The sequence below is a fragment of the Thamnophis sirtalis genome, unplaced genomic scaffold, assembly GCF_051295495.1.
Source record: "Thamnophis sirtalis isolate CommonGarterSnake01/CBP01778 unplaced genomic scaffold, rThaSir2_p1.2 scaffold_4, whole genome shotgun sequence".
Lineage (NCBI taxonomy): Eukaryota > Metazoa > Chordata > Lepidosauria > Squamata > Natricidae > Thamnophis > Thamnophis sirtalis.
The window spans coordinates 108582039-108648924 of record NW_028261384.1 but is presented as its reverse complement, the minus strand read 5'-3'; the positions used below and the strand labels follow the sequence as shown (position 1 = coordinate 108648924).

General features: G+C 40.1%; 4 protein-coding genes across 4 annotated transcripts; all 4 read right to left on the bottom strand.

Annotated features, from left to right (window-relative positions):
* Positions 1 to 18932: 18932 nt before the first annotated feature.
* Positions 18933 to 19835, bottom strand: LOC148046080 (vomeronasal type-2 receptor 26-like). Its single transcript, XM_087711895.1, has one exon. The coding sequence runs from the start codon at positions 19830 to 19832 to the stop codon at positions 18933 to 18935; it is 900 nt and encodes a 299-aa protein (XP_087568021.1). The 5' UTR covers positions 19833 to 19835.
* Positions 19836 to 24429: 4594 nt separating this feature from the next.
* Positions 24430 to 32408, bottom strand: LOC148046079 (extracellular calcium-sensing receptor-like). Its single transcript, XM_087714488.1, has 5 exons — positions 32350 to 32408; positions 30630 to 30921; positions 25371 to 26216; positions 24577 to 24804; positions 24430 to 24456 (listed from the first exon to the last, which is right to left on the bottom strand). The coding sequence occupies exons 1-5, from the start codon at positions 32406 to 32408 to the stop codon at positions 24430 to 24432; spliced, it is 1452 nt and encodes a 483-aa protein (XP_087570614.1).
* Positions 32409 to 52615: 20207 nt separating this feature from the next.
* On the bottom strand, positions 52616 to 53728 carry LOC148046078 (vomeronasal type-2 receptor 26-like). The gene has a single exon (XM_087711894.1). The coding sequence runs from the start codon at positions 53724 to 53726 to the stop codon at positions 52827 to 52829; it is 900 nt and encodes a 299-aa protein (XP_087568020.1). The 5' UTR covers positions 53727 to 53728; the 3' UTR covers positions 52616 to 52826.
* A 3982-nt stretch (positions 53729 to 57710) lies between these two features.
* Positions 57711 to 64128, bottom strand: LOC148046077 (extracellular calcium-sensing receptor-like). The gene is made up of 4 exons (XM_087714486.1): positions 63910 to 64128; positions 58568 to 59413; positions 57920 to 58169; positions 57711 to 57823 (listed from the first exon to the last, which is right to left on the bottom strand). The coding sequence occupies exons 1-4, from the start codon at positions 64126 to 64128 to the stop codon at positions 57711 to 57713; spliced, it is 1428 nt and encodes a 475-aa protein (XP_087570612.1).
* Between the last annotated feature and the right edge of the window lie 2758 nt (positions 64129 to 66886).

The following is a 66886-nucleotide window of genomic DNA, read 5'->3' as shown; positions in this document are numbered from 1 at the left end:
TGAAAATAATATAAGCAGTCAATTTCTCACAATATTGTCCAAATGTATTTTAAAAATGCAGGATGTTCATCAACACACATCGAGGCATCTCATCTGATTGGAAATTATGTGAATAGCAGTAGAATCATGAAAAAATCTACATCTAAATATTTTTGTTCACAAGTCCACAATTTAAAATAATTTCATACAAAATGAATCATTTAATTTAAAAAAAATGTTGTAAAAAACATTGGCATTAGTAAGGAAAACAAAAATGGGGAGCTAGTCATACTCCTTTGGCACTAGCAAGAATACAATGGGAAGCCACTATTGAAAATATTGCTAAGGATTCAAACATTTATGTAGGCAGTCAACTGGACTCACAGTTTCCTTCAGGAAAAAAATAAGTCACTGCTTGGATTCACTATCTGCAGAAGACAACTATTCCATACTGTTCCCCTTTGCCTGGCTGAATGGAATTATTGTGTAAGAAGTTTGTTTTACCAAATATGAAATATAAGTAGGAAAGAGAAAATATAAGGAAGGAATACCAACGTCACAGATAACTCAGGTTCGAGTGGAAGTTGATTGAAGTCCAGTTTATTACCGCTGACGATAGACAAGGAAATGATACCTCCATAGATGAAATCTCCTGACTGTGAATATCTGTGAACTCTTGGTGGTGAATGCCATACCTTACATTTAGCAACATGAGTTTGGCTTACTGTGTGAGGAAACAGAAGCAACAGAAATATTAATGTCAATATTGTGAATTCAAATATGTCCTTCAAAGATTGATTTTTATGTTCTATCATTCCTTGAATTATTGTGAGAATTTCTTGCAGCAATTTTGTTATGCTATAGCTAGAAAAGATTTTGCATGCATATTTATTCTGATCATTTTGGAATTGAAACCTGTATTCCCTGTGGAATAACTAAATAGCAGGTATCAGCAATAACAGCATCAAAACCTTACATCTATTTTATGTGTTCATAACATCCCAATTTCCCTTTTCTACTTTATTTTTTCTGATATATAATTAGTGGAGAGAAAAAGCACCACATTTGTGTCAATGTAGTATAGGGATTTCAGTGTACTATGAGGGAGAACTTTTGTGTGCTTAGAATTCCAGGGTCCAATGTCCCCAGCATCTTTTTCAATCATTAACCTCCCTCCCTGTTGTGCTGTCAGCTCTGGATCCTCCCTGACCTTCCTTCCTACTTCCTTGCCTCCCTCCCTGCTGCCTGCTTCCTCACTGCCTCCTATAGTAAAAGTATAGTATATTTTATGACCTCCCATGTAACTGGTGGATATGATTAGGTGGCCGTGTGATTAGGTGATCACAATCCTAGCCCCCCTCCCCCCATTAGGATTCCACCATCTGGACCTTTGGCAATCCCCCAAAGGGTCAAAGGACATCAGACTCCATATACAGCTCTGAACCCTTAAGGCAAATCAAATACAAGTGGTCCTCACCTAATGGCCAGTTGCTTAGCAAGTGTTCCAATTTACAACTGACCTCCGCAGAACTTCTTGATCTTTTTTTGGAGTTTTGACAGACAGACAGACAGACAGACAAACACATACACACACACACACACACACACACACACACACACACACACACACACACACTTGAGCAGCAACAACATCCCATACAGTCATGTGAGTGAGGTTTTCTATTTCTAGAAACAATTCTTTCTAGTTTCCAGTTATAAATGCCCATTGGGGAAAATGGGCTTGTTTAACAAGGTTCACTTAATGGCCATGGTTTTTGCCTAATGCAGTGGTCTACAACCTTAAACACTCAAAGAGCCATTTTTCTATTTTCTTTTAAACAGGGGTATCTCTCTATCTCTCTCTTTATTCCCTCTCTTATCTCTCACTTCCTCCTTTTCTCTCTCATCTCTTTCTCTCTCCCTTTCTCATCTGATCTCTTTTTCTCTCATTTCTTTCTTATCTCTTTCTCTTTCCTCCCTATTTCACTCTTTCTCATCTCTCTCATCTCTTTCTGTTTCATTTTACTTCTCTTGGTTTCTCTCTCTCATCTCTTCCCATTCCTCCCTCCCTCCCTCCCTCCCTCCCTCTCTCTCTCTCTCTCTCTCATCACTCTCTTCTCTCTTTTTCTTTCTCTCTCTATGTTCTCTCTCTCTTTATCCCTTGTCTCTGGGTCTCTTCTGTTTTTCTGTCATTTCTGCATTCTCTCTTCTCTCTTTATTTCCCTCCCCACACTCACTCTCTGTGTCTCTTGTCTCTCCCTCTTTCCCTCCCTTTCTCTCTCTCCCTCCCTCCCTTTCTCTCTCTCTCTCTCTCTGTCCATCCTGGGGGATGGAAAGGAACCTTAGAACTGGTGCTGGGAGCCTAATGTCCATTGGCTGATGAGCAATATACTGAAGACCAGATGAGGGCCATGCCGCAGTCTCCCCCAAAACAACCAATCTCTTGTCACTTGCGAGCACTTCTTGTGAGGAGGAGAAGTGTGGTGGGAAGATCCTTGGTGGGTGTTAAAGAGGTTTGTGGATCCTAAGGAGGGATCAAGCCTCCCTGTTCATAGCTTCTTTGCCTGATGGCATCGCTGACAGCTGCTTCCTGAGGTTCAAGAGGCCTATGCTTGCTGTTGCTTAGCCTCTTTGATGTGCCAAGGCAAGAGGTGGTAGTTCTATTTGCTGCCTAAAAGGTCTGGGCAGTGAGCAGTTGAGCAAGAAAGTGGGCAATCTGACGGATGTCTCTAATCTGCAGTTTACTCATGTGCACCATTGGCCTTTCTCTCTGCCTCTCCTGGCCAATGGTGTGTCACTATGTTTTTTTTTTTGCCAGTTGTGCTTATACTCTGAGATATACGGTAGACTGACTCTTGTCTGTAAACTCTACTATGCATGTCCATTTTGCCTTCTCTCTTTTACTCTTTCACCTTTCTCTGTTCGCCTGCCATGAGTTGGTAGGCTAGGAACTTTGCCAAAATGTAGTTATTAGCTAGTAAGTTTGTTTGTTATTTATTTTACAATAAAAATGTGTTTCTTTGAATATACCTCAGGTTTATTTTTATTAATTGTAAAGTATACTTCAAGGAAAAACCATGGTTCATCCCTCACTAAGCACAGGGCTAAATTTGCAACCCTAACATGGTAGCAGAGGATGGTTATAGGAGATTTATGGTTTTTTCCTTGCTTGTTACTTTAATGATAAGTGTTTAGGTTAATTAGATAAGATTTTTTACTTTAGCGACTGAGGAACGCTGATGTAAATCACTCCTAAGAATGCCTAAGAAGAAAAAAATAAGAAAGCATTCTGCAACAACTTTAAATATCTCTGATGAAGAAGTAAAAAGTTTTTTACAAAGGCTCCAAGAAAGAGAAGACTGCAAAGAGGCTACTATTGAAGGCAACGTGCTTCGACTGAGGTCAGTAACCTCCCCCCTTATAAGTATACACACTCTCAAACAGTTTTTCAAGAGCCTTTAGATTTTGAAACACGTGGTGCAAGGCCAATGTTTTCACAGGAGCTTTTTCACTCCTACACACAGAGAGAAACTAATCATTCTCCTCAGAGCTCTGAGCAAGCTATAAAAGGCTATCGTAATCAAATAGAAATTTTTGAATGTGAGCTGTTGCAGGCCAAAATGGCCTTATCTACACTTGAGTTAAATAAAATGGACTCTCCTGTTGTTTAAACCTCTGAAAATGCCATTTTGGCTTCTTCTCCACAGCCTAAGACACTCCCCCTGGTGGATATTGTATCAGGCCAATCAGAACACAGAGCTTTTTCTTCTCATGCCAAGCAGGCCAAAAGTTTCACTGAGAAGCCTAAAGCTGAAATTGCAGTGCCATCTACTGGCAAAAGTAATTTACTACAGAAAGCTGACATGCATTATGAATTAGTTTAGTTTAGTTTATTTGTCTTGTATGCCGCCCACTCCCGAAGGACTCTGGGTGACTCACAATAGACAAGGGAAGGGGGATAAATAGACAAAGACAATGCTTTAAAAATGCAACATTCACAATTTCCGTGGGGCTGGATGTTTCACAAGCCCCCCGGCCCGCTGGAGCAGCCAGGACTTGGTGGCTTTGCGGAAGGCCGGGAGGGTAGTAAGGGTCCGGATCTCCACGGGGAGGTCATTCCAGCTGCAACAGAGAAGGATCTCCCCTGGGGAGTCGCCAGCCGACATTGGCTGGCAGATGGAATCCAGAGGAGACCTAACTTGTGAGATCTAATCGGTCTAAGGGAGGTAATCGAATTCCAAGAACAATTAAAGATATTGCATCAGGTGTTATCAAGCATGTCCTTAACTCACTGAGCTATTCAAGCTGCAATGCAACAAGTGTCTCCACAGGCCTAATCTCCAATATCCCTTGGTGGTGCTGCTGGTGTCTTCTTAGATGGAGCACAACAATACTTAATGCAGCAAAGGCAAATGGCTGCATCTCCAGCAGGCCATGTTAATGTTGCAACTAGCTCAAATACAGCCAGCATTCCAAATGCACATTCCCCAACAGACATCTTCTGTTGCTCCATTGACTGGTGAGTCAAAATTAAAAATGTCAGAGCAGAATTATAAGGCCTGGGTCGGTGAGGTTACACTTTTGCTTCGCAGAGAAGGTACCCATTGTATGGTGTTTAACCCTCCTGCCCAGCCATGGATTCCTACAATAAGAGATTTAGAGACTAAGGCTTGCACAACATTATTGATGTCCATGGATACTGAATTGCAAGTTATTTTCCCTCTGATGCAACAGCCCAACAAATGTGGGTCCACTTAGAAAATTGCTAAAGGCCCGTCTCAATTGAATCTTCATGTTTGCTAATGTCTGAGTTCCATGGTGCGAGATTGAGACCTGGTGAACCAATTGGAGGACATTTAACCAAACTGAAAGGAATAAGAAAAGAATTGAGAGAAAGAAGCTTTTGCATTGATGATATGCAAATGATAAGCATTATCATTAACTCGTTGAATTACAAATGGAAAGATGCTATTGCAAAGATTAACCAAATGCCGATTGCTCAACACACAGTCGACAATGTTTGGAGATTTTTAATTGAAGAAGAAGCACTCATGTTAGCCACACCACATTTGCGAAGACCACCCGCATGAAGAGCTCCAGCAAGGCGTGCTTTCTGAGGAAGAGCCTACATTCCAAGGATGCCAAGATGCTACATCTGTAACCGTATGGGACATGCCACCCGGGATTGTCTCCAACGAGTTCCAGCTCCCACCATATACAGCCCAGAGGAACAGATTCCGGAGGCAAAGGGAGAGGTGGAAGACAAGGTCATTGTGGTCCAAGGCGTGATCTACAAGCTCCACTCGCCACATTGGCCTTAACCAATGAACCACAACCGCATCCAAAATATGATAGCTTTTGTGAACTTTAAACAGTGCTGCAGCGTTGCATGTTGCCTACAGAAAGGAATTGTTCACAGAGATGCAAGAGTCTGAACCTGAACTGCGTGAACTTTATTCTTTCTCCAATCATCCTTGTAAGGTTATGGGAAAAGGAACTGTTTATGTTGAGAAGCTTGATGCATTCATTCCTGATATTTTTTACATACCTACAGCAAGTAGTAATTTGCTTAGTCAGAGTCACTTGTCTAGAGTGTTAAAGTTCCAGGTTCACCACCTCGAAAAAGCAAGTTACATAGTTAAAAATGGAGATATTGTTGCTGAAACCATACTAATTGGTGGTGTTTATTATATAAAGCCAAAGTCTAAACCGCAAACACGGGCAAGTATGCAAACTCCAAAAGAGGATAGCACAGACCCAGAGAGAGATGTTCCAGAGAGAGATCCTGTAGCTACTCCAAAGGTTCCTAAAGCCAACAAAAAGAAAATAAGGAAACAGGTTGCTCAGAGCAAGCCTGAAGTTCCTCACAGAACTGTTAATGTTGCAAATTCACCAACTGGTAAACCTTTGCATTTCAGATGTATCCACAAGTGGCATAGAAGATTGGGGAATGCCAGTTTCCATGTTCTTAATAAAATGCCAGAGTTCACAAAAGGTTTGTATCTAAAGGGGTGTGAGGTGTTTTTGGATTATGCTGTCTGCAAGAAAGCTAAATCCAAAGTAGCAGCCATTCCCAAACATGCTACATGCCTGTCAACACACATTTTTTATTTGATACACACTGACATAATAGGTCCTTTTCCCCCAACACTTGGTGGTAGAAAATATTTTCTAACAATTGTTGATAATTACTCTAGATATGGATATGTATATCCTATGAAAAAGAAATCTGAGACCTTTCAGATCTTTAATGACTTTGCAGTTCTTGTCTCTACCCAACACCAAGTTCGTATCACCAGAATACAGAGTGATCGTGGTGCAGAATTCCTGTCTCAGCTTTTCCAGGACTGGATGCTTAAGAATGGAATTCTTCATCATACATCAGCCCCGTACACACTGGCTCATAACAGAGTCACAAAACGAAGACAATGGGTCCTACAAACCATGATGCATTGCCTTCTAGAAGACACCCATCTCAGTAACCCATACTGGGGTGAAGCTATCAAATATGCAAATTACATTGTCAACCGTGTTTGGAGTAGTGTAATAAATCGGACTCCTTTCTTCATGATGTATGGCTACAAACCCGATCTCAAGAACCTCCATATTTTTGGTTCATACGCTATGGTGAACATTCCCTTAGTTCAAAGAAGAAAAGGAGGTCCAGTAGCAAAGAGACTGAGATTTATGGGTATTGATGATATTTCAAAATGGAGCAAATTTATTGACTCTAGACATGTAATTGTGATTTTACAATCTGCTAATTTTGAGGAAGATGTTGACTGGTCCAGGATTCATTCCAATGATCCTGGAGTTTATTTTCCTAGAGATGATGTTGTAGATGCCACACAGCCTAATAAACAAGATTCAGAGGCAGATATTCCATTCACTAGTTCTTCTCAACCTGATGTCCCATCTTTGGGAGCCATGGATGCTGATGATAAAGATGAATGTGAGGACGAAGACGAAGCAGAAGAAGAATGGACTGTCCAAGAGGGTCACAAAGGGAATCCCTCCACATATTCGTGGCAATTGTCAAAAACACCCTTGCCTTTGATTTGCAATGTTACACTCCTTCCTGATAATTCACACAAATCAAGCATCTTCCTGATTCAGAGCAAGAGAAATGGTATGAGGCAATGCAGAATGAAATGGACAGTCTAAAGAAACTTAAGGTATTTACACCTGCAAAACCTCCAGCAAACAAAAAAGTCATTGGCACTCAATGAATCTACAGAATCAAAAAGAAGCCAAATGGTGAATCATTGTACAAGGCCAGATTGTAGCTCAAGGTTTTGCTCAACGCTATCCTGAGGATTACACAAACACCTACTCACTGACAGTCAGAACTGAGAGTGTAAAAATTGCTTTACCCACTGCAACTATCCTTGGTTTAGAAGTTTTCCAGTTCAATGTAGACACAGCTTATCTACATGCTGACCTAGATGAAGAAATCTACATGAGAGGTCCTACAGGATTCCGACAGCAAGAAGGGGATACCTGGTTCCTAAACAAAAGTCTTTATGGTCTGAAACAGTCCGGTTTAATGTGGTACTTATGTCTTACTGACAAACTAAATTCAATGAGCTTTATTAAGTCTGAAATTGATGAGTATGTGTTCACAAAAAGATCTAGCAATATATATGAGATAATTCTTGTTTATATTGATGATATTGTTTATATTGGTCCAAATAAGAAAATGAATGAGATTTTTGTTAAAGCTTTGCAGAAATACTTCACATTGAAATCTTTAGGTCATATTAGCACTTACTTAGGTGTTCAGATTGACAAAACACAGAAGGGGTTAAGTCTTTCACAAGATGATAAAATTGACCACATTTTGCATCAATGCAATATGAAGGATGCTAACACAACAAAGACACCCATGCAAACAGATTTTCCCAACTTGACACATGAATCAAGTCCTGGTTTCAAGGATCAAACACTTTATCATTCAGCCATTGGGTCACTGTTGTATATTAGTAGTTGAACCAGACCTGACATTGCACTTAGTGTTAATCTCTTGTCTCGACACTTAGGTAAGGCAACACAATTTCATTGGACATGCATTAAGAAGTTATTGAAATACTTAAAACATACTAAACATATGAAGTTATTGTTAGAACCAACACATACTGATTATGCAGAATTATGTTGTTATGCAGATTCTGATTGGGCAAGTGATAAGAAATCACATAAAAGTATTTCAGGTTACATTATGTTCCTAAATGGTTGTCCTGTTTACTGGCAAGTGAGGAAACAGAAGTTTGTTTCTTGTTCATCTACTGAAGCTGAATATGCTTGTGTTTCAGATGCATGTAATTCTCTAACATGGTTTGATGCTTTGGTCACAGATATCTGGACACGTCCGATTCAACCAATCACAGTAATGGAAGACAATAAATCAGTGGTTTATATTTCTGAGTCACGTTTTACAGGTTCTAGGTCCAGGCACATTGACATCCGATATCAAAATATAAAACAATTAGTTAAACAAGGTTTTGTTAAATTGCAATATGTATCTACACATGATCAAATTGCTGACATGCTCAACAAACTGCTTCCAACAGCTCAACACGAGCATCTGCATAACAAGATGTGTCATATTTGATGATGTACCTGATGTCCGCTCAACTGGAAAAAAGAAGGTGTTTTTTTGTTTTGCCAGTTGTGCTTATACTCTGAGATATATGGTAGACTGACTCTTGTCTGTAAACTCTACTACAGATGTCCATTTTCCCTTCTCTCTTTTACTCTTTCACCATTCTCTGTTCACCTGCCAAGAGGAGGTAGGCTAGGAACTTTGCCAACATGTAGTTATTAGCTAGTAAGTTTGTTTGATATTTATTTTAAAATAAAAATGTGTTTTTAAGAATATACCTCGGGTTTATTTTTATTAATTGTAAAGTATATTTCAAGGAAAAACCACGGTTCATCCCTCACTAAGGCTGAATTTCCAACCCTCACATGGTGCTCATGAATAAACTGCAGGTAGGATCTCCTGTGTGCTTCCCTTGCAGGCCAGGCCGGCTTGGGAAAACACATGGGAAGATCTCCGTTCTGTGATCTTCCACATCCTTCCTGCCCCCCCCCCATGTGCATCAGTGCATCTGCTGTGCGTATCACCCCTCTGCTAGCTTGCCCTTTCCTGTCCATGCCTGTCCAGTTACCTTCGGACTTACCTTTGTCATCAGTGGTACGCAGAAGTATGCAGAATTGCAGCTAGGTAAGTAGAGGTGGAGAAGGCAAGGTGAGCAAGTAGCAACTGGGAAGGGGGCAGGGCCAGCCAGTAGTCACTACCAGTTTGGCAGACGAAGCGAAATTTCCCCAAACAGTTGACCCAAACTGATGCGAACTAAGTGAATACCATCTCTGAAGAGAATGCTTATGTCTTGAAGAGTCAATCCTCTTTCTTGGAATTAATAGAACAATGATATGGGAATGATTTAAATTCTTAATCCATTTAAATCTCTGAGGCCAGGTGATAGCAATAGCTAGTTAGACTTATACACTACTTTACATTGCTTTACAGCACACTTTAAGCAGTTTACAGAGTCAGTATATTGCCCCCAAAATTTGGGTGTTGTTTTACCCATTTAGGAAGGATGGAAGACTGAGGTGACCTTGAGCCTGGTAAGATTTGAATGCTAAATTTCAGGCAGCCCGCAGACAGCAGAAGAATCCTGAAGTACTGCATTCTAACCACTGTGCCACCTTGATGCCCTTCATGTATTATTTTTGAGAAATGTTGGGAGAAGAATAAAAGAAAAAAAATAACTGAAAAAGATCAAATGTTGCCCCTTGAAGAGAAATAAAAGAAATGGAAAGGTTAGCCTTGTTAAAGATAGCTGGAGAACTATTTGGGCTTAGTAGTTAAGGTATCAGGTTAAACTATGAATTGCAGTCCTGTCTTATGCATTAAACCAACACAATTATTATATTTGAAGAGCCACTTTGGTATAATTTCCAAGGCATAAGTTTAAAAACTGGGGATGGTGAGTTCTAGTGCTCCTTTAGGCACAAAACCACTGACTGACGTTCATCATTCACCTTTTCTCAGTTTTTCTACTCACAGGTAGAAAAAATAAACAATAGATAAAAAATGAGTAAACATACAAGGGTCTAAATTACAATATTGCAAACACTGTATCTTCAGCATAAAGTTTTAGAGGTCAATTCCTGGAACATTATATTGTAAGGAATTGTAACATTAATAATATGGTGATATTTTCATTATATCAAAAAGACATTAGTGTATAGATGTGAATCATTTATATTGGGAAATATGGAAAAATAATTTAAAATAAAGATTTGTACATCCAGATAAATACAATAAGGCCATAAAGAAGTTTACACATAGTACACAATGGGCTGGAATTGTACATTGAAGCGGGTGGGAGAGAATGCTCTTTCATTTGGCAGCAGTTGTTGCAACCTATCAGCATTTCTATGTTGGATGACATTTTTTAATTGAAAAGTATTTATACAAATTTAACCACTCATTCTTGTATTCAGGCTGAAGCTATTAGAGCAATCATATAAATTACATAGAATTACAAAGACAAAAACAGCATCTTAAATTAAATTTGGAAGGGCAATGGGAATTGGAATAGTGAAGCAAGTGACACATGGGAATGACATGACCATAATTATTTCCAGACAACTTCCTATGATTTTTCATGATGCTTGTAATATAAGCCCTACCCTCAAAAATAAGCCCCAGTTAAGATTATCTGCCAAGACTGATGCATTTCAGTACCGTATTTTTCACAAAGAAAAACCTAACCAGAAATTAAGCCTTAATGCATCTTTTGGAGCAAAAATTAAATATAAGAACAAATTTTATTTGGGGGAAATATGGTATCAGGTCATATTGTGTTCTTTCATCAGAGAGAAATGTTGAGAATGCATTTTTCATTATTCTTAGATGCCTTGGACAGCCCATATTTCGACTATTGCAAAATCCTCTTTATAGATTCACTCTGAAGACCATGTCTGGGAACTCTGGCTCTGCTTTTTCCCAGGGATGCTCCACTGTATTGAACATGCTGTATACTGTGTGCTCTATAAACTGTAATGAAACTATGTTACATTTTCAAAGGAATTTGGATTATGGGCACTATATGTGTATTCAGAAAATGAGCACTGAATATAAAATATCAAAGATATATAAGAGGAAATGAGGGAGGGAGAAATGGAGAGAGGGAGGAAAAAGCAGAGAGAGAGAGAGAGAAAGAAAAGAGAGAACAAGAGAAAGCGAAATAGGGCTTAGCTCATGAACATACAAATCTGTAACACTTTAATGTCACTCCAAACCTCTTCTAGTAATATTGAGGATGCTGCCACTGTAAAAATGACATCTTCAGGTTATTTTGCTGATTAAGTTCTCTCTTTTGTTAAGTTCAGGTCGCAATAGAATAATGTAGCATTTGGGAGCATAGATGCACCCCAGTAATCTGGCACTAGAGGTTAAGATGGAGAAGATGTTTTTAAAAAAGATATTCTATAAAGAAAATATCCCTAATAACCATTGTTAAGTATTCCGCACACAATAATTTATACTGTTACCATGTCAAGCTATCCCACCACCAATAATTTATACTGTAACTATTTCAAGGTATTGTACCAGCAATAATTTATATTTAAATCTTTGCAAGGTATTCTACACACAATAAATTGAAGTAAATCATTTTAAAATATTCTATACTCAATACTTTTAAGTTAAACAATTAAATTTTTTATACACAATACATTTTAGAATATTGAGTATAGAATATTTATTATAATTTATTTTGGATAGAATCTTTTTTTTAATAAGAAAAATTTAAAAACAACAACACACAAAATAAATTGAAGTAAACAATTTTAAAATAGTCTATATACAAAACTTTTAAGTAAAATGATTAAAAAACTTCTCTGCACAATATGTAAAATATTCTTTTAAAAACATTAAAAAAATAAAAGAAAAAAGGTGGGTCACTTATCAGCATGCAGAATCAGTAGCTCTCCAATGGAATGGATGCAGCAGGGAGCAGGCAGGCTACATGGCAACAGGACAGGTAAACTTACAGAACTGGAGGGAAAAGGGTTGTCAGTTACCTAGGAATGCCGCCTGCAGGCTTAGCCAGCAGGGCGAGGCTGGAGAGGAGGGGCCGGGGGCTTTTGGATGCGTGGCATACACCACCTCACGGCTATCATGAGGGAAGTCCTGCCACATGTCAGAAAGCAGGTGAGCGGTGGCATCGGGCTAGCTTTCATGAGTGAAGGCCTTTAGGCATTCCCTAACTAAAGCCGTGAAAGCTACCCTGCAGCTGCCGCCACTGCCCACCCATTGGCGTAAGTCAGCACACAGCTTTTTCGAAAGCTGTGGAAGCTAGCCTGCCACCGCTGCCACCCACCAGCTTTCGGCTGACTGGCATATGCCAGCTCACAGCTTTCGCTAGGGAAGTCCTGAAGGCCAATTTGAGAGAGAGTTTGCTTGAGAAGAGAGGGAAAGAGCAGACACAGGGAGGGGAGCCTTGTTTGTTTGAGAAGAGAGGGGCAGCCCTCTCCCCCCTATCCTGCTCCCCTCTTCCTTTCCTCCTCCTCTCCCCTTTCTTCGCCGGCTGCCACCTCACCCCCTCTGCCTCCTCCGTCCCCCCTGCTGTGTCTGCCAGGCATCTCGTGTTTATGGCAGGCATAAACGCGAGGTGGGGATGGAGGAGGTGGGGGGGTGAGGAGGAACCGCGGAGGTGAAAGGCAAATAGGGGTAGGTGTGGGGGTGTTTGCAGCCCTGGTTCCATCTCCCAGCAGCCCCAGGAGGAAACGGCGAAGGGAGGGGGTGTTCCAAGAGGCCCCCTCCCTTTTGGCATTCCGCAAGCCAGACCCGCAGTGGCAAGAGGATCCACTGCGCTTCTATCGCCCCCTCTCCCACTCCAGAGAAGCTGGCTGGGCAAGTCTGTTCAGCCCCGGTTCCGTCTCACAGCAGCCCCAGGAGGAAACGGACCAGCCCCGCTTCCCTCCCCGGACTTTCTGGCAGTGGAGGACAGCATTCCGCTCCCTCTTCCAAGCCCCGAGTGGCCAGCCTTTTGCCTCCATGGCTCTCGCTCCAGCCTTGTCTGGGCTCCTCCTCGGCAGGCCTGCCGGAGCTCTGGGAGAAAGCAGCGGGAGCGGAATGCTGTCCTCTATTGCCGGAAAGTCTGAGGAGGGAAGCGGGGCTGGCCCGTTTCCTCCTGGGACTGCTGGGAGAGGGAACTGGGGCTCGTGAAGACTCGCTCTCAGCCGGCTTCTCTGAAGCGGGGGGGGGGCGATAGAAGCGGAGCAGATCCTCTTGCCGCTGCGGGCCTGGCTTGCAGAGTGCCAAAAGGGGAGGGGGCCTCTTGGAACACCCCCCACCCCTCTTCGCCTTTCACTTCCGCGGCTCTCACTCCAGCCTGCTGCCGAGAGGGGGGGGGCAAAAGCCGCTTTCTTTTTGCCTCACCAGCCAGAAGCTTCACTGCATGTCACTGATTGCGTCCCATATCTATTTGTAGAATTCAAGGGCTGGTTATAAATTTTCAAGCCCAAAACATCATAGATCAAGGTTATTTTCAGAACTTTCTAGGAGTATCTGCACATTTGATTAAATTGGGTTAAGAGGGCATTCTGTATGACCAATTACTTAAATGTCACCACATAGAGGGGCTTTTCCACAACAGCCCCTGCCCTATAAAACCTTCCTCTTGACAACCAACAGGCTGAATGGTCTTAACATTGTGGAAATCCTTGAAAATTTGCTTTGTCTGCCAGGGATTCTAAATTTTTTACTACTGGTTCTGTGGCTGTGGCTAGGTGGGGGGGCATGTGAATGTGTGGACATGGCCAACTTGACATCACTCACACACACTCATTCACATTACCCCCCCAAGCCACACCCACCAAAATGGTGGCAATTTAGGGGGGGGGGATTCCAATGAAGCGAATTGGGGAGAAGGAAGAGAGGGGGAGAAACTCCAAAAAATAGACCGCCAGAGGATTTAGGATGTGGAAGTCAAAAGAATTGAAGCAATCAACTTTGCAGCCTGGAGGTCATGCCTGGTTTTTAAATCGGAGGGCAAGTAGGGGAGGGAGACAATTACAGGAAGGAAAGAGTGTGAGATAGGAAACAAATTAGGTGAAGGTGCTGAAATGTGCAAACAGGGTATGAGGGAAGGAGGAAAGTTCAACCAATTCTGGCTTATGACAAGTGGGGGGAGGAGGAACTGGCTGCAACCCCAAAAAATACTTCCAGGTGCAGAAGGGGCCATGGGAAATCACAGAGCCCAGATTGCATGTGTATGCTTGTGGCCTGTGGTTGTAATACTGTGGCCCAAAGAGCCGCAGAAAGACAATTCTGAATTGTATCAACAGATCCTTCAGCAATCCTAACAACACAAAGTACTAAATATTTCTTTATTAGATTTATATTATCTCTTTCCTCAAGAAGTTCAAGGTAGCCTCCACTATGCTCCAGCCAATTCAAATGCCACCTCTCCTTTTTGAGCAGATACCTCTTCCTCTTGTTTGCCTTGACTAGGCTGAGCTTTTGCTGGCTTTTGCTGCTGTTCGTTGTCTCTGCTTTTGGATTGAAAGGCTCTCTGTGCTTCTCCTCACCTCTCCACGGCACGTCTAAGCTGGGGGGGGGGGGGTCACAAATTGGCAGTCGCAGCATAGCGAGGGAGGGAAAAGCTGCAGGGCTCATACCCTGGCTACCAACAGCTCCCCTCAGCTGCATGCAGAGGGTTCTGGCACCCTCAAAGCGCCCCAGGTTCCCCCTTTTGCATTCTGTTTTTAATCCTTCAGGTGAAGAAGACGAGCCATTCGGCTTCATCAAATTCCTGCAATGGGTAAGTTGAGTATTGGGAGGTGCCCAGCCAAGCAGAGCGCATGCAGGCTGTGGAGCACAGAGCCAGGATGCCGCACAGGGCCAGCTTCCCTTGACCTGAAGGCATGAAAATGGAACAAAAAAGGGGTGTTGTTGCGGTTGCCACTAGTTCCTATTCTGCCCCTGTCCCGAGCCAGAATTGGGTGAACTTTCCTCCCTCCCTCCTGCCCTGCTTGCACAGTCCAGTGACCCCACCTGCATTTTTTCCTATCTCCCATCCCTGGGCTTCAAAGTTGAATTGCTTCAATTCCTTCTAGGAAACATGGCTTGTTGTTATTTGGCAAGAAATATTAAAGCTCTATATACATGTCAACTATATTATCTTCCATATCTCTGTGATCTGCACACATCTCCACACAAAAGGATACTAATTGCTGATTTTGTCTTTTTAAGAAAGTATTCCTAACAAACTGAAAAGATTCTATGTTGCAACAAGAAAAAAATAAAACAGGAACCTGTGCACCAATAAACCAGATTACTTTTTTTTCAGTTGAGTATATCTCATCTACAGCACAACGAGAATGCTAACCTAGTAGAAAGCAATAAATAATAAATACTAAAGGATTTCAACATCACATTGTAGTTTTCAATATATCTTTATCTTTATTTTATTTTCTAGTTCTAAACATACATATTTTGCGGACATTGCATTGACTGGGTCAAATCTTTATTAAACAACATCAACAATAATAATACAAATCGTATGTGAAATTCTTATCTTCTAACTTCAACAATATTTATCTCATTTCATATTCCTTTTATGTTTCCCCATTAATTCATTTAAACATAAATAACACATCTTTGTGCCTGAAATTTATTATCCCTTCCTAGGTATTGTACTTAAATATTATGAAAATCATTCATTATTCCACCATAGTTTCAATGTTCCAAATGTGTGGAATTACCAACATTATCAATTATTAACAATATTCAATCCATCATGGGATTACAATATATTTTAACATACTATTAAAATTAATTATAGTTACTTTTCCTAATCTTAGGTTAACATCTACTGATCTGATTTATTGGGATTATGGTATTTTCCCATTTTATTAATATATTTTCTCATTATCCATCATCCCTGAATCTTTCTAGAATTCAATCATTTATTGATTTTTTGGTCAACCTTATATCTTTCTCTTGAATTCTTATAACTCTTTTTAATTTTTTTGTACCTACTAATCTTTCCCTTCTGAATGTCTTTCATCTCTTTTTGTTGCATTATTTAAATACCCATCTACTTTTGTTGTTGTTTTTTAGCAAGGTTTTAATCTTTTCTCTCCAGTAATAAACTGTGGGGGCTTCTTGCTTCTCATTTCTACTTTCATTGTTTTTCAAATTAATTATTTTATAAGTCTTAAAAGGGATAAAGAAAGACCATTAAATGTTCTCAGATTTTCCCAGTCTTCTTCTCACAATAGAGTCAAGGTCAGGACATTCTCCAGAGGTTGCTGCTTCTATTCTCTGTATTAATTTTTGTATATATTAGGTTAACTTCCCTTGAATATTTCTACATTAGTGTGGCAATACTCCTCTTTCACCCATAGATGGCTCTCTTATTCTCAAATCCAATATTAAACAGTCTGTTTAAGACAGTGTTTTTCAACCACTGTGCTGCAGCACACTAGTGTGCCGTGACATAATGTAAGGTGTGCCGTGGGAAAAACACCCAGCGGGTGTTTTTGCCTCGGGACATCTCTGATATCTCTGACATCTCTAACCGTTAAGGGAGGAAGGGCGACAATGAAAGGAGAAGGGAGGGGGAGGACAGCACCCGAACTGCGATAGAGAACCGATACGCTAAAGTCAAAAGAGAGGTGCGCGGTACGATTTCGCCCCCCCTCCCCCAAAAAATTGTTTTTAAAATGCGCTTAAAATGTGTCAGGGAGGGATGCATGTCGTCGCCTTCTCTGACCCAGGGTGGGCTTCCTTCCCGCAAACGTGCCGCGCTCTCCAGAAGGGCTAGGAGCGGGTCCGGCGGCTAAGCAACGTGCAGCCTTCGCCGGGACTGACAGCTGCGGCGAAAGCAGCCCCCACCGGCCGGCCCTTGCTTTTGTCTGCTGGGTAGTGAAGGCGGCGGCAGCGGAGGAGGAGGAAGCAGCCTGGCGTCGCTGCTCGCCGCGCGATCCCTCGCTCGCGGCCGGGCTTTGGTCCCGCCTTTCCCGCTCTGTGCGTGGGAGAATGTGTGTGTGTGTGTGTGTGTGTGTGTGTGTGTGAGAGAGAGAGAGAGAGAGAGAGAGAGAGAGGGGGGGGGGGGTGGTAATTCATAAAATCCCTACCCCCTCCAGCCATTCTTCCCCTTTCCTACAACTGACATTTCTGCCACTGCATGGTTTTTTTAAAAAAAAAATTGTGGCGGAGGCTGTTTGCTTCAACGTGGCTTGCCTCGTCTTTTGGGGCGGGAGGAGGGCTCTGCCTTAAGCAAGAATTGCATTAAAGACCAGAGCAACAGGTATTTCCTTATTTGCCTATTGGATGGGATTTTATACAGCTTTATAACATGGAGTAACGTACACACACACAGCCGCTGGTAGCCCTTTGATAAAAAATGGAGATAGATAATTCCTAGGGATACTTGCCATGTACTTTCATCACCTTGTGTTATATATAGTCAATATAGGCACAGAGTTAATTTTTTTTAACATTTTCTAATGGTGGTGTGCCTCGTGATTTTTTTCATGAAAAAAGTGTGCCTTTGCACAAAAAAGGTTGAAAAACACTGGTTTAAGACACCTGATTGTCTGTAAGTCTAAAAAATGTAAAAATATAAAAATGCAAATAAGCAAATATCAAATAATTTCTCATTGAAATCACTTTGAAAATATTTGAGTCTCCCCCCTCCCCCCATTTTTTCGGTATTTTATTGTTTCCTTTGGGATTTTTCCAATTTTCTATTCTGGTTCTTTTTTCTTTTTCTCTGAGTGTTTGGTGTGCAGCTAATTTAGCAATAGCAATAGCAGTTAGACTTATATACCGCTTCATAGCACTTTCAACCCTCTCTAAGCGGTTTACAGAGTCAGCATATTGCCCCCAACAACAATCCGGGTCCTCATTTTACCCACCTCGGAAGGATGGAAGGCTGAGTCAACCCTGAGCCGGTGAGATTTGAACAGCCAAACTGCAGAACTTCAGTCAGCTGAAGTAGCCTGCAGTGCTGCATTTAACCACTGCGCCACCTCAGCTCTTTAGGAGTGTTCTTTTCATATTATTTTTGTTACTGCAAGTCATTATGGTAAAAGTTGGTAATTATCTCACCCAGTTTCAATGTTTTGTCATTACACTGTTTCTGCACAATCTTGGTTCCCCATTGTCTCAGCTTTCTTGACTGCCAGCAATGGCGGTTGTGCCTGCTGCCATTCTGGTGAGCTTGCTTCAGACTAACCGAGGAATTTGCAGATTTCCCATGGTCAGCAAAGTGCTCCACCTTCCTTCACCTCTCTTTCTGGGAGGCTATGATCCTGAAGGGTTTCTTGGCAGCAGTTACCAGCTGAATTTTGTGGAGCTCACTCGAGACTGCCATTTTCAAGCTCTTCTCGGAGAGGCTGTAACTGGAAGCTTTTATATCTTTATTTTTAATTATTATTTATTATTTCAGCTCATGTCTTTCATATGTAGCAGGCCAAATGTATATGGATTGTGCCTCTGCTTTTTCCCAGGGATGCTACACTTTGTTGAACATCCAGTATGCTGTAACAAAATTATGTTACACTTTGAAAGGGATTTGGTTGATTTAGATGTTATGGCCACTATATGCGTGTTCCAGGAAATGAGCACTATGTATAAGATACAAAACATATAAAATGGAAAGAAGGAAGGAAGGAAGGAATTGGCAGAGAGGAAACAGAGAGAGAAACAGACACATAGAGAGTGGGAGACAGATAGGTTTAGCAATGGAGAGAGGGAGGGAGGGAGGGAGGGCGCGAGAGAGAGAGAGAGAGAGAGAGAGAGAGAGAGAGAGAGAGAGAGAGAGAGAATTTATCTCATGAATATACAAAGCTATGTCACTAAAATGTCACTCCAACCCTCTTCTAGTACTATTGGGGATGCTGCCACTGCAAAATTGACATCTTCAGGTTTTTTTGCTGATTAAATGCTCTCTTTTGTTCAGCTCAGGTCTCAACAGAATAATGTAGCATTTGGGACCAAAGATGCACCCCAGCAATCCAGCACTAGAGGTTAAGATGGAGAAGATCTCCACAGTGACCATGTATTTTCCTTTGGTGCTCAGGTAAGTTGGAACAAAGGTCAACCACACACTGCAAAACACCAACATGCTGAAAGTAATGAATTTGGCTTCATTAAAAGTGTCTGGCAACTTCCGGGCAAAGAAAGCTACAGTGAAGCTGGCAATGGCCAGTAATCCTAGGTAGCTCAAAACAAGATAGAACATGATGGATGATGATTCATTACATTGAAGGACAACTTCTTCACTCATTGAAAGCATATCATTATCTGGGAAAGGAGGGAATGTTGCAAGCCACACAACACAGATGCCTACTTGAGGAAAAGTGCAAGAAACAACAATTAAGCTGGCCAGTCGTTTCCCTGTCCACTTCTTCATCTGGGATCCTGGCTTTGTGGCCATGAAAGCCAGAACTACAATAAGGGTTTTTGCCAACACACAAGAAACAGCCATGGTGAAAATGATCCCAAAAGTAGTTTGGCGAAGGAAACAAGTTGTTGTTAGTGGTCTGCCAAGGAAGAGCAATGAGCAAAGAAAACAGAGGAGAAGTGAGATGAGAAGAATGTAGGAAAGATCACGATTGTTTGCTTTCACTATGTAAGTATTGTGATGCTTCCAAAATATCTTCAAGATCAGAACAGTAGTAGCAGACAACAAGACTGTACAAGTAACTATGATCATAACCAGTGGTTCTTCATAGGACAAATAGCTAATGACCTTTGGAATGCATCCATTCTGTTGCTTGTTCGCATACTGATCTTGTGGGCATTTGAAACAATTGTCCATATCTGCAAAAGTTCACAATATTAAAAGGGAGACCGTGTGTGAGTTTTTAATTATTTCTGTTAGTTGTCTATTAGCAATAGAACTTTAATGACATTTTTAAAAATATAGGCAAATTGGAAAAGATGTAATGGTTCATTTGTTACTGAATGAATAACCTTAGAATAACAACGAATTACAAAGAACATCACTTTTTATGTGACAAGTTGTTTCTGGTTGCTCTGACTTCACATTAAAGTCTATAAATTGTGGCATGCACTGCTGAGTCAATTTTTCTTTTTTTAATAGAAACTATTCTAAAGTGCACGGACAACAAAGCAAATGATGATATTCATGAATAATATTGTGAACAATATCAGGTGGCTAAGCAGAATGAAAAAAATGAGTGTTGCATCTTGGGCAGTATGGTTCCAGTAGATGCAAAACTGGGATACAAACTGAAGGTGGTTGAAAGTTTGCTGATCAAAGCTCCTCCATTTTTCTTCAATCTAGGTGGAGAAAACATCTCTGGAACTAACATTACCAGTTAATATAAATCATTCTCTAATAATCCTAATTTAGAGACGGCCCAAACATGTTAAAAAACTCTTTGGCACTGTCATTTCTGCCATATTTAGCTCCACACTTTGTGGGCATCCTGGGTGGAGGGATCACTGTTTGTGAGGGGGGGGAAATGGACAATAAACATGTGCAGTGATGACGTGGGAAATGTGGAGAGGTGATGACAACTTGAGGAAGGCCAGGGAAGGATGGAACCACACTTTTTGCCAATACTCAATGGCCATGCAGCCTGAGAATGGAAGGTGGATTGCCTCAAACATCTCACTGATTCTGTGTGGCTTTTCATTGGCTGAAGACAAACTGGTCTTGGTGAGAGGGCTGGAATAAGGGGGAAAGCATATAATCTTTTATGCGTTAAACTTAATTCTAGCCTGACTTTTCTGCAATCAGCAACCCTTAGGAAATTAATGGAGTCAAGAGTCTTTCTTTCCTAAGTGACCTGAAAGGAACAAATCTGACAGGTTTTACATCTCATTTCCTCAAAACACATGTAGGACAATGTTCCATCTAAGCTGCGCTCCTGCGCGGCTACTCAGGTAACAAAAAACCACCACGACAAGTTTCAAACTGCAGCGCAGTGTTTTTTAATGTCTTTAAATGTTACTAAAAATATCCCCCCTCCCTCCCTTCTCTCTCTGCATCGAACTCTCTCCTCCATCTGGTGATTGGTGAAGTCAAGGAAGACTCTGCTCGGAGACAAATGACACTGCAGAAGGGAGAATTCCCATTGGTCCTCTGGGGCTTCGTCAGTTTCTGGGAAAATGGGATTCTCTGGTTGTAGCCTGCGTTTCTCTGCACATCTGGGGTTTCTCAGGCATTGCTTCACCTGAAGCCCCATTCTGGGCTCAGCATTTTTTCTGCGATCCCTTCGCTTTGGGGAGAGAGGGAAGCAGCGTGGAATTGGAATGCCTCATCCAAAGGGGTCCACGGGATCTTGAGACTTGATTTTTGAGCAGTACCAATCCTTTCCACTCTTTCCTTTTCTTTTCCTTTCTCCTTTCCTTTCCTTTTTCCTTTCCTTCTTTTCCATTTCCTTTACTTTTTCCTTTCCTTTCTCTTTTCCTTTCCTTTCCTTTCTTCTTTCCCATTTCCTTTCCTTTTTCCTGTCCTTCTTTTCCATTTCCTTTCATTTTTCCTTTCTCTTTTCCTTTCCTTTCTTCTTTCCCATTTCCTTTCTTTTTTCCTTTCCTTCTTTTCTATTTCCTTTCCTTTTCTTTTTTCCCATTTTCTTTCCTTTCCTTGGGGGTCTGAGAGAGATGGAGGAGACCCTTTTCCTCCTTGCAATTCCTTCCTCCTTCCTCCTAAAATCTGCTCTGATGGCAATTATGGCTAAAAAAATTCAGGCGCTCAGGCATGAAAATATGCCGCTCAAACACTATACTTTTCCGTACACACAGAAAAAAAATTAGAGGGAACATTGTTGTAGGACTCTGTATAGATGGTGGTTATTCATACTATAAGAAAGGTAAGAAGCAGCTATAGTAAAAAATGTTACAGCTCATTGTTGTAGTTGTTATTTGATCTTTTATTTTAGCTGCCATCTCACCTGTTTTGTTAGATATCCACCCTTTTGGACAAGGCACACAATTGTAACAACAAAATGGTTCTCCCTCCTTTGTTTCTTTCTGGTAGCCAGGCTGACAATTGGCATTACACACAGAGATAGGTAGTGTCTGTTGGCAAGATAAGATTAAGAGAATCATCCTCAAAGATTTGGTTTCAGAAATATTAATGTTTGAGTATAGAATAGTGACATTTTAAAGTTATTAGTAGAATCAATCTTACTAAAACATTATTTCAGAAAAAATAATAAAATATTCCTTATCATTTAAAAATTGATTTAGTTTTGCCACTGGGAGTGGTCCAAATGGATCTAAAGTGTCCTGAAGAGACAGTGAACAGAAAGAATATGTCTTGCTGATCTCGGGGATATTGCAAAATCCTCGAACAAAGCAAGATGATTTCTTCCAGCCAGTGACAAAAATTCCAGCCAAAGGCTGATGAGGTTGGGGCGGCCCCAAAATGAAAGGAATGGAAAGTGAAAGTGTTTCCAGCTGGTGCGAAATCTTTATTGTTTTAAAAGAGAGACTGCCTATAAAAACTTAAAAAATGATTTAAATTGAAGAATAGAAGAATCAAGTGGCGAAATTCAACCCTTAATGGTTTTAGACAGTGGTTATCTCACTTTTGTAAATACTATCTTTATGGATGGAATCTTTACAAGCCTTTTAAAATGGATGGATTAAGTCTTCTTTTTCTACTTTTTCTCTGTGACTCTCTGTGATTTAAAGACCAAAGTTTTCCTTTCTCATTGCTGCGGATATTTTTTTTAAATTCATTTAAAGTTTGGACCTCGTCTTCTAATTTGAAATACAAAATAGATATTTAAAAAAAAAAAAAACATTTTAACAGTGGTACGCTGCCCGAATGCGGGGAGGTTTTGTTGATTGGAGCTTTGTGTATTCAAGCAGAACTTCCTCCTCTCTTCACGGTTTGTTTTGATAGCTTAGAGGTAAGCCAGATGTTTTGATGGCTTAGGGGTAAGCCAGATGTCCCTTTGAAGTGTGCTTTCAACCAGAGAAGAGGGGAAAAGATGGCTTTTGAGAATCCATGTTTTAACATTAACAACCTTCCAAGCAAGGGCAGATGGACTTCTTAAGATAGCACAATGTCAAGAAAATATAAAGATTGTAAACTTACAGACAATATTTTCAGAATTACTAAAATTATCAAATACATATGAGAAAATAGAACAAAAATTGGAATACTTGGAGCAGCTAACAGCAAAATATGATGAAAAAATTGAAGATGTTTATCAAATGCAAAATGAGGGAATTGAAGTCCAAAAAACTGAAGTGGAAAATGAATATAAAGAGATTAAACCTGCTGATATTTATGGCAACTGGTTTGTTTTTGAAAATGCAAATAATGGAATATTGAAGAGAAGTCCATACAAATCTGATCAAGAAGATGTTTAGAAGATTAATACCACAAATGGCAGAAGACATGAGACTGTTTTGTCAATGAAAAGATAGAGGTTGATAGATGGAAGAGTATTATTTAAAACTAGTTAAACTTAGTGAAATTTAGTGTTAATAGGTATAGTTAAATAAAAAATTGATAATGATAATAATGTATACAATGTGTAGGGTCATGATAATCAATAATTGGATATGAATATTGAATGATACCCATGAAGGGAAGATCAGAAAATATTTTGGATTATATATAAAGGTCAATTAAAAAAAAGAAGTAAATTAAATAGAGTCAAGTTCTGACTATTAGGGAGAAAATGTTATGATATAGTATATAGTTAAATAAAGAAGGGATAATGATAAATAATTTATATATAGGAATTGGTACATCATAAGGAGATTGGATGTAAATTGCAAACAGTGTTTTGAAAAGGAAGATTGGAAAATTTTGTTACTAAATATTAGGGATATTTAGCTAGAATAGGATATAAGGACTCAGTACTATTGGAGGATTTTAGAAATAGTAAATGAAATGCCAGTGTGTGGTTATGTATTAAATTTTGGTATATTTTATGATGAAGGACGTCTAAACAATGATAGTCAAATGAAACTGGAGTTATGATGATGGTAACATATATAAACATTGGAGTTAAAATACTTGAGTTAATATGAACTATACTTGATGACAGTGGAAGAGATGCACGAAAGTTTTTGTAACCAACTGAAACATTTTCTACAGTATGTAAAGAAAGAAGATTTTATGTGTTATGTTTGTTTCTAAAATAAAAAAATATAAAAAAATGATTTAGCTTCATTACTACAACTTAGGAAACAGTATCAATCTTGTGAGAGAAAGTTAATCTTTTTTTAGTACACCCAGTACAATATTATTAGCATTTCCAACTTGTGTTAGTATTGTATAATAAATCACAATATTTATGGCCAATACTGACCAAAGAAAAACTTAAGGAAACTTGATTAAATTTTCTGAAGACTTTTCTTGGGTTTCTCAACAGGCTGCACCTTGAGCAAAATCCAGAGAACTTTGATCAAGAACACAAATATTATCTGGAAGAACTGATATTGGAACCCTGCAAGGAAGAGAATGTATTTTAAACTAAGTTCACTGATATTAATGGCATGAGGATCCATGGGGAAAAAAAATCAAGTAGCTGAAGTCATTCCATATGTGATAATAAGATGTTATTTACATGGTTAAATCCAGGATGCCATACAATATCCTCTTCCTTGATGATAAGTTCTTTGTGTGAAGGGGCCCATGGATCCATCCTTCCAACTTTCAGTCCAATGAAAGATTCATTTGGGAATGTAATCCAATTAATAATGTCAATTCCTGCAAGTAGAGAGCCCTCCTGATCAAAGGAAATTTTTTCTCCAGCACTGTTATTGAATGATAAGGTTTTTAGTAGATTAGAAAGCTGAAATGGGAAATAAAAAGGCAAAAGTTAATGAGGTTTTCCTGGATCCAGTTCTGGATTTAAAGACAATGTAAAGGAAGGTCATCTGACATCAAAACTGTCATTTCAGCGTCAAATAGGATTCCTTTATTTGTTAAACTTTCTTTCATCATTATTTTTCTGGTCACATTTTAAATAGTTTTATCTTGAAATTTGTTATTTTTTGGTTTGAAACCAAAACATCAGAATTTTCATAAAACAACAAATGTAAGTGAAATACTATGGTTTTTAAATTCATGGTCATCATACAACTTTTAAACTCCAGTAGTCTTTATATCTTATATGACTATTGTGTTGCATAGATTGGTGTTCTTCATTTTTTTTAACTGCAATTTCAGCTCTTTTGTGGAAATGAATTCATGATGGTAATGAAATATTAATGAACAAGAATAAAATATTGATTACCTGTAAAATGAACTATAGGTCCTAATTAACTAAACTGTCTGGGACGAAAAGATACTGCAACTCTGCCAAATCAAAAGTACCACATATCATTCTTTTTATATATATAATTTTTGGGTTATTACCTGCCAGAGCTGCTGATTTGGATGTCTCCATTTTTCCCTTTCATCCATTGCCTTTTCACTGGATATTGATGCATAGATGACATGTAAGGCATGAGCTGCAGCATAAACAGCATTGTAGATGCTATAGCTTTGGCCTGTGATTCTCATGGGAAAGACATGCTCAGGAAGGTTCTCCAGTCTTTCCATCCCTGTGCAGGCATCCCTATTCTTAGGATGGAACCCAGAGCCCTGGAATGGACAGTGAAATGTCCGAGCCCAGAAATTTCTGATAAAACCATCCCCTTCTGAATTCAAAGGGTTTCTGTTCTGGAGAAATTGCTGGAATCCCTGGATTTCATCAGAATGGACTGTAAAGGAAAATGAACCGTGGAATTCGAGTATTGGCCTCGCAGTGGGTGCAATGATATTTTTCAGCTCCATCCCAATAGTTAGAAGCCAAACATGGCCTTTAGTTTTTCCTATAATTTCCCCAAATTTAAAAGATAGCAACCATCTCAAAAAAATCATGGAACGCAGGTCTCCACTGAAAACCAGAACCTTGGCTTTGCTATTCATGACATCATAATAAGATTTTTCTATACATTTCATGCGGTTTTCACCATGACACAAAATGAATGTATATACCTTTGCAGTACAGATACCATTTTTCGCAAATTCTGGAATGATGACATTCATAACAGTCTCTAGATGCATCCCATTGGCAATAAAGAATGTGATCCAATTCCAGTTGAAATGCTGCAGTAATTTCATAATCCCTCTATATTGATGAAGTAGATTTGGAGTCATCTGATAGTAGTAAAGAAGATGGTCCTTTTCTGTCAGCACCATTGCAGAGCCATAGATGAACTGAAAACATATTCAGATAAGAAATAAAGTTTTTCAAATGATCATGAATGTCCATTATTTCAATAAGGGATAGAAAGTAGTTGGAAGTGGACCTGATGTTGTGGTGATATGACACATCTCCTTGGGGTTACATGGAATTGTGTGGAATTTGACTTGTCATGAGGTTCCAAGGGACCCAAGTTATCCCGGAGTAGTGATGAAGATAGTGAGAACACTCTGTTGTTTAGAAGGAGATCACAAACTCCTTGTTTGATCTGGAGGAAGCTCCCAATCAGGTGGGAAGAAAAAAGATAGCCATTGTGCGCCTGACATAAGCTGGGACAGCCGACGAATGAAACAAGCATAAAAACTGAGGAACTGTGTGGTTGATCTTAGTGAGACTTTTCCAAATTCTGTTGAGGAACTTGTTTCCTAAAAACAAACCTGGTTCTATTGGGTCTCAAAGAGAAGGAGGTGGAATTCTTTGTTTTCCACTTCCCAAGAATAGCATTGAGCAATCTGGAGAGGTATCTATAGAAGTTGAAATAGTGAAAAGAGAACCTTTCAGGGAAGAAATATTTCTTTACAGCTAGAAATGTCAGACTGCGTTTTTTAACTACAATAGTGCCTAAGTTGTAATTTTTTTTGAAATATGAAATTCTGACTCTTGGGACTTTTAAAAAGCTTTGGATCAGTTACAATACAAGTTAATGACAGAGGAAAAATAAATAAATGGAACAACAGTGACATCCACAGGGGGATAAAACAAAATGAATTAAAAGTGAGTGAAAGAATGACATTAAATATCTGCTGAAGATTAGCTTTTTTGCTGCAAATAACAGCTGCACTGGCAAATTGTTTATATGGGACAGCAGAGACAAAGAGTGAAACACTTTAAGTGTTTAAACACTGTAGCTCTTTGAACTTATGTGGAAGCTTAATAGAAGAGTAAACACAAACTGGGAAATAGCAGGGAATTACTATTAAAATTGCTGTTAATTAACAGAAATGGACTGAATTTTCCTATGAAAAGGAAAAGTATTTTTAAAAAATTAGGAAATCTAAAGTAATATTTTATTTGGCTTCAAGAGGTCTACATCAAAAACAACATAATATATTATTGGAATATCCTAAAATTGGGAAATTATACTCTTCACTAGCACAGCAAAAAAAGAGGGGTGGCCATATATATTAAAGAAACAATAAATACTAGACAAATGTTTGTAGATGAAGAGGGGAGAAGTTTGATGGTGGAGGTAACAATGAACCATAAGCAGATACTTTTGGTAGCAATATATATATATATATATATATATATATATATATATATATATATATATATATATATATATATATATATATATATATATATATATATATATATATATATATATATATATATATCACAACTACCATAGAACTGGTGTTGATGGTTGATATGTATTGCTGCCAGCATCCAAGTACCTTTTTAAAATATAGGCTGTTCTGAGCTGTTGTTGTTGTTACTAATGCAATGAACACTGTTGTAAATATTTTTATTACTATTTCCTAAAACTGTTTGAACCCAGATAGCACACTGTTTAATTGAAAATGACATTTTTATATTATAAAATAAAATAAAAAACTTGAAGGAAAAAAGAAAGTGGGACTTATTCATTATATAATTTTTCATTGATTTTTTTGCATTTATTACAATCATAGAACTTTAATAATATATGAGCCCCTTAATCAAACCTAATGCACCAAAGAGATCTTTACCTTTCCATTAAATTGTTCTCCAATTTCCAGTTTTTTTTTAAAAAAAATATTATTACAAATAACATATTTAAGTATTTAGTAAACAGTGCATTTTCTGGTTTTTAAAAACATATGTAAAATATTAAAAGTTATAATATTCTTTACTTGACATAATAATATTCTTCCTACTTCTACCTTTATTATCTGACCATTGATAAAACAAATCCCAAGTTAAAAATATTTGTGTGTTCTTTGTGCTTTATATTTAATGTTAACCTACCCATTTCTGCACAATATAATATAATATAATAATATATTTTAAATATATTTTCATCTGTAGTGGTTTTCTCATTTGTCAGTGTTATGGAAATACAATTTTCACTGTGGTCAAAACATGTAATATTAAATATACATTCACTTTGTCATATTTCTCTGGCAATATACCTAAAAAATATTTCTGGCTTTAAAACTATGTATTGCTTTATCAGTTTCCCTAACCATATTTGTATTTCCATCCAGATTTTTTCCCCTCTGAGCATTTCCACTACTTATGGGAAGATGAACTCTATATCTGCTTGCATTTCCAACATTTGGTGGATATGGTTTTAAAAATCTTTGCTAGCCTTGTTGGAGGCAAATGTCACCTATAAATTTTTTAAAGAGATTTCCCTTGTAGGTGGTTGCCATTGTCAATTTTTAATGTCTATCCAAAGTTTTTCCCATTTATCTAGTTCTATACTATATTCAATTTTTTTTGCCTATGGTAGCATGGTTTCTTTCATTTCTTCATTTCCATTTTAAGACTTAATAAGTAGCTATCGATTTTCTTTATTAACTTTTCAGCTGCTCTTAGTAGTATCTAATCAAGTGTTGTTGCCTCTTTATAGTAACAATATATCTTTACATCTTTCTGTATCTCGATTGTATTGTGGCCACCATTCAAGGTCCACCCCTTAGTTTTGTCATTCCTGTTGGTTTTAAGTTCCCCTTTCTCATTTAAAATATCTTTATATTTTACAATTTTTTTCCAAATTTACAACATTTGGATGTATCAGTGCTTCCATTGTGGAAAGCCAGGCTGGTATTTTCATATAATTCTTTGCTTTACCTTTTTCTCATATTAGAAGTAGAGCATTCCTTACATAATGAAAGTATCTATACATTTTATTAATTCCATACCACAAAAAGGCATGCCATCCCTATTGAAGATCATGTCCCTCCAACAGTAGCCATCTCTATTTCTGAGATTTATCAATTATTCACCCAAGTCACTGCTGAGGCCTGGTAATAAATCTCCGAATCCTTTGTTTCTGGACCATTTTCAGTCTTATTCTTACTCTTCTTCCTTGCCAGACATATTTCAAAATTATTGCATTTAGTTCATCAAATGCATCATCTAGTTTGACAAGAATGGTATGAAGCAGAAACTATAGCTTTTGCAGGACATTTATTTTTATAGTTGCTATTCTTCTTACTCTTAACAGCTGGAAGTTTTTTTTCAATTCTCCAAGACCACTTTTATTTCTCGTATTAATATTGTACATTTATTTTATTTAATTGTTGCACCTCAGGTTGTAAAGTAAATTCCCAAATATTTTACTTTCTTAACTACCTGAAGATTTTTAACTATATTTTCATTTTTTCTTTATTTATTTATTTTCAGTCCTGCCATTTTTCCAAATTCCTCTATTTATTCCATTAGCCTGGAGCCAGTTTCCAATGGTTCTTCTAAAATGAACACCAGGTCATCTGCAAATCCCTGTAATTTGTATTTTTTTCTCTTTTGATTTCCATTTTGATTTCTGAATCTTGTCTAATAATTCTATTTAACGCTTCCAATGTTAATATTACTATTCATATCCAATTTACAATTTTTAACAAATCACTTTTTAAATGGAAAAAATGAAATTCATTCCTATATTGAAATAAAATAGCAGACAATGATTTTGAGCTAAATATCTTTCTACTAAGGTAGAAGTATCCTAGATATAGTAAAGCAAAGCAAAGTAAAAGAAAGCAAAGTAAAACATCTATTTCTGTTAATAGAAATCATTGCATTTTACCATTTTAAAATGTTTATTAATAAAGAATACAGTTTCAAATATTAAAATATATTTTAGTCTGTATGTTATTTCACCTCTTCCAGACATTGATGACCATCAATGCAATGTCATATAGTTGTCCTGTAACTGCTAATGAAATTAAATAAAAATCAAGAACTACCTTTTTGAACATTCCTCAAATGCTGAGAATTTGGCTTTGATGGGCCATACAAAATATACAGTTAGAACTGTAATAGACTTTTTTTTAAATAGCAATAGCAGTAGACTTATATACCGCTTCATAGGGCTTTCAGCCCTCTCTAAGTGGTTTACAGAGAGTCAGCATATTGCCCCCAACAATCTGGGTCCTCATTTTACCCACCTCGGAAGGATGGAAGGCTGAGTCAACCCTGAGCCGGTGAGATTTGAACCGCTGAACTGCTGATCTAGCAGTAGCCTGCAGTGCTGCATTTAACCACTGCGCCACCTTGGCTCTTTAAACTCTTAGAGATCACTTTGATAGTGCAAGAATACAATCATTTCCACATTCTCCTCTATGACATCTTCCTTTTCTTTAGTCTTCTGTCAATAGCATCTATGGATGAAAAACCTCTCATGTATTTTCTGTCTCCTTCTCTACATAGAAATATCCCACCTGTGGAATCTTGTAGATGCCCAAAATATTGGGTTTCTGATAGGAGCGTTCAGAAGTCAGATCTTCAGTTACTGCCAAGAGAGTATCCTGGATGCCACATTTGTAGTTGGGCACAAGGTTATTTTTCGAAGAGAGAAATTGTAGTGCAGCATGATAGGTCCATTTGGAACTTAAATAGCTGTCATAAATATTGAATCCCAGTGTAATGTTTACTAACATCCTAGGATTGTCATTGATTTCCTTTACAGCAAAGGCCAAAGCTAAGATTTGCTGGTAATTCTCCGTCACTATTCTGAAAAAAAAAATCATTTAATGTTTTCAGCATTTGAGATTTTATTATAGTATTGTCTGTTTTTTATTAGTATTTTCTATTATAACATTTTCTGGTTCATTAAAAAATTGTTGGATATTGATTAAAAAGATCATTGTTCTTCAATATCCAGTCTATTTAAGAATAAAATTTCCAAATGTCTTGGTATTTGAACTTTCTGAGCTTGATGGTGTTTTTGTAGATATTTCATTATTCAGACTAGCTAACTTCACCAATCCTTGGGTAATAAAATGTCTGCAAGAAAATAAGCAAGTTTAGAGAGCAACAAGCAACCCACATTTGAAATCTGGGCTACAAATATTCTCTTTTATTTCCTAATGTTTGACCAACTATCTCTCCTAGTAATCGTAGTAGGGCTAATCCAGGTGTGCTGAAATGATCTTTTTTCTTTATTACCACTCTTCAAATTATAAGGGTAAAAGATGCAAAAGTATCATTTTGGGAACATAAGCGAGACTCTCACAGACTGCCTTTCTAAGCTAAGGTATTTGGGGAGGGATTTTTTTTCTTTGAGTTGAATAGATCACTTTTTAGTGATGGTAGGCAGATGCTTTCACTCTTTCTAATAAGAAAAAACTAAAACAGGAAAAATTATTTAAGAGACAGCTATAAAGTAATGGAAATTTTAAATGAAAATAATGTAAGCAGTCAATTTCTCACAATATTGTCCAAATATATTTTAAAAATGCAGGATATTCATCTATACACATCGATTCTTCTCATCTCATTGGAAATTATGTGAATAGCAGAAGAATCATGAAAAAAATCTACATCTAAATATTTTTGTTCACAAGTCCACAATTTAAAATAATTTTCTACAAAATGAATCATTTAATTTCAAAACAGACATTGTAAAAAAATATTGGCATCAATGGGGAAAACAGAAGGGGGTCAGAGTATATAATCACTTCTTTCAGAAGGTAAATAAATAGACAGTAATTTCAATCAGATATATTTAGAGAGTCAGTTTGAAACAGGGAGACCATGATTTTAGTCAATCATTGGTAGGAATCAAGAAGTTGACTTTGAGCTACTCATAATCTTTTGGCACTAGCAAGAATACAGCAAGAAGCCACTAGTGAAAATCTTGCTAAGGATTCAAGGATTTATGTAGGCAGTCAACTAGACTCACAGTTCCCTTCAGGAAAAAAATAAGTCACTGCTTGGATTCACTAACTACTTCTCATAGAAGACAACTATTCCATACTGTTCCCCTTTGCCTGGCTGAATGGCATTATAGTGTAAGAAGTTTGTTTTACCAAATATGAAATATAAGTAGGAAAGAGAAAATATAAGGAAGGAATACCAACGTCTCAGATAAGTTAGGTTCGAGTGGAAGTTGATTGAAGTCCAGTTTATTACCCCTGATGATAGACAAGGAAATGATACCTCCATAGATGAAATCTCCTGACTGTGAATATCTGTGAACTCTTGGTGGGGAATGCCATACCCTACATTTAGCAACCTGAGTTTGGCTTACTGTGTGAGGAAACAGAAGCAACAGAAATATTAATGTCAATATTGTGAATTCAAATATATCCTTCAAAGATGGTTTTGTGTGTTCTATCATTCCTTGAATTATTGCGAGACTTTCTTACAGCAATTTTGTTATGCTATAGCTAGAAAGGATTTTGCGTGCATATTTATTCTGATCATTTTGGAATTAAATCTGTATTCCATGTGGAATGACTAAATAGCAGGTATCAGTAATAACAGCAACAAAACCTTACATCTATTTTATCTGTTCATAACATCCCAATTTCCCTTTTCTACTTTATTTATTCTGATATATAATTAGTGGAGAGAAAAGGCATCATACTTGTGTCAATGTAGTATAGGGATTTCAGAGTACTATGAGGGAGAACTTTTGTGTGCTTGAATTCCAGGGTCCAATGTCCCCAGCATCTTTTTAAATCATTAGCCTACCTCCCTGTTTTCCTGTAAGCTCTGGATCCTCCCTGACCTTCCTTCCTACTTCCTTGCCTCCCTCCCTGCTGCCTGCTTCCTCACTGCCTCCTATAGTAAAACTAAACATATATTTTGTGACCTCCCATGTGACTGATGGATATGATTAGGTGGCCATGTGGTTGGATGGGTATGGCTAGGTGATCACAATCCTAGCCCCCCCCCCTGAGGATTCCACCATCTGGACCTTTAGCAATCTCCCAAAGGGTCAAAGGACACCAGACTCCATATACAGCTCTGAATCCTTAAGGCAAACCAAATACAAGTGGTCCTCACCTAATGGCCAGTTGCTTAGCAAGTGTAATAATTTATGACTGACCTCCCCAGAGCTAGTTGATCTGTTTTTGGAGTTTTCACACACACACACACACACACACACACACACACACACACACACACACACCCTGAGAGTGAGAGAGAGAGAGAGAGGGAGGGAGGGAGGGAGAGAGAGAGAGAGAGAGAGAGAGAGAGAGAGAGAGAGAGAGAGAGAGAGAGAGAGAGAGAGAGAGACATTTGAGCAGCAACAACATCCCACACAGTCATGTGACTGAGATTTTCTATTTCTCAGGTTTTTCCAACAATTCCTTCTAGTTTCCAGTAATAAATGCCCATTGGGGAAAAAGGGGTAGTTTAACAACCACAGCTGTTCATTTAATACCACAAGGTTTACTTAATGGCCATGGTTATTGTCTAATGCAGTGGTCTACAACCTTAAAAACTTAAAGAGCAATTTTCCTCTTTTCTTTTAAACAGGGTTGTCTCTCTATCTCTCTCCTTATTCCCTCTCTCATCTCTCTCTTTATCCTTCTCACTCTCATCTCTTTCTCTCTCCCTCTCTCATCTCATCTCCTTTTCTCTCATTTCTTTCTTATCTCTTTCTCTTTCCTCACTATTTCACTCGTTCTCGTCTCTTTCTGTTTCATTTTATCTCTCTTGGTTTCTATCTCTCATCTCTTCCCTCTCCTCCCTCACTCTCTCTCACTTCTCTCTTCCCTCTCTCTCTCTGTTCTTTCTCTCTTTATCACTTGTCTCCTTGTCTCTTCTCTTTTTCTGTCCCTTCCATATTCTCTCTTCTCTCTCTTTCTTTCCCTCCACCACTCACTCTCTGTGTCTCTTGTCTCTCTCTCTTTCCCTCCCTCCCTTTCTCTCTCTCTCCCTCCCTCCCTTTCTCTCTCTCTCTCTCTCTCACTCACTGTCCATCCTGGGGGATGGGAAAGAACCTTAAAATCGATGTTGGGTGGTGGGAGCCTAATGCAGCTATGCTTGCTGCTGCTTAGTCTCCTTGATGCGCCAAGGCAGGAGGTGGTAGTTTTGTTTGCTGCCTAAAAGGTCTGGATGGTTGAGCAAGAAAGCGAGCAATCTGCCAGCTGTCTCTAATCTGCAGTTTACTCATGAGCACCATTGGCCTTCCTCTCTGCCTCTCCTGGCCAATAGTGCTCATGAATAAACTTGCAGCTAGGATCTCCTGTGTGCTTCCCTTGCAGGCCAGGCCAGCTTAGGAAAACACAAGGGAAGGTCTCCATTGCTGTGATCTCGTGCATCCTTCCCGCCCCCACCCGCCCCCCAGGGGTGGGTTCCTCCTGGTTTGCACCAGTTCTTGCAATCCGGTTCGTCAGTGAACCCGGAAGTAATTAACTTCCGGGTTCCTAGCCCCTGTCGCTGGGTGCCTGCAGGGTTTTTCTTTTTAAAAAACGCCTCTCCGGAGAGGAAGCCCTGTCAAAGCGCACCTTTCCCGCCTCGGCGGCTGCAGGGACCACCCCACCGCTTTATCTTCCTCCTCCTCCTCTTCCCCTTCTGCCATGAGCAGCAGCAGCGGCAGCTGAGCTGGGAAATGGGCACTTTAACAGGGCTGTGGAAGCCTGTCAAAGCGCACCTTTCCCGCGTTGGCGGCTGCAGGGACCGCCCCACCGCTTTATCTTCTTCCTCCTCCTCCTCCCCTTCTGCCTTGAGCAGCAGCAGCGGCAGCCAACCTGGGAAAGGGGCGCTTTAGCAGGGCTGTGGAAGCTCTGTCAAAGCGCACCTTTCCTGCATCGGCGGCTGCAGGGACCACCCCGCTGCTTTCTCTTCCTCCTCCTCCTCTTCCCCTTCTGCCCTGAGCAGCAGCAATGGCAGCCGAGCTGGGAAATGGGTGCTTTGGCAGGGCTGTGGAAGCCCTGTCAAAGCGCACCTTTCCTGCGTCGGCGGCTGCAGGGACCGCCCCGCCGCTTTCTCTTCCTCCTCCTCCTCTTCCCCTTCTGCCATGAGCAGCAGCAACAGCAGCCGAGCTGGGAAAGGGGCGCTTTAGCAGGGCTGTGGAAGCCCTGTCAAAGCGCACCTTTCCCGCGTCGGCGGCTGCAGGGACCGCCCCGCTGCTTTATCTTCTTCCTCCTCCTCCTCCCCTTCCGCCCGCAGCAGCAGCAACGGCAGCCGAGCTGGGAAAGGAGCGCTTTTGCAGGGCTTCTGCCGCGCCCCCAAGGACCGCTGACCTCGCGCCTCCGTTTCTTCTTCTTCCCCAGCCTTCCCAGTTAGCTTGCTTGAATCTCCGAGGAGGCGGGAGGAGGGTCGCAGGAGTGGAAGTGGGGGGAGGTCTTCCCAGCCGGGAAGAGCTGAGAGGCTGCCGGCTCCTTTCACAGGAAAGTTAACTTTTCTTGGCGAAATCCTGCCCCCCCCCCTGCGTGGGTGAGTGGTCGGCTGTCCTCTTCCCGTAAGCCGCCCGGAGTTACCTGTGTGTGAGGTGGGCTGCCCATTTGCGTGTGTGCGCTGGAAATAGAGTGAAAAAGAGAGGGAGAAATAATTATATTAATTAGATAGATCAGTCTTTCTCCACCTTGGAGACTTGAAAGTGTGTGGACTTCAACTCCCAGAAAGGGAGTTGGGAGAAAGGGAGAAAGGAGGAGAGAATGAAAGGAAGATGGGGGAAAGAAGAAAGAGGTAAGGAGAGGAGGATGGAAAGGAGAGAAAGAGGGGGAGAGAGGGTAGAAAGGGGAAGAGGAAGAGCAGGAGTAGGAGAAAGGGAAGGGAAGAAGGAAGGGGAAGGAGAGGAAGAAGGAGGAAAGTAGAGAAGGGAGGGAGGGTGAAAAGAAAGAGGTAAGGAGAGGAGGATGGAAAGGAGAGAAAGAGGAGGAGAGAGGGTAGGAAGGGGATGAGGAAGAGCAGGAGTAGGAGAAAGGTACAGGAAGAAGGAAGGGAAAGGAGAGCAGGAAGGAAGAAAGTAGAGAAGGGAGGAAGGGAGAAAAGAAAGGGAAAATAAGGTATATTATAACCTATTAAATGAAATAATAAATGTATAAGAATGATAAATGTTAAAACACTTGTAACCAAACGACATGCTATATGTGATGATGGGTTTTTTTCTTTTTGTTTTGTTTTGTTTTTATTGTTGTGGGTATGTGTCGTCTATGTAACAAAAAAAATAAAAAAAATATTTTTATAAAAAGGTGGAGAAACACTGAGATAGATGATAATGAGGGAGGGAGAGAGAGAGAGAGAGAGAGACCATAACTAGATAGAGAGATAGGCAGACAGATAGACGGATGGATAGAGAGAAAGAGAGAGAGATAGGTAGGAAAGCAGATAGATGGATGGAGAAAGAGAGGGGGAAAGAGGGAGAGGGATACCATAACTAGATAGGCAGGCAGATAGACAGACAGATGGATGGATGGATAGAGAGAGAGAGGATGTATATAATTAAGATGACCAGACGTCCCTAGCGAGGTCGCAGGCTGGCAGTAACTGCTGCGGCCTAGCTACCCCCCGCCCCCGGTCAATGGTGTCCCTCTTTACCAATCTGAAAATCTGGTCACCTTACTTGTTTAGGTAATTCTGAGGTGGTTGATGGTTCTGTGAGTGCCTGTCCTTTATAATTTTCCACATTGCCTTGATGGTTTTTATTCCAGTGACTTTGTCTTCCCTGTTCTTAGGCTTAGGAAAAAAAAACTGGTTTCATTGGCAGTCTTTCTTTTTTTTTGGGGGGGGGATTTTTATTTTTTTGGTGTTTTCCTAGCACTGTCATAATTTGTGGGTGTGGGTGGGTGTGTAATGTCCCACAGTTATCTATGCATTAATAATGATCTAGTAATATTAATAATATCTAGTAATTAGTAATATCTAGTAATAACATCGTCTTGGCCACTCCCACCAGATCACATGGGTGGCAGGCCACTCCCATCCGGTCACATGGGCAGCAAGCCACTCCCATCCGGTCACATGGGCGGCAAGCCACTCCCATCCGGTCACATGGGCGGCAAGCCACTCCCACAAAGGAGGCCACGCCCACAGAGGTGGTTCGAACAATTTTTGAAACCCACCCCTGCCGCCCCCCATGCGCATCAGTCCATCTGCTGTGGGTATCACCTTCTGCCAGCTTGCCCTCCGCTGTCCATGCCTCTCCCGTTATCTTCGGACTTACCTTTGTCATCAGTGGTGCACAGAAGTATGCAGAATTGCAGCTAGGTAAGTAGAGGTGGAGCCGGCAAGGTGAGCAAGTAGCAACTGGGAAGGGGGCAGGGCCAGAAGTCATTACCAGTTTGGCAGACCAAGCCAAATTTCCCCGAAAAGTTGACCCAAACTGGTGCGAACTAAGTGAATACCACCTCTGAAGAGAATGCTTGTTTCTTGAAGAGTCAATCCTCTTTCTTGAAATTAATAGAACAATGATATGGGAATAATTTTACATTCTTAATCCATTTAAATCTCCGGGGCCAGGTGATAGCTAGTTAGACTTATACAACACTTTACAGTGCTTTACAGCACTCTCTAAGCAGTTTACAGAGTCAGTATATTGCCCCAACAATTTGGGTCCTTGTTTTACCCAGTTCGGAAGGATGGAAGACTGAGGTGACCTTGAGCCTGATAAGATTTGAATGCTAAATTGCAGGCAGCCCGCAGACAGCAGAGGAATCCTGAAGTACTGCATTCTAACCACTGTGCCACCTTGATGCCCTTCATGTATTATTTTTGAGAAATGTTGGGAGATGAATAAAAGAAAAAAAAATAACTGAAAAAGATCAAATGTTGCCCCTTGAAGAGAAATAAAAGAAATGGAAAGGTTAGCCTTGTTAAAGATAGCTGGAGAACTATTTAGGCTTAGTAGTTAAGGTATCAGGTTAAACTATGAATTGCAGTCCTGTCTTATGCATTAAACCAACACAATTATTATATTTGAAGAGCCACTTTGGTGTAATTTCCAAGGCATAAGTTTAAAAAACTGGGGGATGGTGAGTTCTAGTGCTCCTTTAGGCACAAAACCACTGACTGACATTCGTCATTCACCTTTTCTCAGTTTTTCTACTCAATGGTAGAAAAAATAAACAATAAATAAAAAGTGAGTAAACATACAAGGGTCTAAATTACAACACTGCAAACACTGTATCTTCAGCATAAAGGTTTAGAGGTCAATTCCTGGAACATTATATTGTAAGGAATTACAACATTAATATTATGGTGATATTTTCATTATATCAAAAAGACATTAAAGATAACCCCATCCCCTTCAACTTAGTGTATAGATGTGAATCATTTAAATTGGGAAATATGGAAAAATAAATTAAAATAAAGATTTGTACATCCAGATGAATACAATAAGGCCATAAAGAATTTTACACATAGTACACAATGGGCTGGAATTGTACATTGAAGAGGGGAGGGAGATAATGCTCTTTCATTTGGCAGCAGTTGTTGCAGCATAGCAGCATTTCTATGTTGGATGACTTTTTTTAATTGAAAAGTATTCTCATTATATTATGAGGGAGAATGTTTTGCATGTCCAAGAATTCCAGGGTCCAATGTCGCCAGCATCTCTTAAAATTAATAATATGTCTCTCTGCTGTGTTGTGAGATCTGGATCCTCCCCCATCTGCCTCCCTGCTTCCTCAACTCTCCCTGCTGCCTTCTGTCTCATTGCCTCCTATAGTAGATTGTAGATTGTAGATAAATTTATTTATAGGCCGCCCTTTTCCCTGAGGGGACTCAGGGCAGCTTACAACAAATAGGGAAGGGAGTACACACAATGACATATAAAAACAGTACGTAATTAAAAATAGAAGCAACATTCATTCATCATTCGAGAGGGGACGGATTATAATCTTTCACCCCAGGCCTGACGGGATAGCCAGATCTTGAGGGCTGTGCGGAAGGTCTGGAGGGTGGTGAGGGTACGAATCTCCACGGGGAGATCGTTCCAAAGGGTCGGAGCTACTACTGAGAAGGCTCTCCTCCGCGTAGTCGCCAGCCGACACTGACTGGCAGATGGAACTCGGAGGAGGCCTAATCTGTGTGATCTAATAGGTCGCAAGGAGGTAATTGGCAGGAGGCGGTCTCTCAAGTACCCAGATCCACTACCATGGAGGGCTTTATGGGTGGTAAGTAGGACCTTGAAGCGCACCCGAAGATCAACAGGTAGCCAGCGCAGCTCCCGGAGGATAGGTGTTATGTGGGCGAACCGAGGTGCACCCACAATCACTCGCGCGGCCGCATTCTGTACTAGCTGAAGTCGCCGGATGCTCTTCAAGGGCAGCCCCATGTAGAGCACGTTGCAGTATTCCAGCCTAGAGGTGACAAGGGCACAAGTGACTGTTGTGAGAGCCTCCCGGTTCAGGTAGGGTCGCAACTGGCGTACCAGGCGAACCTGGGAATGCCCCCCTGGTCACAGCCGACAGATGATGGTCAAAGGTCAGCTGTGGGTCCAGGAGGACTCCCAAGTTGCGAACCCTGTCTGAGGGATATAATATTTGGCCCTCCAGCCTGAGTGATGGAACACTAGCCAAATTATTGGGAGGGAAACACAACAGCCACTCGGTCTTTTCCGGGTTGAGTACAAGCTTGTTAGCCCTCATCCAGTCCGGCTAACAAGACCCCGGTTCATCACGTCCGCTGCTTCATTGAGTTGGCACGGGGCGGACAGATACAACTGGGTATCGTCTGCGTATTGGTGGTATCTTATCCCGTGCCTCCGAATGATCTCGCCCAGCAGTTTCATGTAGATGTTAAATAGTAGGGGGGACAAGACCGACCCCTGCTGCACCCCATATGTTAGGGGCCTAGGCGTCGATCTCTGCCCCCCAATCAACACCGACTGCAACCTGTCCGAGAGGTAGGAGGAGAACCACTGCAAAACAGTGCCTCCCACCCCCACCTCCCGCAGTCGTCGCAGAAGGATACCATGGTCGATGGTATCGAAAGCCGCCGAGAGGTCAAGGAGAACCAAGATGGAGGCATGGCCTCCATCCCTGGCTCTCCAGAGATCATCGGTCAATGCGACCAAAGCGGTTTCTGTGCTGTAACCAGGCCTGAAGCCGGACTGGAATGGGTCAAGGTAACTGGCTTCCTCCAAGGACCGCTGGAGCTGGGAGGCCACCACCTTCTCAACAACCTTCCCAACAAAGGGGAGGTTGGAGACTGGGCGATAATTGTTAAGAACGGCTGGATCCAAGGATGGTTTCTTCAGGAGGGGTCTCACCACCGCCATTTTAAGTGCGGAGGGGAAGATCCCCTCCCGAAGGGAGGCGGTAATGACCACCTGGATCCAGCCCCGTGTCACCTCTCTGCTGTTGGCAACCAGCCAGGAGGGACACGGGTCCAGTACACAGGTGGAGGCACTCACAGTTCTCATGGCCTTGTCCACGTCCCCGGGGGCAACATCCTGAAACTCAACCCAGCGATGGTCTGCCAAATTGTCCTCCTGTGCCTCGGCTGGATCTGCAAAGGTGGAGTCCAAATCCGACCGAAACCGAGCAACTTTGTCCGCTAAGAACTGGACATAGTCTTCAGCCCTACCCTGCAAGGGGTCCCCCGTATCCCTCCTATTTAGGAGGGAATGGGTTATCCTAAACAGGGCGGCTGGGCGAGATTCAGCGGACGCAACCAAGGTCGCAATATACGATCTTTTTGCTGTCCTAAGTGCCCTGATGTACTCCTTGGTGCAAGTTGTTAAGAGTGCTCGGCTCGATTCGGATTTATCGGACCTCCATAGGTGCTCTAGGCGTCTCCTCCGGCGCTTCCTCTCCCGGAGCTCCTCGGTAAACCAAGGGGGCCTCCGGGATCCACCGCCTCGGAGTGGCCGTAGTGGTGCAATCCGGTCAAGGGACTCCGATGCTGCCGAGTGCCAGGCAGCAACCAGAGTCTCCACCGGACTGTGGGCGAGAGTGTCAGGAATAACCCCAAGCTCCGTCTGAAACCTCAAGGGGTCCATAAGTCGCCTGGGGCGGAACCACCTGGTCGGTTCCTCCTCCCTACAGTGGGGGTTTGGTCTCCGGAAGTCAAGCCTCAGTAGGCAGTGGTCTGACCACGACAGGGGTATGATCTCATTACCCCTCAGACCAAGATCACAAGTCCACTGCTCCGAGAGGAATACGAGGTCAAGCATGTGACCCGCTGAGTGGGTTGGGCCCCGAATTACCTGGGTCAAGCCCATGGCTGTCATGGAAGCCATGAACTCCTGCGCCCCATCAGAGTGTTCACCGAGCGAAGGCAAATTGAAATCCCCCAGCACCATAAGTCTGGGGAACTCAATTGCTAGCTCGGCTACTGACTCGAGGAGCGAGGGGAGGGCTGCTGCAACGCTGTTGGGAGGCAGGTATGTTAACAGCAAACCCACTTGACCCATGAGGTCCAACTTCACCAGCAGGGACTCACACCCGACAAGCTCCGGAGCAGTGATCCTACGAGGTGCTAAAGACTCTCGGATAACAATAGCCACACCCCCACCCCTTCTCTGGGCTCTCGGCTGATGAAGCACCTGAAATCCTTCTGGGCACATATCTATGAGGGGGACTCCTCCCTCCGGGCACAGCCAGGTTTCAGTAATACATGCCAGGTCTGCCCTCTCGTCTAAAATTAAGTCCCGGACGAGGGGAGCCTTGTGAACAACAGACCTGGCATTTAGCGACAGCAGCCTGAGACCAGGGTCCTGATTACTCGCGCCATCTGGCCTTGGAGTGGGACTCATAGGGCCGGAAGGAGGGATCTCTATGACATAGCGAGACCTCCTTCCCCGGTAATGGCCAGCCCTAAGGTACCCGCCATATCTGCCCCTCCCTGTTACGACCATGATGCTCCGGCCCACTCCCGTGACCATGGCTCCCTCAACCACCCCTGTGGCTCCCGCATCCCCCGACAGGCCCTCCGAATCAAACATACTCATTTATCCACTCAAGCAGTCCCCACGTAATATTTAAAAACACATAAAAATACAATGGTAATAGAGTAATAAAAAGTGGGCTCATTCATTCAAACACAGGCAAACCTCATACACTCATCATACCATGTAAAAATTGTGCAGTTGTGCAAGTTGGTGAAGGCTTATATGAAGGATCTTAAAATCTTGGCCTTCTCGTTTACAGAGTCTAATGGGAGTCCAGTAAAAAAATGTATATAGTCCAGAAATGTATATGGTCCAGAAAGAAATACCAATAATGGCCACTGGAGGGAGTCCAAGTTCTCAACACACTGCCTCTCTGGCGTAATAGTGCCTGATGATAATAATGGTACTTGATGGTCCAGAGGAAAATACCAATAATGGCCACTAGAGGGAGTCCAAGTTCCCAGCACACTGCCTCTCTGGCGTAATAGTGCCTGATGGTAATAATGGTGCCTGATGTAGGCAGCTCAGTAAGATAGCAGTAGTACTGATCGACACAGCACTCCTGAGGCGGTGGTAGTGGCAGTGGTAGCAGCTGGTGGTACTGGCTGCCACAGGGAGCCTGTAATTGAGTTCCTGAAGCTTTACTTCTAGTCCAAGCAGGCAGATGGTCAAGCCGTTTAAAGCCCCGCAGAAACAGCGGCGAGGTCAAAGGGCTGATGCAAAAAACCACGCCAGGGAGGATAGTGTCGTTTCGAAGCTGTTCCCGGAGCCGCTCAGAGGCGGCCCCCTCCTCAAACAACCACCTCCCTGGAAGGGCTGAAGGCTGGCGCCCAAAAGGAACCCCTCAGTTACCATATTAGGGGTCCTGGGCGCCGCGGTTACTATCTTCTTGTCCTCAGGCATTCGGAGCGGCGGGATTTGGCAGCCATTCTGTTCTCACGCATGCACAGCTCACAGCACTAAAACTAAGCCAATATCTTCTTATCTCCTAAATTGTTAATGATAAAGAAACAGGTAGGTGACAGGACACATTATCCTGTCCAGGCCACCAATCAATTAGATAACTTTTGCATTGCAATATGTTTGTGGCAGGGATGGAGCCCTATGTCGGTTGGTACCGGTTCACTTTGAACATGCTCACACCATGTGTTGCTTGCACATGTGCAGTTGAATGAAAATTGTTCAGCTGAACCAGGCTAAACCTGGAGCAACCCACCTCTGGTTTGAGGGCAAGTTATAGGGAGAAAAGCAAAGGCTATCAACTTTCCTGAGTCATTTTTGGTGGCACCTAAAGCAACTGAATTGAGGTTTCAGTCCAATTAAAAGACTATAAGAAGGATTCAAGGGAAGCTCCATTCAGAGCAAATTGCAGTAGTCCATTGCTGACAGCAGGGCAACCTAGAAGTAAGAAGAATTACAGGACATTTAGAACAATGAATCAGTGGAACAACTTGTCTCCAGAAGTTGTGAATGCTACAACAATGGAAGTTTTTAAGAAGAGATTGGACAATCATTTGTTTGAAATGGTATAGGGTTTCCTGTCCGAGTGGGGGTTTGGACTAGGAGAACTCCATGGTCCCTTTCAACTCCTCTTGTCTTGTCTTTTTTTCTATAAAGCTTTTAACTGTTTTTTTACTATTTATACTTTCCAATGCATGAATGGTGTGATACCAGCTTATCATAAATTTCAATACAAATAAACATAATATTATTACTCATAGTTATCACATTTCATTTTCATTTTTCATATTGTTTGACATACTTTTTACTACCACCTTTCAGTTTCTTTTTTTAATATATATATTTATTTTTGTTACACAGACAATACATACAGACAACAATAAAAAAACAAAAAAACAAAAAAACACACAAAAAAGATCATCATATACAACTCTTCCTTCTTTCCATATTGTAGAAAGTGTATCAGCTGTTTACAAAAGGCTTTTGTGCGTCTCTTCTTCCATCATCAAATATAATTCATATTAATTCAAATATCTTAACTCAAATATTTATTATATTAACATCATCGTACCTCCACTTTTATTTAACTATACTTATTTAAACATCCTTCATCCTTAAATATACCAAGATTCAATACATAACCACATACTGGCATTTTCATTTACTTATTTGTAAAATCCTCCATTAACATTAAATCCTCATATCCTGTTTTAGCTAAACATCCATAATATTTAATTCCAAAATTTTCTAATTCTCCATGTATATAATTTATTATCATTATCCTTTCTTTATTTAACTATATCCTATATCATAACATTTCCCCCTATTAGTTAAAATTTATCTGTATCTAGTTTTGTTTTTATATTATAATTATTATTGTTATTAATAATCTTTATATATAGTCCAAACATATTTCTAACCTTCCCTTCTCCTATCCAATTATTACTTATCATAACAGCTCAACATTGTATACATTACTATCATTATCAATTTTTATTTAACTATACCTATTACCACTGGATTTAACTAAGTTTAGCTAATTTTGAATTATACTCTTCCATCTATCAACCTGTATCTCTCCAATAACAAAACAATCTTATATCTACTGCCATTTGTGGATCCAATTCTCCAAACATCTTTTTAAACAAGTTTGTAGGAAATGATCTTTGCACCTTCTTGTTTGTAGTATCTCTCATATAATGTTGACGCCCTCCTTTTGTTTCCTTTATCAGCTTGTCTTTAATTCTCAGCAGTGTTATCAAATATTTTGCAATTTAGTATTTCATAGTCCATAAGTTCTTTAATGCTTTCTTCTCCTTCTATGTCCTGCCCTTTGAAATAAATTTTCTCTCCATTTAATTCCTCTTCAAATATTCCATTCTTTCCTCCCTCAGAAATAAACCAATTGCCATGAATATCCACAACTCAAACTCTTTATCTCCATTTTCCATTTCAATTTTTTGACTTTCCATCTTCTTATTTTGTATTTGATGAACATTCTCAGTTTTTTCATCACAATTTGTTGCCAAATACACCAAATAATCCAATTTTCTCTCAATACTTTCCTCTGTATCAAACACCCTCTTCAAAGCTGAAAGTATCGCTTGGAGAGATGCTTGAAGAGATGCCATGTTTATACGTAGTTGTATTTTTTCTTAAAAGCTCAGCAAGACTGAAACACTCGCAAGTGAAAGCAAACTACAAAGGAACAGCTGTACAATCTTATTAGATCTTAAGCCAGAACAGCCAAGCAATAAAAGTGTGGAGATGTAAACAGTCAATTTGTAGCTTTCAGAGAGTCAGAAGAAATGTTAGAGAAAACCATCCATTTGAAAAGGTTTATTTAGAATCAATCCATGTAAATAACATTTAAAAAGTAAGATAACCACTGTCCAGAACCATTAGAAAGATAAAAATCACCGCTAAGTTCTTCTATTCTTTGATTTAGGATAGTTTTAAGATTTTTTTGGCAGTCCATTTTTTTTAAGCAATAAAGGTTTCTTACCACCTTAACACTTCTTCTCCATATTGCCCTGATTTTGTCAGCCTTGAAAGACTGGAATTTTTACTGCCAGCAGAAGACTTTAGGCCTCCTTTTCTCAGAGATTTTGCGATACCCCCGAGATCAGCAAGATGTAATTTTCCTGTTCACCATCTCTTCGGGATGATTTAGGTCCGTTGGAATCCCCCAGCAATAAAAGTAACAAGTGCGATCTCAGAGCTTTGAGATCGCACAACGTTTCATCACGGCATCAGGTTCCGCCCCCACCTTTCAGTTTCTAAAGGTTGGGTGGCACCTTTCTGTGAGTGACATAGAGTTGACCATGGCCACTCAGTCACATGACCCTCCAACAAGTCATGCTCACTGAGCTATGCCCACAGAACCACCTGCAGCCTGTCACTTTATGATCCCCCTCCCCTTGCATCAATATATCCTGAAGGGACACTGCAGTCTGTCTCCCTTCCAAGTAACTCCACTGTGACACCATCCCTCTGCCACAGTAGGCTGTTCTCCTGGCCAGGTCTAGCAATAGGGTGTGGCCACACAAAGGAAGGCAATAGGGTGCATGTGTATGGCTGGCGTGAAGAACAGAGCAGCAACAAGACTTTTTCAGTTCTCTTTTGTAGCCTGTAGTTTTCAGCAAAAGAAGACTGCAGCCATCACTCTTGTTCAATGCAAGAAGCCTCCAGCCACCACTGCCAGTTCAGTTCCAGTTGGCAAAAATGTGTAGCTGGAGGATTCTCATGCCAAAAAGGAAGCTGCAGGCTTCTTGAGCAGATGACTACCCAAAAATACAGTTTGAAAAGGAGACCTGAAGAAGTCCCATCACTGCTGTCACTGCCTTCTTTGGTGAGGGGCAGATAAGGCAAGCAGCAAATAGATGGTGGAGTGAGCAGTGATGAACAGAGAGTGGGCAGGTGGGATGGCAGCAGCCAGAGGTGGTTTTTACCAGCTCAGCAAACCAGTTAAAATGTCTGCTACTTGTTCGCCCAAAATGGTCAGAATCAACTGAATACCTCCTCTGGAAATGAGATGTGGGCTAGAAAACATAGCTATAAAATTAGACAGTAGGAAAGGGTAAAAGAGGGAGAAAAACTTAGTTTGCATAATCTGAATATAGATCTAAAAGTAGATGGAGTAAAAGAGAAGAATATGGAAGGCAAGCCAAAAGAATAGGGAAAAAAGTTTAAATGCAGGCAAGAGATGATGGTTAAAGAAAAAAGGGAGAAAGGAAAAGCTTTACCATGAATATATGTCAATAAAAACATGTGCATTAATATTAGATATAGGCTAGATAATTATTTTTTATGTATTGTGACAGACATTAGGATCATAGTCTATTATAAACATATATGAAGAGTGAAATAGTGGAATTATGAATAAGAATAAAGAATTAATTGGAAAATTAGAGATGTAATTATGGTATTATTATATATGTATAAAATATGATTAGCAGTGAAATGGTAAAATTAAATAATGGCTTATTAGATAGTAAAGAAAATACCTTAATGTAAATATGTGTATTAACAGTAGAATCACAGGGATTGGAAGATTGGAAAGAACATGAATAGATGTACTGTAAATGTTTAAATGATTGTGATTGGGACTCTTCTCTGTAACTAAAAAGGCTAAATCATGGCAATCGGACCAAACTTTGCATGTTACTTTTCATTTTGGTGATCATCTAGGCCAAAAGTATATAAAAACGTTAAATGATCTCTTTGGTCCAGTTGCCAAATTTTTGTGATGCATTCAACTCAGTTTCCCTATGTTAAACCAATGTTGTAACAGCTGCATTGTCTCCCAGCTTATCTCTTTGCATAATTCAAGGGCTGGTTATAAATTTTAAAGCCCAAACTAACACAGAGCAAGGTTATTTTCAGAACTTTCTTGGAGTATCTGAACATTTGATTAAATTGGGTTAAGAGGGCATTCTGTATGACCAATTATTTAAATGTTGCCACACAGAGGTGCTTTTCCACAACAGCCCCTGCCCTATAAAATCTTCCTCTTGACAACCAACAGGCTAAATGGTTTTAACATTGTGGAAATCTTTGAAGCCTGCTTTGTCTGGCAGGCATTAAGCTACTGAAGGTACTGGTGGATTCTAATTTTTTTGTTACTGGTTTTGTGGCTGTGTCTAGGTGGGGGGCATGTGAATGAGTGGGCATGGCCAATTTGACATCACTCACGCACATTCATTCACATAACCCCCCCAAAGCCACACCCACCGAAATGGTCTCAAAAAATTTTGGGATTCCAATGAAGGGAAAGGGGGGAAGAGAGGGGGGAAAACTCCCCAAAATACATCACCGGAGGATTTAGGATGTGTAAGTCAAAAGAATTGAAACATTCAACTTTGCAGCCTGGAGGCCATGCCTGTGTTTATAAATCAGAGGGCAAGTTGGGGAGGGAGGCAACTACATGTAGGAAAGAGTGTGAGATAGTAAAAAATGTAGATGGAGGTGGAACTGGCTGCAACCCCCCAAAACACCTCCAGGTGCAGACAGGGGCATGAGCAATCAAAGAGACTGGATTCCATGTCTGCATTTGTGCCCTGTGGTTGTAATATTGTTACCCAAAGGAGCGCAGAAAGACAATTCTGGATTGTATCAACAGATCTTGCACCAATCCTAACAACACAAAGTACTAAATATTTCTTTATTAGATTTATATTATCTCTTTCCTTGAAAAGTTCAAAGTAGCCTCCAGTATGCCCCAGCCAATTCAAACGCCACCTCTCCTTTTTGAGCAGGTACCCCTTCCTTTTGTTCATCTTCACCAGGCTGAGCTCCTACTGGCTTTTGCTGCTATTCATTGTCTCTGCTTTTGGCTTGAAATGCTCTCGTTGCCCCTCCTCACCTCGCTTCACCTCTTCACGGTGTGTCTAAGCTGAGGGATCACAAATGGGCATGCGCAGAATGGCGAGGGAGGAGGAAAGCTGCGGGCCTCATACCTGGCTTCCATCAGCTCCCCTCAGCTGCATCTAGAGGGTACTGGCATCCCCACACCACCCCGGGTTCCCCCTTTTGCATTCTGTTTTTGTGCCTTCAGGTGAAGCAGAGGAGCCACTCGGCTTCATCAAATTCCTGCAATGGGTAAGTTGAGTATTGGGAAGTGCCCAGCCAAGCAGAGCCAGAGCAGGCTGTGGAGCACAGAGCCAGGATGCCACACAGGACTAGCTTCCCTTGACCCAAATGCATGAAAATGGAACAAAAAAGGGGTGTTGTTGTGGTTGCAGCTAGTTCCTCTTCCGCCCCTGTCCAGAGTCAGAATTGGGTGAACTTTCCTCCCTCCCTCCTGCCCTATTTGCACAGTCCAGTACCCCCACCTGCATTTTTTCCCTTCTCCCATCCTTTTCTTCCCATTGTTCTCACTTCCACTCCACTGGCCCACCTGATTTATAAATACAGGCATGGCCTCTTGTCTGCAAAGTTGAATGCTTCAATTCCTTCTAGGATACATATGGCTTTTCTTGGCTCTGCACACCACAGCTTGTCTAGGCCTTGCTGGTTTGGCACCTCCCATTGCTACCACTCAACTTATCTATTGCAGGAATTCAATGAAGCCGAGTGACTCCTTGCCAAGCCCTAGATCCAAACTAAACCTGGACATTTCCCATTGCCACTGCCCTTTCCTACTGCTAACCTCTCCTGCTGCCACCACTGCCCACTCCTGCCGCTGCCACCCTCTCTGTCATTGTTTTCTCTCCCACTCCACTGGCCCACCTGATTTATAAACACAGGCATGGCCCCTGGGCTTCAAAGTTGAATGCTTCAATTCCTTCTAGGAAACATGGCTTGTTGTTATTTGGCCAGAAATATTAAAGCTTTATATACATGTCAACTATATTATCTTCCATACTGTAGTCCCCTGTGGTTGTAAGCCGCCCTGAGTCCCCTTAGGGAAAAGGGCGGCATATAAATCCCAATAAACCTGAAACCTGAAACCTGAATATGTTTGAGGGAAAGATGCAGGAGCCATGGAATCAGAGAGTAAGATGTTTATTGCGAGATGACTGCGATTTAAAACGTCCCTGCAACTGTCAGGGTATTTATACTCAAGCCCAAAGCAACTGTCAAATGACCAGCCAATCAGAGAGCTGGTAACAGGGAACATTTGCATATATAACACTCCTTCCCCCCAGTTATTTGCATACACAACTCTCCTCTAACATTTGCATATATAACACTCCTTCCCCCCCCCCCCCAGTTATTTGCTTTGTGTGCAAAGAAAGTCCAAGCCTGTCGGTAACTTTGGTTTTTTGGAGGCAGGTTGGTGTCCTCGTGCTTCAGCTTCCTGTCCAGCGCCAGGCCTCGCTTCTCCCGGTTGTTGGTCAGCAGTGGAGTCAGCGTGTAAACCTTGCAGAAGGTGGAGCTGGGAGGCAGGCAGCTTTGTAAAGCAGGTGGCCTTGGGAGGTAGGCAGCTTTGTAAGGCAGGTGGCCTTGGGAGGTAGGCAGCTTTGTAATGCAGGTGGAGCAGCGGAGGCTCCAGGCAGCAGCAGCTGCAGACAGTTTGTATTATGCAGATAGAAAGCCGTGAGGAGATGGATGGCAGCAGCGGCTGCAGACAGGCAGGCAGTTCCAGCCGAGGTTGGCCTTCGCGGTCTTTGGCTCGTCCTTGGAGTTGGCATGGCTCGTCCTTCAAGTTGGCGTAGATGGCTCGTCCTTGGAGTTGGCATGGCTCGTCCTTCAAGTTGGCGTAGATGGAAGGCTTCACGGTGGCTACTGCTGCTGCTGAGTGCATGCTGACCATTGGTTCTCTGTTGTGGCTTTTGTGTCTGATTTTCGCGGGGCCGTGACTGGCTTATTCTTCGTTGTTGTTTTTCAGGCTCTGCGGGAATCGCATGTCCCAACCTAGTCGCCAGTGTTGAATATGTTTGAGGGAAAGACGCAGAAGCCATGGAATCAGAGAGTAAGATGTTTATTGCGAGATGACTGCGATTCAAAACGTCCCTGCAACTGTCAGGGTATTTATACTCGAGCCCAAAGCAACTGTCAAATGACCAGCCAATCAGAGAGCTGGTAACAGGGAACATTTGCATATATAACACATACCTCTGTGATCTGCACACATCCCCACACAAAAGGATATTAATTGTTGATTTTGTCTTTTTAAGAAAATATTTCTAACAAACTGAAACGATTCTATGTTGCAACAAGAAAAATAAAATAAAACAGGAACCTGTGCCCCAATTAACAAGATTATTTTTTTTCAGTTGAGTGTATCTCATCTACAGCACAACGAGAATGCTGACCTAGTAGAAAACAATAAATAATAAATACTAAAGAATTTCAACATCACACTGTAGTTTCCAATATATCTTTATTTTTTATTTTTTTAATTCATTTTCTAGTTCTGAACCTACATAGTTTGTGGACATTGCATTGACAGGGTCAAATATTTTTTATTATTTTGTATTATTATTAACAATCAAAATACAAATAGTATGTGAAATTCTTGTCTTCTAACTTGAACAATATTTATCTCATTTCATATTCCTTTTATGTTTCCCCATTAATTCATTTAAACATAAATAACATATCTTTGTACCTGATATTTATTATCTACTTCTAGGTACTGTCCTTCAAAATTATGAAAATCACTCATTATTCCACAAAGGTTTCAACGTTCCAAATGTGTGGAATTACTAATATCACCAAATATTAACAATATTCAATCTGTCATGGGATTACAAAATATATTAACACACTTTTAAAGTTAAGTAGTTATTTTACCTAATCTTAGATTACCATCCACTAATCTGCATTTATTGGGATTTATTAATATATTTTCTCATTATCCATCATCCCTGAATCTTTCTAGAATTCAATCATTTATTGATTGAATTCAACCTTATATATCTCTCTCTTGAGTTCTTATATCTCATTTTAATTTTTTTGTATCTACTAATCTTTCCCTTCTGAGTGTCTTTCATCTCTCTTTGTTGCATTATTTAAATCTCTTTTGTTGTTTGTTTAGCTAGGTTTTTATCTTTTCTCTTGGTACTGTAATAAACCGGGGGGCTTTTGCTTCTCATTTCTATTTTTACTGTTTTCAAATTAATTATTTTATAACTCTTAAAGGGGATAAAGAAAGACCATTAAATGTTCTCAGATTTTCCCAACCTTCTTCTCACAACAGAGTCAAGGTCAGGCCATTCTCCAGATGTTGCTGCTTCTATTCTGTGTATTAATCTTTGTATATATTAGTTTAACTTCCCTTGACTATTTCTACATTAGTATGGCAATACTTCTCTTTCACCCATAGATGGCTCTCTTATTTTAAAACTCAATAATAAACAGTCTGTTTAAGACAGCTGATTGTCTGTAAGTCTAAAAAATGTAAAAATATAAAAATGCAAATAAGCAAATAACAAATTATTTCTCATTGAAGTCACTTTCAAAATATTTGAGTCTCCAACAACACCCCCCCCCCCCATTTTTTCTGTATTTTATAGTTTCCTTTGGGATTTTTCCACTTTTTCTCTTCTGGTTCTTTTTTCTTTTTCTCTGGGTGTTTGGTGTGCAGCTAATTTAAGCTTAGGAGTCTTCTTTTCATATTCTTTTTGTTACTGCAAGTCATTATAGTAAAAGTTGGTAATTATCTCAAACAGTTTCAATCACCTGTCATTACACTGCTTCTGCACAATCTTGGTTCCCCATTGTCTCATCTTTCTTGACTTGCTTCAGACCTTATGAGGTATTTGCAGATTTCTCATGGTCAGCAAAGTGCTTCACCTTCCTTCACCTCCCTTTCTGGGAGGCTATGATCCTGAAGGGCTTCCTGGCAGCAGCTACCAGCTGAATTTTGTGGGTCTCACTCGAGACTGCCATTTTCAACCTGTAATTGGAGAGGCAGTAACTGGAAGCTTTTATAATTTATTTTTTAATTATTATTTATTTTTTCAGCTCATGTCTTTCATATGTAGCAGGCCAAATGTATATGGATTGTGCCTTTGTTTTTTCCCAGGGATGCTCCACTTTGTTGGATATCCAGTATAATGTAATAAAATTATGTTACATTTTGAAAGGGATTTGGTTGATTTAGGTGTCAGATTATGGCCACTATATATATGTTCCAGAAAAGGAGCATAAAATGTGTATAAAATACAAAACATATAAAATGGAAAGAAGGAAGGAAAGAAGGAAGGAAGGAAGGAAGGAAGGAAGGAAGGAAGGAATTGGCAGAGAGAAAACAGAGAGAGAAACACACACATAGAGAGAGGGAGACAGAGAGAGAGGGAGGGAGGGAGGGAGGGAGGGAGGAAGAGAGAGAGAGAGTGCTTAACTCATGAATATACAAAGCTATGTCACTAAAATGTCACTCCAACCCTCTTCTGGTACTATTGAGGATGCTGCCATTGCAAAATTGACATCTTCAGGTTTTTTTGCTGATTAAATGCTCTCTTTTGTTCAGCTCAGGTCTCAACAGAATAATGTAGCATTTGGGACCAAAGATACACCCCAGCAATCCAGCACTAGAGGTTAAGATGGAGAAGATCTCCACAGTGACCATGTATTTTCCTTTGGTGCTCAGGTAAGTTGGAACAAAAGTCAGCCACACACTGCAAAACACCAACATGCTGAAAGTGATGAATTTGGCTTCATTAAAAGTGTCTGGCAACTTCCGGGCAAAGAAAGCTACAGTGAAGCTGGCAATGGCCAGTAATCCCAGGTAGCTCAAAACAAGATAGAACATGATGGGTGATGACTCATTACACTGAAGGACAACTTCTTCACTCATTGAAAGTATATCACTATCTGGGAAGGGAGGAAATGTTGCAAGCCACACAACACAGATGCCTACTTGAGGAAAAGTGCAAGAAACAACAATTAAGCTGGCCAGTCGTTTCCCTGTCCACTTCTTCATCTGGGATCCTGGCTTTGTGGCCATGAATGCCAAAACTACAATAAGGGTTTTTGCCAACACACAAGAAACAGCCATGGTGAAAATGACCCCAAAAGTAGTTTGGCGGAGGAGACATGTTATTCTTAGTGGTCTGCCAAGGAACAGCAATGAGCAAAGAAAACAGAGCAGAAGTGAGATGAGAAGAATGTAGGAAAGATCACGATTGTTTGCTTTCACTATGTAAGTATTGTGATGCTTCCTAAACGTTTTCAAGATCTGAATAGTAGTAGCAGACAACAAGACTGTACAAGTAATTATGCTCATAACCAGCGGTTCTTCATAGGACAAATAGCTAATGACCTTTGGAATGCATCCATTCTGCTGCTTGTTCGCATACTGATCTTGTGGGCATTTGAAACAATTGTCCATATCTGCAAAAGTTCACAAAATTAAAAGGGGATTTTTTGTGAGTTTTTAATTCTTTCTGTTAATTGTCTAGTAGCAGTGGAATATTTAATATTTTTAAAAATATGGGCAAATTGGTAAAGATGCAATGGTTCATTTGCTACTGAATGAATGACCTTAGACTAACAAAAAATAAGAAAAAACATCATTTTTTATGTTAGGTTAGGTTAGGTTAAGTTTATTTATAGGCCGCCCTTTTCCCTGAGGGGACTCAGGGCAGCTTACAACTTATATAGGAAGGGGAAACATACAAAGACATATAGGACAATACATAATTAAAAGAGTAAAGCAACATTCATTCAACATTCGGGCGGGGATAGAATATAATCTTTAACCCCAGGCCTGACGGGATAGCCAGGTCTTGAGGGCTGTGCGGAAGGTCTGGAGGGTGGTGAGGGTACGAATCTCCACGGGGAGATCGTTCCAAAGGGTCGGAGCTGCTACTGAAAAGGCTCTCCTCTGCGTAGTTGCCAGTCGACACTGACTGGCAGATGGAACTCGGAGGAGGCCCAATCTATGAGATCTAATGGGTCGTGAGGAGGTAATTGGCAGGAGGCGGTCTCTCAAGTACCTAGATCCACTACCATGAAGGGCTTTGTAGGTGGTAAGTAACACCTTGAAGCACACCCGGAGATCAACAGGTAGCCAGCGCAGCTCGCGGAGGATAGGTGTTATGTGGGCGAACTGAGGTGCACCCACAATCACTCACGCAGCCGCATTCTGGACTAGCTGAAGTCGTTGGATGCTCTTCAAGGGCAGCCCCATGTAGAGCACATTGCAGTATTCCAGCCTAGAGGTCACAAGGGCCCGAGTGACTGTTGTGAGAGCCTCCCGGTTCAGGTAGGGTCGCAACTGGCGCACCAGGTAAACCTGGGCAAATGCCCCCCTGGTCACAGCCGACAGGTGGTAATCAAAAGTCAGCTGTGGATCCAGAAGGACTCCCAAGTTGCGAACCCTGTTTGAGGGGTGTAATATTTGACCTCCCAGCCTGAGTGATGGAACACTGGCCAAATTATTGGGAGGAAAACACAACAGCCACTCGGTCTTTTCCGGGTTGAGTACAAGCTTGTTAGCCCTCATCCAGTCTCTAACGGCTTCCAGACCCCGGTTCATCACGTCCACCGCTTCATTGAGTTGGCATGGGGCGGACAGATACAACTGCGTATCATCCGCGTATTGGTGATATCTTATCCCATGCCTCCGAATGATCTCGCCCAGCAGTTTCATGTAGATGTTAAATAGTAGGGGGGACAGGACTGACCCCTGTGGCACCCCATATGTTAGGGGCCTCTGCCCCCGACCAACACCGACTGCGACCTGTCCAAGAGGTAGGAGGAGAACCACTGCAAAACAGTGCCACCCACTCCCACCTCCCGCCGTCGTCGCAGAAGGATACCATGGTCGATGGTATCGAAAGCCGCCGAGAGGTCAAGGAGAACTAAGATGGAGGCATGGCCTCCATCCCTGGCTCTCCAGAGATCATCAGTCAATGCGACCAAAGCAGTTTCTGTGCTGTAACCAGGTCTGAAGCCAGACTGGAATGGGTCTAGGTAGCTGGTTTCCTCCAAGGACCGCTGAAGCTGGGAGGCCACCACCTTCTCAACAACCTTCCCAACAAAGGGAAGGTTGGAGACTGGACGGTAGTTGTTAAGGACGGCTGGATCCAGAGATGGTTTCTTCAGGAGGGGTCTCACCACCGCCGCTTTAAGTGCGGCGGGGAAGTGCCCCTCCCGAAGAGAGGCGGTAATAACCGCCTGGATCCAGCCCTGTGCCACCTCTCCGCTGTTGGCAACGAGCCAGGAGGGGCACGGGTCCAGTACACAAGTGGAGGCACTCACAGCTCTCATGGCCTTGTCCACATCCCCTGGGGCAACATCCTGAAACTCAACCCAGCGATGGTCTACAGAATTATCCACCTGTGCCTCGGCTGGATCTGCAGAAGTCGAGTCCAAATCCGACCGAAACCGAGCAATTTTGTCCGCTAAGAACTGGACATAGTCTTCAGCCCTACCCTGCAAGGGGTCCCCCGTATCCCTCCCATTTAGGAGGGACCGGGTTATCCTAAACAGGGCGGCTGGACGGGACTCAGCGGACGCAACCAAGGTGGCAATACAAGATCTTTTTGCTGCCCTAAGTGCCCTGATGTATTCCTTGGTGCAGGTTGTTAGGAGTGCTCGGTTCGAATCGGACTTATCGGACCTCCATAGGTGCTCTAGGCGTCTCCTCCGGTGCTTCCTCTCCCGGAGCTCCTCGGTGAACCAAGGAGGCCTCCGGGATCCGCCACCTCAGAGTGGCCGTAGTGGCGCAATCCGGTCAAGGGACTCCGATGCTGCCGAGTGCCAGGCAGCAACCAGAGTCTCCACCAGACTGTGGGCGAGAGTATCAGGAATAACCCCAAGTTCCATCTGGAACCTCAAAGGGTCCATCAGTCGCCTGGGGCGGAACCACCTGGTCGGTTCCTCCTCCCTACACTGGGGGTTTGGTCTCCGGAAGTCAAGCCTCAGCAGGCAGTGGTCTGACCACGACAGGGTTATGATCTCGTTACCCCTCAGACCAAGATCACAAGTCCACTGTTTCAAGAGACAAGTTGTCAATGTTTTCTTTTTTTAAAATAAACTATTCTAAAGTACATGGACAACAAAGCAAATGATGATATTCATGAATAATATTGTGAACAATATCAGGTGGCTAAGCAGAATGAAAAGAATGAGTGTTGCATCCTGGGCAGTATGAGTCCAGTAGATGCAAAACTGGGATACAAACTCAAGGGGGATGAAAGTTTGCTGATCAAAGCTCCCCCATTTTCCTTCAATCGAGGTGGAGAAAATATCTCTGGAACTAATATTACCAGTTAGTATAAATCATCCTCTAGTAATCCTAATTTAGAGACGGCCAAAACATGTTAAACAACTATTTGGCATTGTCATTTCTGCCACAATTTGTGGGAATCCTGGGTGGAGGGATCACTGGGTGGGTGGGGGACAATAAACATATATAGTGATGACACAGGAAATGTGGAGGGGTGATGACAACTTGACAAAGGCCAGGGAAGGATGGAACCACACATTTTGCCAATACTCAAAGGTCCTGCAACCTGAGAATGGAAGATAGATTGCCCCCAAATCTCACTGATTCTCAAAAAGACCCTGTGTGGCTCTTCATTGGCTGAAGACAAACTGGTCTTGATGAGAGGGCTGGAATAAGGGGGAAATCTTTGGGGTGGAAAACTTAATTCTAGCCTGACTTTTCTGCAATCAGCAACCTTTACTAAAATAAAGGAGTCAAGGGTCTTTCTTTCCTAAATGACCTGACAGGAACAAGTCTGACAGGTTTTACATCTCATTTCCTCAACCCACATATAGGACTCTGTATAGACCGTGGTCATTCATATTACAAGAAAGGTAGGAAACAGCTATAGAAAAACATGTTACAGCCCTTTGTTGTACTTGTTGTTTGACCCTTTATTTCAGCTGCCATCTCACCTGTTTTGTTAGATATCCACCCTTTTGGACAAGGCACACAATTGTAACAACAAAATGGTTCTCCCTCCTTTGTTTCTTTCTGGTAGCCAGGCTGACAATTGGCATTACACAGAGAGATAGGTCGTATCTGTTGGCAAGATAAGATGAAGAGAATCATCCTCAAAGATTTGATCTCAGAAATATTAATGCTTGAGTATAGAATAGTGACATTTTCAAGTTGTTAGTAGAATCAATCTTACTAAAACATTATTTGAGATAAAATAAAATATTCCTTAACATTTAATAATTGATTTAGCTGTGATTACTACAACTTAGGAAAAAGTGTCAATCTTTTGAGACAAAAATAATTTTTTCTCAGAATACACAGTAAAATATTATTAGCATTTCCAACTTGTGTTAGTATTGTATAATATATCACATTATTTATGGCCAATACTGACCAAAGAAAAACTTAAGGAAACTTTATTCAATTTTCTGAAGCCTTTTCTTGGGTTATATCAATAGGCTGCACCTTGAGCGAAATCCAGAGAAATCTGATCAAGAACACAAACATTATCTGGAAGAACTGACATAGGTACCCTACAAGGAAGAGAATGAATTTCAAACTAAGTTCACTGATATTAATGGCATGAGGATCCATGACAAAAAAATCAAGTAGCTGATTTTATTCCATACTTGATAATAAGATGTTATTTACATGGTTAAATCCAGGATGCCATACAATATCCTCTTCCTTGATGATAAGTTCTTTGTGCGAAGGGGCCCATGGATCCATCCTTCCAACTTTCAGTCCAATGAAAGATTCATTTGGGAATGTAATCCAATTAATGATGTCAATTCCTGCAAGTAGAGAGCCTTCCTGATCAAAGGAAATTTTTTCTCCAGCACTGTTATTAAATGATAATGTTTTTAGCAGATTAGAAAGCTGAAATTGGAAATAAAAAGGCAAAAGTTATTGAAGTTTTGTTGGGTCCAGTTCTGGATTTAGAGACAATGTAAAGGAATGTCACCTGACATCAAAACTGTCATTACAGCATCAAATATTTATTTGTTAAACTTTCTTTCATCATTATTTTTCTGGTCACATTTTAAATTGTTTTATCTTGTAATTTGTTATATTTTGTTTTAAAACCAAAACATCAGAATTTTCAGAAAACAACAAATAAGAGTGAAATACTATGTTTTTTTAAAATTAATGGTCATCACATAACTTTTAAACTCCAGTAGTCTTTTTATCTTATATGACTGTTTGTGTGTGTGTGTGTGTTTGTGTGTGTGTGTGTGTGTGTTTGTGTGTGTGTGTGTAAATTTTTGGGTCATTACCTGCCAGAGCTGTTGTTTCAGACATTTTCTCCTTTCCCTTTTATCCATTGCCTTGTTTCTGGATATTGATTCATAGATGACATGTAAGGATTGAGCCGCAGCATAAACAGCATTGTAGATGCTATAGCTTTGGCCTGTGATTCTCATGGGAAAGACATGATCAGGAAGGTTCTCCAGTCTTTCCATCCCTGTGCAGGCATCCCTATTTTTAGGATGGAACCCAGAGCCCTGGAATGGACAGTGAAATGCCCGAGCCCAGAAATTTCTGATAAAACCATCTCCTTCTGAATTCAAAGGGTTTCTGTTCTGGAGAAATTGCTGGAATCCCTGGATTTCATCAAAATGGACTGTAAAGGAAAATGAACCGTGGAATTTGAGTATTGGCCTCTCAGCGGGAGCAATGAAGTTTCTCAGCTCCATCCCAATAGATAGAAGCCAAACATGGCCTTCAGTTTTTTCTATAATTTGCCCAAATTTAAAAGATAGCAACCATCTCAAAAGACTCATGGAACGCAGGTCTCCACTGAAAATCAGAACCTTGGCTTTGCTATTCATGACATCATAATAAGATTTTTCTACACATTTTATGAGTTTTTCACCATGACACAAAACGAATGTATATAACTTTGCAGTACAGATACCATTTTTTGCAAATTCTGGAATGATGACATTCATAACAGTCTCTAAATGCATCCCATTGGCAATAAAGAATGTGATCCAATTCCAGTTGAAATGCTGCAGTAATTTCATAATCCCTCTATATTGATGTAGAAGATTTGGAGTCATCTGATAGTAGTAAAGAAGATGGTCCTTTTCTGTCAGCACCATTGCAGAGCCATAGATGAACTGAAAAGATATTCAGATAAGAAATACTGTTTTGCAAATGATCATGAATGTCCACTATTTCAATGAGGGATAGAAAGTAATTGGAAATGGTCCTGATGTTTTGGTGATATGACACATCTCCATGGGGTTACATGGAATTGTGTGGAATTTGACTTGTCACGAGGTTCCAAAGGACCCAAGTCACCCCCGAGGAGTGATGAAGAAAGTGAGAAAACTCTGTTGATCAGAAGGAGACCACAAACTCCTTGTTTGATCTGGAGGAAGCTCCCAATGTGGTGGGAACAAAAAGATGATCATTGTGTACCTGACGTAAGCTGGTACAGCCACCCAATGAAGCATGCATAAAAACTGAGGAACTGTGTGGTTGATCTTAGTGAGACTTTTCCAAATTTTGTTGAGGAACTTGCCTCCTAAAAACAAACCATGGTCTATTGGGTCTCAAAAAGAAGGAGGTAGAATTCTTTGTTTTCCATTACCCAAGAATTGTGGTGAGCAATCTTGAGCGGTATCTATAGAAATTTGTAATTGTGAAAAGAGAACCTTTCAAGGAAGAAAAATTTGTGTAAAGCTAGAAATGTCGAACTGCGGTTTTTAACTACAATATTGTCTAATTTGTACATTTTTTGAAAAATGAAATTCTGACACTTGGGACTTTTAAAAGCTTTGTATCAGTTACAATACAAGTTAATGACAGAGGAAAAATAAAGAAACAGAGCAACAGTGATATCTACAGGTGGAGAATAACACAAGGAATTAAAAGTGAGTGAAAGAATGACCTTGAATGTCTGCTGAAGATTAGGTTTTTTTGCTGCAAATAACACCTGCACTGGCAAATTGTTTATATGGGACAGCAGAGACAAAGAATGAAACACTTTAAGTTTTTAAACACTGTAGCTCTTTGAACTTATGTGGAAGCTTAATAGACAGAGTAAACAGAAACTGGGAAATAGCAGGGAATTACTATTTTTCTCCCCCCCCCCCCCGAACTCTCCTTTTGGTGATTTATGAGCTTTTGATTTTGAACTCTGGGGCTTGTTGGGCTTATGTGGCTTACAAATTTTTCAAGAGGAGAGAATAATGTTTGAAGAAGTTGGGGACTAACAAACAATTTTTAAAAAAAGAACAGAGAGAAATAAGAGCAATTAGAACAAGAAGACCTATCTACAAGTGAAACTATGGAAGAAGAAATACAATTTCTGTTAATTACAAGAAATGGACTGAATTTTCCTATGAAAACGAAAAGGACTTTTAAAAAATTAGGAAATTTAAAGTAATATTTAATTTGTCTTCAAGAAGTCTACATAAGAAAACAACATAATACATTATTGGAATATCCTAAAATTGGGAAATTATACTCTTCACTAGCACAGCAAAAAAAGAGGGGTGTCCTTATATATTAAAGAAACAGTAAATGCTAGAGAAATGTTTGTAGATGAAGAGGGGAGAAGTTTGACGGTGGAGGTAACAATGAACCATAAGCAGATACTTTTGGTAGCAATATATGTATCACAACTACCATTGAACTGGTGTTGATGGTTGATACGGGTTGCTGCCAACATCCCAGGTATCAACCAAGTATCTTCTTAAAATATAGGAGCTGAGCTGTTGTTGTTATTATTGTAACTAATGCAATGAACATTGTTGTAAATATTTTTATTACTATTTCCTAAAATTATTTGTACCCAGACAGCACACTGTTTAATTGAAAATGACATTTTTATGTTATAAAATAAAATAAAAAACTTGAATGAAAAAAGAAAGTGGGACTTATTCATTATATAATTTTCCATTGATTTTTTGCATTTATTACAATCATAGAACTTTAATAATATATGAGCCCCTTAATCAAACCTAATGCACTAAAGAGATCTTTACGTTTCCATTAAATCGTTCTCCAAGTTCCACTTTTTTTAAAAAAAATATTATTACATTTTTCTTTAACATATTTAAGTATTTAGTAAACAGTGCAGGTTTTGAAAAACATGTATGTAAAATATTAAAAGTAATAATAGTCTTTACTTGTACATAATAATATTCTTCCTACTTCTAATTTCTACCTTTATTATCTGACCATTGATAAAACAAATCCGAAGTTAAAAATATTTGTGTCTTCTTTGTGCTTTATCTTTAATGTTAACCTACCCATTTCTGCATAATATAATATAATATAATATAATATAATATGATATGATATGATATGATATGATATGATATGATATGATATGATATGATATGATATGATATGATATGATATGATATAACATAACATAACATAACATAACATAACATAACATAACATAATATAATATAATATTTTAAATATATTTTCTTCTATAGGAGTTTCCTCATTTTTCAGTGTTATGCAAATACAATTTTCGCTATGGTCAAAACATGTAATATTAAATATACATTCACTTTGTCATATTTTTCTGGCAATATACCTAAAAAAATATTTCTGGCTTTAAATCTATGTGTTGCTTTGTCAGTTTTCCTAACCATATTTGTATTTTCATCCAGATTTTTTTTTCCCTCTGAGCATTTACAACATTTATGGGAATATGAACCCGGTATCTGCTTGCATTTCCAACATTTGGTGGACATGGTTTTAAACATCTTTGCTAGCCTTGCAGGAGGCAAATGCCACATATAAAAATTTTATACACATTTCCCTTGTAGGTGGTTGCCATTGTCAATGTATAATTTCTATCCAAAATTTTTTCCCATATTGTATTCTATTCTATACTATATTCAATTTTTTTTTGCCTACAGTAGCATGGTTTCTTTCACTTGTTCATTTCCATTTTAAGACTTAATAAGTAGCTATAGATTTTTTAAATTAATTTTTCAGGTGTTCCTAGTAGTATCTGATCAAGTGTTGTTGGCTCTTTATAGTAACAATATGTCTTTACATCTTTCCATATCTCGATTGTATTGTGGCCACCATTCAAGGGCCACCCCTTAGTTTTATTATTCCTGTTTGGTTTTAAGTTCCCATTTCTCATTTAAATATCTTTATACGTTACTATTTTTTTTCCAAATTTACAACATCTGGATGTATCAGTGCTTCCATTGTGGAAAGCCAGGCTGGTATTTTCATATAATTCTTTGGTTTACCTTTTTCTCATATTAGAAGTAGAGCATTCCTTACATAATGAAAGTATCTATATATTTTATTAATTCCATACCACAAAAAGGCATGTCATCCCTATAGAAGATCATGCCCCTCCAACAGTAGCCATCTCTATTTCTGAGATTTATCGATTATTCACCCAAGTCAGTGCTGAGAACTGGTAATAAATCTCCAAATCCATTGTTTTGGATTCCTGGAACATTTTCAGTCTTATTCTTGGTCTTTTTTCTTGCCAGACATATTTCAAAACTATTGCATTTAGTTCATCAAAATATTTTTTCTCTAGTTTTACAAGAATCGTTTGAAGCAGAAAGAATAGCTTTGGCAGGACATTTTTTTTATAGTTGCTATTCTACTTACTCTTGACAGCTGGAAGTTTTTTTTTTTCAATTCTCCAAGTCTACTTTTATTTCTCGTATTAGCCTTGCATATTTATTTTCTTTAATTATTGCACCTCAGGCTGTTAAGTAAATTCTCAAATATTTTACTTTATGAACTACTGAAGATTTTTAACTATATTTTCCTTTTTTCTTCATTTATTTATTTTCAGTCCTGCCACTTTTCCAAATTCCTCTATTTATTCCATTAGTCTGGAGCCAGTTTCCAATGGTTCTTCTAAAATGAACACCAGCTCATCTGCAAATCCCTGTAATTTGTATTTTTTTCTCTTTTGATTTCCAAACCTTTTGTTTCTGAATCTTGTCTAAAGTTCTATTTAAAACTTCCAATGTTAATATTACTATTCATATCCAATTTACAATTTTTAACAAATCACTTTTTAAATGGAAAAAATGAAATTCATTCCTATTTTGAAATAAAATAGCAGACAGTGATTTTGAGCAAAATATCTTTCTACTGGGATAGAAATATCCTAGATATAGTAAAGCAAAGCAAAGTAAAAGAAAGCAAAGTAAAACATCTATTTCTGGGATTAGAAATCACTGCATTTTACCATTTTAAAATGTTTATTAATAAGGAATGCAGTTTCAAATCATTAAAATATATTTCAGTCTGTATGTTATTTCACCTCTTCCAAACATTGATGACCATCAATGCAACATCATATAGTTGTCCTGTAACTGCTAATGAAATTAAATAAAAATCAAGAACTATCTTTTTGAACATTCTTCAAATGCTGAGAATTTGGCTTTGATGGACCATACAAAATATACAGTTAGAACTGTAATAGACTTTAAACTCTTAGAGATCACTTTGATTGTGCAAGAACACAATCATTTCCCCCTTCTCCTCTATGACATATTCCTCTTCTTTAGTCTTCCGTCAATAGCATCTATGGGGAAAATCTGTAGGTATGAAAAACCTCTCATGCATTTTCTGTCTCCTTTTCTACATAAAAATATCCCACCTGTGGAATCTTGTAGATGCCCAAAATATTGGGTTTCCGATAGGAGCGTTCAGAAGTCAGATCTTCAGTTACTGCCAAGAGAGTATCCTGGATGCCACATTTGTAGTTGGGCACAAGGTTGTTTTTCAAAGAGAGAAATTGTATTGTAGCATGGTAGGTCCATTTGGAACTTAAATAGCTGTCATAAATATTGAATCCCAGTGTAATGTTTACTAACATCCTAGGGTTGTCATTGATTTCCTTTACAGCAAAGGCCAAAGCTAAAATTTGTTGGTAATTCTCTGACACTATTCTGAAAAAAAAATATCATTAAATGTTTTCAGCATTTGAGAGTTCATTATTGTATTGTCTGGTTTTTATTAGTATTTTTCATTATAACATTTTCTGGTTCATTAAAAAATTGTTGGATATTGATTAAAAAGACCACTGTTCTTCAATATCCAGTGTATTTAAGAATAAAATTTCCAAATGTCTTGATATTTGAACTTTCTGAGCTTGATTGCGTTTTTGTAGATATTTCATTGCTCAGACTAGCTGACATCACCAATCCTTGGGTAATAAAATATCTGCCAGAAAATAAGCAAGTTTAGAGAGCACCAAGCAACCCACATTTGAAATCTGGGCTACAAATATTCTCTTTTATTTCCTAATGTTTGATCAACTATCTCTCCTAGTAAGCGTAATGGTTAGCCCAGGTTTGCTTAAATGACATTTTTTCTTTATTACCACTCTTCAAATTATAAGGGAAAAGATGCAAAAGTATAATCTTGGAAACATAAGCGAGACTCTCACAGACTGCCTTACTAAGCTAAGGTATTTGGGGAGGGATTTTTTTCTTTGAGTTGAAAAGATCACTTTTTATTGATGATACAGATGCTTTCACTCTTTATAATAAGAAAAAACTAAAACAGGAAAAACTAATTGAGAGATAGCTATAAAGTAATGGAAATGTTAAATGAAAATAATATAAGCAGTCAATTTTTCATAATATTGTCCAAATGTATTTAAAAAATCCAGGATGTTCATCTACACACATCAAGGCATCTCATCTCATTGGAAATTATGAGAAGAACAGTAGAATCATGAAAAAGTCTACATCTAAATATTTTTGTTCACAAGTCCATGATTTTAAACAATTTCATACAAAGTGAATAATTTAATTTCAAAACAGACTTTGTAAAAAAAACATTGGAACCAGTGTGGAAAATATGAGGGTGACAAGTATTTATTCACTTCCTTCAGAAAGTAAATAAATAGACAGTAATCTCAATCAGATATATTCAGAGTCAGTTTGATGTGAGGTTTGAAACAGAGAGACCATGATTTTAGTCAATCATTGGTATGAATCAAGTAGTTGACTTTGAGCTAATCATAATCTTTTGGCACTAGCAAGAATACAGCAAGAATAGCCACTAGTGAAAATCTTGCTAAGGATTCAAGCATTTATGTAGGCAGTCAACTGGTCTCACAGTTCCCTTCAGGAAAAAAAATAAGTCACTGCTTGAATTCACTAACTGCTTCTCACAGAAGACAACTATTCCAGACTGTTCCCCTTTGCCTGGTTTAATTGAATAATTATGTAAGAAGTTTGTTTTACCAAGTATGAAATATAAGAAGGGAAGAGAAAATATAAGGAAGGAATACGAACGTCTCAGATAAGTCAGGTTCGAGTGGAAGTTGATTGAAGTCCAGTTTATTACCACTGACGATAGACAAGGAAATGATACTTCCATAGATGAAATCTCCTGACTGTGAATATCTGTGAACTCTTGGTGGGGAATGCCATACCCTACATTTAGCAACCTGACTTTGGCTTACTGTGTGAGGAAACAGAAGCAACAGAAATATTAACGTCAATATTGTGAATTGAAATATATCCTTCGAAGATTGATTCGTGTGTTCTATCATTCCTTTAATTATTGTGAGACTTTCTTACAGCAGTTTTGTTATGCTATAGCTAGAAAGGATTTTGCATGCATATTTATTCTGATCATTTTGGAATTAAAGCCTTTATTCCATGTGGAATGACTAAATAGCAGGTATCAGTAATAACAGCAACAAAACCTTACATCTATTTTATATGTTCATAACAAGCCCAATTTCCCTTTTCTACTTTATTTATTCTGATATATAATTAATGGAGAGAAAAGGCACCATACTTGTGTCAATGTAGTATAGGGATTTCTGTGTACTATGAGGGAGAACTTTTGTGTGCTTGAATTCCAGGGTCCAATGTCCCCAGCATCTTTTTCAATCATTAACCTCCCTCCCTGTTGTGCTGTCAGCTCTGGATCCTCCCTGACCTTCCTTCCTACTTCTTTGCCTCCCTCCCTGATGCCTGCTTCCTCACTGCCTCCTATAGTAAAACTAAACATATATTTTATGACCTCCCATGTGACTGATGGATATGATTAGGTGGCCATGTGATTGGGTGGGTATGGCTAGGTGATCACAATCCTAGCGCCCCCCCCCCATGAGGATTCCACCATCTGTACCTTTGGCAATCTCCCAAAGGGTCAAAGGACATCAGACTGCATACAGAACTCTGAACCCTAAAGGCAAACCAAATGCAAGTGGTCCTCACCTAATGGCCGGTTGCTTAGTAAGTGTAATAATTTATGACTGACCTCCCCAGAGCTACTTGATCTGTTTTTGGAGTTTTGACAGACAGACAGACAGACAGACAGACAGACAGACAGACAGACACACACACACACACACACACACACACACACACACACACACTGAAAGACACATTTGAGCAGCAACAACATCCCACACAGTTATGTGACTGAGGTTTTCTATTTCTTAGATTTTTCCAACAATTCTTTCTAGTTTCCAGTTATAAATGCCCTTTGGGAAAAATGGGCTTGTTTAACAACCACAGTGTTCACTTAATGACCACATTAAGGCTGGCCTGGCAGAACACTGGACGAGATTGGGTAGTTGTCTTTGCTGCCTCTGTGGCCCTTTTGGA

What these genes read in the sequence shown, in the direction of transcription:
- LOC148046080 (XM_087711895.1), bottom strand. Translation starts at nt 19,832, where the DNA reads ATGGACAATTGTTTCAAATGCCCACAAGATCAGTATGCGAACAAGCAA.
- LOC148046079 (XM_087714488.1), bottom strand. Translation starts at nt 32,408, where the DNA reads ATGGCATTCCCCACCAAGAGTTCACAGATATTCACAGTCAGGAGATTT. An exon ending in GCATCTACAAGATTCCACAG is followed by an intron (nt 26,217 to 30,629) that starts GTGGGATATTTC and finishes ATATGTTTTCAG; the next exon opens with TTCATCTATGGCTCTGCAAT. An exon ending in GGCATCCTGGATTTAACCAT is followed by an intron (nt 24,457 to 24,576) that starts GTAAATAACATC and finishes TCTTCCTTGCAG; the next exon opens with GGTTCCAATATCAGTTCTTC.
- LOC148046078 (XM_087711894.1), bottom strand. Translation starts at nt 53,726, where the DNA reads ATGGACAATTGTTTCAAATGCCCACAAGATCAGTATGCGAACAAGCAG.
- LOC148046077 (XM_087714486.1), bottom strand. Translation starts at nt 64,128, where the DNA reads ATGTTAGTAAACATTACACTGGGATTCAATATTTATGACAGCTATTTA. An exon ending in GCATCTACAAGATTCCACAG is followed by an intron (nt 59,414 to 63,909) that starts GTGGGATATTTT and finishes ATATCTTTTCAG; the next exon opens with TTCATCTATGGCTCTGCAAT. An exon ending in TGAAACAACAGCTCTGGCAG is followed by an intron (nt 58,170 to 58,567) that starts GTAATGACCCAA and finishes TTCCAATTTCAG; the next exon opens with CTTTCTAATCTGCTAAAAAC.